At 38.8% G+C, this 71,713-nt stretch overlaps 7 protein-coding genes across 7 annotated transcripts; 4 read left to right on the top strand and 3 right to left on the bottom strand.

The window, feature by feature from the left end:
• The first annotated feature begins 6,030 nt into the window (after nt 1–6,030).
• LOC130134411 (receptor-like protein kinase FERONIA) lies at nt 6,031–8,919 on the top strand. The gene has a single exon (XM_030596374.2). The coding sequence runs from the start codon at nt 6,149–6,151 to the stop codon at nt 8,846–8,848; it is 2,700 nt and encodes an 899-aa protein (XP_030452234.1). The 5' UTR covers nt 6,031–6,148; the 3' UTR covers nt 8,849–8,919.
• An 8,010-nt stretch (nt 8,920–16,929) lies between these two features.
• Nucleotides 16,930–17,900, top strand: LOC130140495 (putative receptor-like protein kinase At5g39000). The gene has a single exon (XM_056320024.1). It carries the CDS (start codon nt 17,181–17,183, stop codon nt 17,757–17,759), a length of 579 nt encoding a protein of 192 aa, XP_056175999.1. The 5' UTR covers nt 16,930–17,180; the 3' UTR covers nt 17,760–17,900.
• Nucleotides 17,901–18,763: 863 nt separating this feature from the next.
• On the top strand, nt 18,764–21,752 carry LOC115674053 (receptor-like protein kinase FERONIA). The gene has a single exon (XM_030596375.2). It carries the CDS (start codon nt 19,011–19,013, stop codon nt 21,462–21,464), a length of 2,454 nt encoding a protein of 817 aa, XP_030452235.2. The 5' UTR covers nt 18,764–19,010; the 3' UTR covers nt 21,465–21,752.
• A 15,933-nt stretch (nt 21,753–37,685) lies between these two features.
• LOC115674055 (uncharacterized) lies at nt 37,686–44,934 on the bottom strand. The gene is made up of 6 exons (XM_030596378.2): nt 44,749–44,934; nt 43,580–43,961; nt 43,116–43,312; nt 40,050–40,194; nt 38,765–38,918; nt 37,686–38,117 (listed from the first exon to the last, which is right to left on the bottom strand). Exons 1-6 carry the CDS (start codon nt 44,805–44,807, stop codon nt 38,092–38,094), a joined length of 963 nt encoding a protein of 320 aa, XP_030452238.1. The 5' UTR covers nt 44,808–44,934; the 3' UTR covers nt 37,686–38,091.
• A 5,023-nt stretch (nt 44,935–49,957) lies between these two features.
• LOC115673971 (uncharacterized) lies at nt 49,958–50,887 on the bottom strand. Its single transcript, XM_030596231.2, has 2 exons — nt 50,316–50,887; nt 49,958–50,108 (listed from the first exon to the last, which is right to left on the bottom strand). Exons 1-2 carry the CDS (start codon nt 50,885–50,887, stop codon nt 49,958–49,960), a joined length of 723 nt encoding a protein of 240 aa, XP_030452091.2.
• A 13,350-nt stretch (nt 50,888–64,237) lies between these two features.
• LOC115674033 (protein COBRA-like) lies at nt 64,238–68,017 on the top strand. The gene is made up of 6 exons (XM_030596346.2): nt 64,238–64,591; nt 64,989–65,068; nt 65,725–66,181; nt 66,655–66,814; nt 66,987–67,258; nt 67,406–68,017. The coding sequence occupies exons 1-6, from the start codon at nt 64,489–64,491 to the stop codon at nt 67,693–67,695; spliced, it is 1,362 nt and encodes a 453-aa protein (XP_030452206.1). The 5' UTR covers nt 64,238–64,488; the 3' UTR covers nt 67,696–68,017.
• Nucleotides 68,018–68,393: 376 nt separating this feature from the next.
• LOC115674032 (COBRA-like protein 4) lies at nt 68,394–70,680 on the bottom strand. The gene is made up of 6 exons (XM_030596343.2): nt 70,423–70,680; nt 70,251–70,330; nt 69,596–70,052; nt 69,163–69,310; nt 68,801–69,078; nt 68,394–68,717 (listed from the first exon to the last, which is right to left on the bottom strand). Exons 1-6 carry the CDS (start codon nt 70,469–70,471, stop codon nt 68,434–68,436), a joined length of 1,296 nt encoding a protein of 431 aa, XP_030452203.1. The 5' UTR covers nt 70,472–70,680; the 3' UTR covers nt 68,394–68,433.
• Nucleotides 70,681–71,713: the final 1,033 nt, after the last annotated feature.

Below are 71,713 nucleotides of genomic sequence, written 5' to 3'. Positions count from 1 at the left end.
TGGCGTCGATCAACAATCAGAACCGATTAGAATTCGGTTCCAACCGAATTTCGAGCGGGAAATCAAAGATTAAAAACAGAAAAAACTGAAGAACATTGAACACAACCCGTTCGATGAAATTCCAGAACGAGAAGAGAGAGAAAGAGAGCGAAACGTTGAAAAATTTAGAGAGAGAGAGGGTTATAGGTTCCCCTGTGAGTGTTCGGCGCCGCCCTAGATGGCGGGGCGCCGGCGAATCACGAGTTGGCCGTGACCTCCCCTCGTCGTGCCAAGCCGAGAAACCTGACCACGAAGGCCTGAAATCAAGTGCTGTCCGATCAACTTGGACCTGTTCCGGCGAAACCGAGCACACCGGGAGGAAGACCGAGAGTCAAGGAACAATCCCCGGGGCCCCGTTCGGTTCAACAATTTCATCTGATCGTTGGACGAATCAGGTAAAAACTCTTCCCGATCAGCTTTATTGAAAAATTCCAGAATTTGGTTTTGTCATCGATGTGCATGTTTGAGTTATTGCTTTGACTAATCTTGGTATATTGATGTTCAAAACATGTTTCTGACCATGATTTATGTATTTGATTGCATTTGTGGATGAAAAATGGCATAAACCGAGTCGGCCACGTTTTAGAACCTCTTTGCCGGAGCTCCGGTGACCTCGCCGGAGCAAAGCAGTGGTCTTAGACCATCCAGGTTGGTGTACCTCGACCTTTGTTTGATGTTTGGTAGTGATAGGAATCGGTTTAGACGGCTAGGGCGATTGGAATAAGGATTTGAAGCTTTGAAAAACTCGGTTTGGTCAGTGGCGACTTAGGGTTTTTGATCGAATTTTTCGCCGGCCGGCAAACATCCACCGGCGTGCCGAATAGGGTAGATTGAAAATAGGATGTGAGGACATCACAATGGTGCAATCAGATTGATCAAAAGGTCATCGGAGGCTTACCGACTGTGGGCTTAAACCGGCAACCTTGAAAACCCTAACACATAATTCATGCACACCAAGTATTCGGGGAAATGCCTGAATGAAAGATGCCAAAAACGGTGCCGTTTTGGCACCGTGCCCGCCGGAGAGGATGATCGGCGCCGGCGACGGCCGGTTCGATCTCGGCCGAACCGGTCTGAACCAGTCCGGTCCGGTTCAACCCCGGCGGGAAAATTTAAAAAAAATTAATTAAAAAAATAAAAAAAAATAAAATACAAAATAAAAAAATCCTAAAAAAAATCACAAAAATCACAAAAATCATAAAAAAAATTAGAAAATTTGGCAGAAAATGTATCCAAATCAGAAAAATTACAGAAAATTCAGAAAAATAGAAAAATTTTCGGAAAATTCATAAAAATTTCAAAAAAAAAATTCAGAAAATACAAATAAAAATTTAAAAATTCTGAAAAATCAATAAAAAATTGAAAAATTGGAAAATTCACAAAAATTGCCAGAAAATCATAAAAAGAATCATTTCTCGGTTTAAAAATTTTTTCCGAAAAAAAAATCAAAAATTTTAAAATTTCGCGGAATGATTGAAAATCATTGTGGCCAGTCATAAAAAATGAAATTGGAATTTTTAAAGTGTCCAAATGGCACTAAAAAAAAATTCAAAATTTTTGAAAATCCACAGAATGATTAAAAATCATTGTGGCCAGTCATGAAAAGTGAAATTTGGATTTTCCAAAATGCCTAAGTGGCATAATTTGGAAAATTTCAAATTTAAGGCCAAAACCCCTAAAAACCCTAAACATTAAAAAAATAAAATGAACAAGCTATTAAAGCTTTGTTAGGGTTTTGGTAAGCCTTCATTTCTAGTGACCAAATTAGGGTTGTTGTGATTGATTTGCCATTGGATGTGCAGTTGATTTTTGGATGTTTAATTGATTGTCCATGGATAGATTAGTGAAGTGACCTTAGGGATCCGTGTGATACGCTAGACATGCCATATCGTTCTTAGGTACCGAAAGGGCGTTAATAGTCTCAATTTGGGATCGTTAATGTAACCAAGTCCCTTATCCAGAATCTTTGGTTCGTAAGATTACGGTACTTCTCCCGTACCACAATTAGGTTTCTAGTCGACCTACCGTAAATGACTAGTGGCGACTCCAAGTTTAAATTTAGATCAAACAAACCCCGCTGTCAGGTGAGGTATGGTCTGGGAGAGGCCCGTATAGAAAAATACCTCCATCAGAAAGCACGCGAGAGCGTGGCGCGACACAGGTAAGTTCTTATTATACATCCAAGCCCTGTCTCTTTGCATTGTGTTTGTATAAAAATAAAAAAATCTCGTAAAATATTAAAAATATCATATCTACTGTTCTTAATTAAAACCATAAAATTATGAAAATTAAAAATTTGTTTTTGACGCAACAATTACTTTGAAATTGAAAAAAAAGAAAAAATTACCATGTAAAGAAGACTTACCCAAATATTTGACTGAAATCTTTATAGTAGAAAGTGGTCAATTTGATGAGAATTGCAACGCTCACTTGGATTGCGAGACTTTCAAATGGACACGTACCTAAAAAAAAGAAAAATCACTTAAGATTCATTTTTTAATAATTTATTATTTTTTTTGAATTTTTTGAATTTTTTTTTGTTTATGTTTTTTTCCCCTATATTTTTCTCCGGTCGCCGGTCCGGCGACCGGCTGAGGCCGGCGAGTTCGACCTCGCCGGCCATGGGTGAGGCCGAGCGGCCTTGCACAGGTGTGGCAGTCGACCTCGCCGTCGCCCGGATCTAGGCGACGGCGAGGTCGACGGCCATGGGGAGGCCGAGCGGCCTCGCCCGGGTGTGGCGGTCGACCTCGTCGTCGCCCACCGGGCGACGACGAGGTCGACCGCCACACCTGGGCAAGGTCGGCAGCCATGGGGGGAGGCCGAGCGGCCTTGCCGGTCCGGCAACCGACGAAGAAGTTAGGAAAAAAAAAACAAAAAAATAGTCAATAAAATAAAAAAATTTGAATCCAGCGACGAATAGTTTTGCGTCGAACCATATTCGTCGCCAATTAGTCATGAAGTTAGCTATGATACTTACCGGTAGAAAAGCTTTATCGAGATTGATTTGTGCGCGCACGGATAGGTTTATTGAGAGAAACGAAAGAGGGAGAAAAGCGAGGGGGGATATGAGGAATCAGTACAGAGAGAGAGAGAAATTGACGGTGGGGTTGGATATCATGAAAGTTATTTTCCGTCATAAATTACAAATTAGCGACGAATTCGTTTTCGTCGCAAAATCCGTCGCAAATTAGCGAGGAATTTTTTCTCCTTCGCTAATTTCGTCGCAAATTAGTAAATTTCATTGCATAAATTAGCCACGGAAAATAAATCCGTCGCTAATTCCGTCGCAAATTAGCGACGACCAATTTTCCGTCGCTAATTTGCGACGGATTTATTTTCCGTCGCTAATTTGCGACGAATTTTTATTTCGTGGCAAATTCCGTCGCAAATTTCCGTGGCAAAATTCATGTTTTTTTGTAGTGATTTATGATGGTTTATGGATGTTTACTAATCGTAACCAAGATCAAAACATTGTAAATTTCGACTTTTTTATTAGTTACGACTGTTCGTGACCAAGATCAAAGTGTTGCAAATTTGGATTATTTCAAAATTACGAATATTTACCAATTTTTATGATGATATGTTGTGACCAAGAACAAAATGTCGTAAATTTTGATTTTTCTTAATTACAACGGCTTGCAAATGTTTATGACATTACATCGTAACCAAGAACATAACATCGTAAATTTGGAAATTTTTTTATGGTAACTACAATTTACAAAAGTTAACGATGGTCTATAATGACTAAGAACAAAACATCATAAATTTGGGTATTTTTCAATTGTGACGACTAAGAAAGAGTAACGATGTTTTGTCACAATCAAGAGTAAAAAATCTCAAATTTGGGTAATTTAAATTACGACCATTTTTACAAAGGTTTATGGTGATTCGTCATAACAATGAACAAGACATTGTAAACTTGGAAAATTTTCAATTATGACAATTTAGAAAGAGTTAATGTCGTAACCAAGAACCAAATGTCATTAATTTGGAACTTTTTTAGTTCCAACCGCTTACAAAAGTTTACGACGGTCTATAATGACTAAGATAGAACATCGTAAATTTGGATTCTTTTAATTATGATAAATTTACAAAAATGTTACGATGTTGCGTCGTGACCAAGCGCAAAACATCATAATTTTACAAACATTTACGACCGTTTGTCATAAAAAAAAAAAAAAGAAATTGCCGTAAATTTAGAATTTCTTTAACTAGGATGATTTACAAAGAGTTATGACGTCTTAACAAGAGCAAAACGTCATAAATTAGGATGTTTTTTCAATTACAACTATTTACAAAAGTTTATGATGGTTCGCCATAAATAAGGAAAAAACGTCATAATTTTTATTTTTTTTTATTACAATGCTTTGCGAAGGTAAGCATGAACAAATTGTTGCAAATTTTAATTTTTTTTTTAATTATGATAGTTTTCAAAGATTTCGAAATTCCATCCTAACCACGAACTTAACATCGCAAATTCAAATTCTTTTAGACTACGACGGCTTGTAAAGGTTTGCAACAATCCTTGTAACTAAGAACATAACCTAATAAAACTTTATTAAATTTGATTTTTGCCTTGATATGACGTCAATATTCTAGGGGATTAAAGCCCCATTTGCTTGTGCTTAAAGCATTGTAAATTTCACTTTTAGTACATCGGACGTCCATTTTCTGGTGGATCAGACGTCCGGCCTCGTGTGAAAAATGGCAACTGGTTGCGACTGGCTCATTCAATGGTCATAAGATTAAAACCTTAAAAGTCTCTAGCTAAGCATTGGTGGATTAATTCAGTGTACGATACACCAAATGTACCTCAACTTGCGCGGTTTGTTTTGATAGACTCAGAGGAGGCAAAATTTGCTAAAAAGGTCTTAAACTTATTGTAATTGTGCCAATTCAGTCCTAAATTTTTTTTTTTGCCAATTAAGTCTTAAATCTTTTACATTTGTGCCAATTCAGTCCATCTGGCCAATTTTGACTAATCGGCGCTGACATGGTCATCAGCCGTCTTATGTTGCGTGACCGACGTTGATGTGGATAATTTTTTAATACATTTTTTTCAATTGTTTTGATTTATTTATTTCTTTTTTCTTTTTTTCTTTTCTTTCTCTTTATTTTTTTTCCTTCTTCCCATGGCCAGCAACCCTCGCCAAGCAACGACAAGGGCGAGCTCAACCTCGCTTCTGGCCAGTCACCGAACCTTGGCAACCGGCCAGAGGAAGATGGAAAGAAAAAAAAAAGAAAGAGGAAGAAAAGAAAAAAAAGGAAAAAAAAAAGGAAAAATAAATAAAAACATTCGAGAAATATTAAAATATTATTAAAAATTATCCATGTCAGCGTCGACCAATCAAAATTAGTTGGATTGACTAAATTAGTATAAATGCAAACAATTTAGGACTTAATTGATCAAAAAAAAATTTAAACTGAATCGATATAATTACAATAATATAACTATTTTTTTGGTAATTATCCTCTCGGAAGAGGCTGCTAATACGTGAAGCTCATTGCAGTACAGTCCAAGCTATGAGGCTGCTAACACGTGAAGTAGCAGTACCGTCCAAACGCTAGCTGGTGTGTTTTTTGGACTGCCCGTGTTCCGACCCTTTGAATGAATCAAACCACAAACACTTGCTACTACAAACCAAACCGATTTCTACGCGGAATTTTCGCGACTTTTGGATTCGGACCGCGTCGCGATAGTCGCTCCTTGAAAGACGACAAAAGTTGAAATTGAAAATGGCGGGTGGTGGTGGCGGTAGTGGTGGTCCCTTGAGGGAGGGAGGGAGAGAGCATTATTATTGCATGGGACCCGGCGGCCGTGCCACTGACCCTGACCTTTCTACGCAATTAAAAGCCTTCCACGAGAAGCGCACCCGCAAGTGTCCAAATCCCGCTTCCTGATTTTGATGGGCAAGTTGCTCTATCTCATTGCAGATATTTTAGCGACGACTTCGGTCCTCCACTAATCTTTACCGCTAGTGCTGGTGCTGGCCTTCTCTTCCGCGCTCCTTCCTAATTCCCCCGTGTTTACGCTCTCCTTTTGAACTTCTTCTTTCGATCGATCCAACCGCGACCCCCCCACCCCTCCTCTCTGTCATCGAGCAGCGACATGAAGAACATGAAACCGCCGCTCCTGCTGTTCATCGTCGTCTCCGTCTGGCTCGAAGCGCTCACGGTCTCGGTCACCGGCGACAACGTTGGCGCTTACCTGCCGACCGATGATATCGCCGTCGACTGCGGCTCCTCCAGCAACTCCCCCGCGGTCAAACGGACTTGGATTGGAGATGCCGAGGAAGGTTCGAGGTACTCTCCGATTGAGAAAACTCGCTCCTCTATCATTGCAAACGCAGACAGTCCACATCCCTCTGTCCTCCAGGTACCATACTACACTGCTCGCCTCTCCCGCTCCGAGTTCGCCTACACCTTCCACGTCACCGCAGGGCCCAAATTCGTTCGCCTCCACTTCTTCCCTTCCGATTACCTCAACTTCAGCCGCACCGATTCCTTTTTCTCGGTCGAGGCCGGTCGCTACATTCTGCTCCGCAACTTCAGCGCTTCCCTCTTTGCTGATTATACCCGCTCCCCGAGCTTCTCTAAAGAGTTCTGCTTAACTGTCGGAGACGACCAGATATTGAACATAACGTTTGCTCCCACTCCTGGTAATTCAGACGCGTATGCTTTCGTGAATGGAATCGAAGTCGTTTCCATGCCTGCGCGTCTCTACTACAACTCGGTCGTCGACCCAACCGAGGGAATCAAGTTGGCAGGTCAGATGTCGCTATACACCTTCCGTACCACAGATGCCCTCGCAATGGTGAAGCGCTTGAACGTCGGAGGAAATTCTATTGATTCAGCCGGTGACACGGGAATGTACAGGACCTGGGACCCAGATGACGACTATGTGATTACTTACGGCAACGCGGTTGTACCTGTTAACACAACTATCCAACTCAATTACAGTGACCAAGTGCCAAATTACACGGCTCCAGATAGCGTGTACACAACAGCAAGGACTATGGGGACGGACAAAACAATCAATCTGAGCTACAACCTCACGTGGTCCATCGAGGTGGATACAAACTTCTACTACTTGGTCCGGTTACACTTCTGCGAGTTCCAGATAGAGATAAATAACCCCTATGATAGGCTTTTCGAGATCTTCGTAGATTCACAACTGGTGGAGGATCATGCGGATATCATTAGTTGGAGCGGGAAGGGCGTGCCCGTCTATAGAGATTATGCAGTATACATGCATGACGGCCAAAAGAAAACAAGCAACCTCTCCGTGGCGGTGGGTGCGCTTCCAGAAGGTTCTACTCTTTACTCTGATGGCATCTTGAATGGCCTCGAGATATTCAAGATCAACAATCCAGACGGGAATCTCGCCGGGTTGAACCCAGATCCAGCCCCAGTCCAAGATAATCGGCCGGTTCCTCCACCGGCAAGCAAAGCATCATCGAACCACAGCAAAACAGCAAAGATCGCCATCGTTGCCGGCGTAGCTTCGGTCTTCGCGGTGCTCTCACTCCTGGCTTTCTTCCTTTACCGGCGACGAAACAGAGCAAAGGATTCGACCTCGAGCGACGGCACCTCATGGTGGGGCCCGGTCTCCTTTGCGACGACCAAGTCAACGAAGACCCAGGCATCGTACCTGCCGTCGGATCGGTGCCGCCACTTCTCGCTGGCCGAGATCAGAGCGGCCACGAACGACTTCGACGAGGTGTTTGTTGTCGGCGTGGGCGGGTTCGGCAATGTGTACAAGGGCTATGTCGACGGGGGCGCCACCCAAGTGGCGATCAAGCGGCTGAACCCGGGGTCGCAGCAGGGCCTCCACGAGTTCTTGACCGAGATCGAGATGCTCTCGGAGCTCCGGCACCTTCACCTGGTCTCCCTGATCGGGTTCTGCAACGATGCGGGAGAGATGATCCTGGTGTACGACTACATGGCGCGCGGGACTCTCCGCGACCATCTCTACAACACCGACAATCCCCCACTCCCCTGGAAGCAGCGGCTCCAGATCTGCACCGGCGCCGCGCGCGGGCTGCACTACCTCCACACCGGTGCCAAGCACACCATCATTCACCGCGACATGAAGACCACCAACATCCTGCTCGATGAGAAGTGGGTCGCCAAGGTGTCCGACTTCGGGCTCTCGAAGGTCGGGCCCACGAGCGTGTCCAAGGCCCACGTCAGCACGGTCGTGAAGGGCACCTTCGGGTACCTGGACCCGGAGTACTACAGGCGCCAGCAGCTGACTGACAAGTCCGACGTGTACTCCTTCGGGGTGGTGCTGTTCGAGGTGCTGTGTGCGAGGCCCGCGGTGAATCGGACGGCCCAGAAGAAGCAGATCAGCCTAGCCGCCTGGGCCCAGAGCTGCTGCAAGAGTGGCGACATCGAGAAGATCGTGGACCCGCACCTGAAGGGGGCGATCGCCCCCGAGTGCCTCAATAAGTTCTGCGAGATCGCCATGAGCTGCTTGCAGGAGGAGGGGGCCAAGCGGCCATCCATGAACGACGTTGTGTGGAGCCTTGAGTTCGTGCTGCAGCTACAGATGAGCGCGGAGCAGGAGGTGATAGACCATGTGGGTGCGTCCGTGCACGACGGCGATGAGAGCGACGGTGAGGCAGCTCCGATCAGAGGCAACGTGACAAACGGCAGCGGTGAGGTGTTCAGCAGTAGCAATAGTAGGGTGGCTGCGACAACGACCAGTAGCGATGATATTTATGATCAGAGTACGACTAGTTATGATTCGGAGAAGTTGCTGCCTGGGGCTGTCTTCTCTGAGATTATGAATCCCCAAGCTCGTTGAGAGAAGGGCATTCAAGTTCGACTGTTGCTGTTCTTTCTTGAAGTTAGTCACGGCAAGGTTTTGCTACGAAATATCGAGCATGAAATAGGGGTATTTTTTTTTTTTTTGCTTTGGGACAATAATTGTAACTTGCGAAATGCCTCCACACGTATAAGTTTGTGTATTTTGCTAAGTAGAAAAAATATATATACTCATCAGGAATGTGCGCAAATTCTGATGGATGTTAGATAGGGATAAGAATGCATGGAAAGAGCTTAGTAAGAATTGATAGCCCCATATTCTTGGGTGATAATTGAGGAATGTCAAGTGATTCCCAGTGTTGAAGTCCTGTAATCAGGCTTGCAGCAAGATTAGTCCACCCTCCATGCGTTCCATATTCTAGGAGAATTGCCTACTCATCCCTCCAAAAAAAGTTATCGAACAAACGGAATCGATCGTCTATTGGACGAGGGATCTTCCCACTTCCACGAAAGTAGTCTTAATCTTCATTTCTTTCAGCGGAGAACATACATATGATATGATAAAAAGGGTAACCGAGTTTGAGATACTGTAATTAAGTGGTGTTTTTCATTCAGCTAATGCTCGAGGAAGAGTTATAGATGAGAGAACCCCTTGGAAATCGTAAGGCAACTTACGCACGAGATAGCAGACAAGAAAAATTGGAATTATGCGAAACATAGTTCTAAAGAATCTATGATAAGTTCACAATATATACAGCTCTACGAAGAAAACATGGATGGAACAAATTTTAGTTATGAGTCTACATAAAAATGATAGACGACCCAATTTAGAGAAATCATCTACGTTGCTACTTTAAGAATGTACTTACAATGTGAAGCGAATAGGATAGGGGAAATTTTACGGAGTAATATCAATTAGCTATTATTGTCAATTAATAGAAAAGTAAAGGCTATGCTAAATAATCTCAGCTAGATGTCTAGGCATTCGCAAAAAAATACAACAAATTCATGGAGATTTAGAAAATTTGGCCCCCAAATGGAATTAAGGAGAAAGGCCCGGCTTTAAAGGATGTTCTTTGCCCTCCTATTTCAATGCAAGCTAGTCATATTTCTAATCTTGAAAGTTCTAAAGGATCGTGCAAAAGATACTTTAGTTTGACCCACGGACCCAAGTATAGTTTCTCAGTCAGAATAGTGTCAAGCCTATTTGGACAAAAGCGGTCTGTACAAAGAACACAACAAATTGTTAGACCGGGGATGATTCATGATGTAATTAAAAGGATGTTCGAGGGAGACAAGAATGGAATAAGAACCACTTGCACAATAAAACCAATTTCAAAAGAGACAGGCAAAAGACATTGGGCAATGACTTCCATTGAGGTGGCCAGGGGAAAACACCAGCTGCAGATAGGCATCTAGATCTAATCTGATAGATGTGGATGAATTGGATATGCTTACTTGGAGCAGACATCAAAAGTTAGAACTGAACCGCCTGTACAATTGGGAACAAGGACATCCAAACAATTCTACTCATTTCATAAAGCACCATATGATATATTGCAGATGCTATGAGACTTGAAGCACTTCATCCAATTTACCGTGATAAGCATAACGAAAATGAAGTGCAAAGAGACAAAGCCGATGGTCACACAAAGACGTCATTTAATCGCAAAAGAAGGGGGACCAAGAGTTTAAAATGTGCACGACGCCTTTCATTGCGAAAGAAGGGAAGCAAAGAGTTGAGATGTGCACAGATCGCATCAGCATTGTAATATTAGGGCCAAGTTATTAAAATAATAGCCGAAGCCCAAGTAATTTCATAGGACTCAAGCCCACTTCTCTTTATATCTGCAGTCGGCGCTAAACGAAGAGAAGAAAAGGACGCCGGCGAAAACAAGAAAGGCAAGGAGGGAGAGTTGGACGTTAAAACCATTGGAAAAGAGGAAATGAAGAAAAGAGAGAATTTTTTGCGCTTATATGTTTTCAAACGTCCCGACAAGCCAAATCAACTTTGTTTTGCAACTGGTAAGAATTGGAGCCCTTTATTCATCTAATTGGAGCAATTTTTAAGTCATTAATTCGAAGTCATATAAATTTTGAACTGCAAGGTTCAATTTAGGAGTTGTTAAGCTATGTATTTATATGGAAATGATAGTTTAGGGCATTGTGGAGCCAATGGGTTTGACGAAAATCAATTCTGAAGTACAGTTTGTGCGCAAATTTTTAAAGTTTCGCATGCGAGTTACGCGTAACGGATAATACGTATAACCAGCAAAGATGAATGTTCGCCATAAACGAGTTTCTTCGTTAGTGCATAGAAGTCATTTTATCGATGAATAAGCGTGGTCTACTCGAGCCGCTAGTTAAAATAGAGTTTTACTTGGTTTTGATATCGTTTTTCGGTTAATAGATAGAAATACGAGTTCGTCGATATGAGTAACCTTTGTAGATTGGCTTTTAGCTTTCCCAAGTGAGTGGTACTTATCTTTTCTTTAGTTTTGTAAAACTCATGTCTTGAAAATGATAGAAATATATATTATAAATTAAAAATGCATCACATGGTTTGATGTTTCTTTGAAAAGAAAAAGGGGTACTTAGGGCATATTAAATGCATAAAACTAGATTGCCTATTTTAAAAGGCAAGATATCTTTGATTATAGCTGGACTTGATTGCCTGTGGATGATTTGCGAAACCTTTTATGAAAGAATTACGAAAAGTTCTTGTATTATGAATATGGTTTACGAAAGCTAATATGTCTGGTGAATTGAATTGCAAGATTTATATGAGTTGGTTAGTGAACTTGAGTATCGAGATGGATTTTGAATTTAATTTGTGGGTTATTGGAGAATAGCGTTTGTGCATTATGCTTATATCGCTATGATTAGTACCTGTTGAGGGATTAGGACGTCCCTTAGGGCCGAACTACCGGCTAATATAGGTAGACCTAGTCAATGGGGTAAACTTGGTCGCCTTTGTCACTGGTGTTAAGTGTGACCATAGTTAAATATTGAGCATTAAATTAGTCAATGGAGTAGACCATTAATGTTTGATTTGCTAGATATTGATCAATAGAATGAACCATTGATGGTTGATTTGTTATTGTTGAGTTAATATTGTTGATTGATATGATATGTAAAAAGTTTTATTGAAAATCCACCTTTTATATTTTACATATATCATATACTAGATTTGGGATTGATGAGTTATGATATCATTTTATAAAGATGCATAGTGAATGTTCAATCTGCTTAGAAGAAATGTACTCCTAACTAGGTTGTGGTTGTTCGTTCCACTCATCTTAGTTGTTTTTCAAGTTTTTCAACTAGCCGCAAGCAGGACGAGAGCGTTTATGTTATCAGCGGGACATTTTGATAGTGAGATTTTTTTGTATGAGTTGTTTATGTCTAAGTGAACCTTTGAGTTTAGTTATAAGTTGGAAATGTACATATTCTTTTGATGGATTTTAAAAACTCTAATAATGTAATCAGATGACTCCTTTGTCAAATATATGGATGTATATATTTCAATAACATGTTTATGATAATTATATTTGAGACTACGCCTTTCGGGTGGAAAGACCGTCGTGACATTGCCCTTGTAATTGTAGAGATGGGGTGGTAACAAGCATGACACCCCAGAAGTTAACAACTATTTCATCGAAAAGGCAAAAAAAAATTTGATTGGATCAATCAAATCAGCAAAGGTTATGAAAGGTCTTTCGTTGATTATGGATATAAAAGTAAATGGCTTGGAAGGTAAAGAATTTTGAAGTGCTGGAACCGGAAATTATTACACATTCTACTTGCATTTGAGTGAATAATGTTTATGCAACATTATATAATTGTTTTCATCTACATGTCATGATGGGTAAGATAGTGCATTTAGTCCTTCATTTACCATACATAATCATTTAGTTCTCGTTTTGAAATCACTTTATTTTGTTGATACAATATTAAGTGGCAATATGATCTTCTACCTTAAACTTAAAGACTTCCTTTACTAAATTTTGGCTCACTCTTTTATTTTTTAGATTTGGAGGATGGATTATCCTTCCGCACTATGCTTTGGAGTACTCGTATATATAGAATGGAGATATCAAGATATACTAGTACCAGGATTCGAGATAATGTACGTTAAATGTATTTCTATTGTCCAGGTGGATGTGGAATTACTTGAGTTTCTCCCCCACCGTTTCATTGCTTGGTACGCTGATATAAATAGCAAGTTGGTAGGAACTTTGAAAGAGTTCAATGGTCCCTTGGGTTTGGCGATGGTTTGGAAAAAGTATACAGGCTCGCTTTTGATTAAGTATGGGTGTAGTGACGATAATTGACCTGACCTTCTTCCCAAAATTAATGCGTTGTTGTCTATTTCTTTTTGGGTACTTGTATTAGTACTTGGAAGATGAGCATTAAAAGGAGAAGTATACATATGTCTATTATTTAGAATTGTTAAATTTTTGTTACCAAGTGATATGATTATTTTGTTATGCTTCTGCATGTTTAAAAGAATAATAAATAATTTAAGGAAAGATCTCGTGTCGCAAATGACATTTTGAGGCGTCACAACGAAGGTTAACGATGGTCCGTTGTAATTATAAACGTCGTCAATTTAGAATTTTTTTAATTACAGTATTTCATCATAATCAAGAGCGAAGCTCCGACATATTTATTAATCTCTTATTTACGACGATTTTAAATGGTTTTATGTTGGCTATGGTAATAAAAAACAAAACGTCGCAAATTTGAATATTCTGAATTGTGATGGTTTACAAATAGTTACGACGATCGATCGTAATCAAGAGCAAAGCATCATAAATTTGGATTATTATTCCCACGGTTTATAAATGGTACCAAAGTTACCAAGACCAGGACATCGTAAATTTCTATTTTTTTCTAATTACGACAGTCGTTTTGTAATTAAGAGCAAAGCGTTATAAACTTGGTTTTTTTATTAATTACGACAACATATGAATGTTTACGATGTTTCATGGTAACCAAGACCAGGATGTCGTAAATTTCGATTTTTTTAACTACGCCAGCCTGTCGTAACTAAGAGTAAAGCGTAGCAAATTTGTAATTTTTCAAAATTACAATGATTTACAAATTTTTACGATGATTAGTTGTAATTAAGAACGTCATGCTGTAAATTTGAAATATTTTTAACAATAATGATTTGCAAAGGTTTACGATGATATCGCCAACTACAAGCCATACTGCCCAAGGTACTCCTTAAATTACGACATGTTTTAATCTCGATTATCCATAGCTCAAGATACTGTTGTCGAGAAATTTATGATAAACTCAGACATGCGGGATCGGTTGTGGAGTGGTATGACCTAATCTGGACCAGCGATATTAGCAAACACAATTTTATTGGCTGGCTTGTTTGCAGAAACATATTACCGACGGCAGAAATCGGCGTCCAATGGATGATCTCAATTGATATCCAGTGTAACTTCTGTAAGGCCGGTATAGAAGACAGAACACATTTATTCTTCTAGTGTAAGTGGACAGGCAGCTTATGGCGCACTATCCTTGCACAACAGGGGATTATGCGTCCTTTGGAAGGATGGAATGAGGAACTTCAATGGATGATTAGGCAACAAAAGGCAAAAATTTAGCGGCTAGACTCCTTAAGGTATCCTTTCTAGTAACCATTTATGGCATATGGATGGAGCGTAACCAAAAACGGTTTCAAAACAAGTGAACTGATATCTATATTATTTTGGCCAACGTGTGTAAAAATGTAAGAGGTAGAGTGAACATTAGACCTTGTCAGACAAATGTTGTATTGGCTACTATGTGGAGACTTCCCACCTCCATCTTCTTGAGCTATTAGCACCATTTGTAATGCCGGGGGATACTCCTAAGCTGCTGTACTTCATTCGCTCTATAATACGGACATTTTACACCAAAAAAAAAGCTTACGATGATATGTAATGACTAAGAACAAACGTCATAAATTTAGATATTTTTTCAATTACGTCGATTTATGAAGAATTGCAATGTTTCGTTGTAACCGTGGGTAAAACGTAATAAATTTGGATAATTTAGGGCGCACATGATAATCATTATGTTTTTCTATTTTTCTATTTTTCTGTTCTCGGAAATAAGTTTGGAACATAAATCCATTTGGTAAGGTAATTTCATTTTTCTATTTCTGGAACAAATTTTTAGTCCAGAAATAGGTTTGGAATAGAAATGAGACTTTTCTATTTATAGAACAAAAAGAGAAATAAAAACTCTTCTTATCGCTCGCCCTCATCTCCCGCCGTCGTCGCTACCAGCGACCCCCGACTGGCCTCCCATTGCCTGTCGCCTCAAGCCGCCGCCAGTCATCGCCCGTCAATGAATGGAAAAGAGCATAAGAGGGAGCAGTTTTGTGTCGTTATTAAACAAATTTATGCTCCGGGATGAGAAATTTTGTGTCGTTATTAAACTCGTATTTCTTTTTTAAAAATTCGTCCAGAAAATAGAAATAGAAAAATATATTTCTGGAACAAAATAATTATCATTTGTGCTGTTATAGTACGACCACTGACAAAGGTTTACTATGATCCGTCATGCCAATGAACAAAACATCTTAAAGTTGGATATTTTTAAATTACGACGATTCACAAAGAGACACTGTTGTAACCAAGAGTAAAGCATCGTAAATTTGGGTTTTTTTTTTTTCACAAAATTAGGATGGTTTACAAATGTTTCTTAACCAAGAAGAGAATTGACTATGGTTTCCAAAGTTAACGACGGTTTGTAATAATTAAGAACAAAACGTCATAAATTTGAATATTTTATTGATTATGGTGATTTACAGAGAGTTACAACGCAGCGCAAAACATATAAATTTAAATTTTCTTTAATGATGATAGTATATAAAGGGTTATGAAAAGAAGAAATCGTTATAAATTCAAATAATTTTTTTATTAAGATAATTTATATAGAGTTCTGTCTTCATAAACATGAGGAAAACGTCGTATATTTGGATTTTTTTCAACTACGTCTATTTACATAGGGCTACAATGCTTCTAACAAAGTGTGGTAATTTTGTATTTTTTTTCATTATGGCCCTTTGCGAAAGTTTACGACAATCCATTGTAACTATGAACAAAATGTACTAAATTTGGAATTTTTTTTTGTTACGACCGGTTCTAAATTATTTAGACATTTCATCGTAACATTGTAATCAAGAACTTAGCACCGTAAATTTGAATATTTTTGAATTACGATAGTTTACAAAGGTTTACAACAATATTCGTAACAAGAATGTAAAATAGTAAAACGTCATTAAATATGATTGTTACTACACCGGACATCAATTTTCTAGTGGGTCAGACGCTTGTTTGCTGGTGCATTGTAAAACTCCACTGTGAGTGCGTTAGACCTCTTCGACCTTTGGCGACCATTGCCAGATTCAACGGCCGAGATCCTTTCATCTTGATCTAACGGTCGATAATTTCCCTTTGACCAGATGAGATTGAAAGACTTGCTAGTGCAAATCAATTTCTACGTCGCTCCTTCAAAGATGACAATACAAAAAATGGAAGGACATAACGAAGAAAGCTTATGGTGGCGGTGGCGGTGGCGGTGGCGTTTTGATTCCAATGAGTCTTCGCCATTTGCCTCGGTTTCTTGCGCCTACGCGCAGATTGGGGCCGACCGCGGCAAAATGGGCTCGGCCGAGGTCGTTGGGATCCATGCGACTAGTTCGCGTGTGGCCGGCTTTAGCGATGTTCACCGAAATTTGAGCATTACAAGGTCAATTATCGAGACGCGTTTGTTAGCACCGCCAATAGATCTACCGAAGCATAACGCTTTTCCAAAGTTCATGGAGGAGCTCCGGTAGCACCGCCGCCAGCTCGGCTTAACTCTAGAAAAATCAACTTTCTTACAACGATTTACCATGTTTCCCTAAGAGATTCAAGTTGTGGAAACAAGATGAACAGTAGCGTGAAAAAGGAAAAAAGAAAAGAAAAAAATTCAAAGAATTCAAAAAAATATGCAAAACGACTACATTTCGATTCAATTTATCTACATCAGATGACCAGCTGTACCATATAGAACAATCAAACATGACTGGACCGCTACGTCAGTATTTTCAGGCGAAAATTGACCGGAAAGATTATAGTAGAATATTGTGAAAAGATTTACCACTACGTTGATAAAATTGAAATCTTCAAAACTATATTGAAATATGTACAATTGGTATAGGGCTAATTAGTAATTTTCCCTCTAATCTTGTCTAGTCTTCCCTTCCCTCACCCCTTCCTAATTCCCAATGATTAAAACTGGTTCATCTTCAAGATTCTACCATCCTCGTCAACTTCCATTGATCGATTCAGCTACGACCCTCCCAGTCGTTAAACGGCGAGATGAAGAACATGAAACCACTTCTCTTATTCCTCTTCATCTCCATCTCGCTCGAAGCACTCGCGGTCTCGGCCACCGGCAACAACATTGACGCATACTCGCCGACTAATGATATCGCTGTCAATTGCGGCTCCCCCAGCAACTCATCTGTGTCCGACCGGACTTGGATCGGAGATGCCGCTGACGGTTCGAGCTACTCTCCAAGTGATGAAACTCGCTCCTCTATCATTGCAAGTGCAAACCGTTCATCTCCCTCCTTCCACAGCGGCATACCATACGACACTGCTCGTCTCTCCCGCTCTGAATTCGCCTACGCTTCTTCCCTTTCGACTTATCTCAACTTCCGCCGTGCCGATTCGTTCTTCTCGGTCAAGGCCGCCGGCCACACTCTGCTCCGCAACTTCAGCGCTTCCCTCTTTTCCAATTATAACGGCTCCATGAGCTTCCACAAAGAGTTCTGCTTAACTGTCGGACGTCCATTTTCTAGTGGATCGGACGTCCGACCTCTTGTGAAAACTGGCAACCGGCTGCAACTGGATCATTCGACGGTCTGGGCCCTTCCATCTCAATCTAACGGCTGACATTTGTGAGGATACGGCACTAGATTAAAACCTTAGAAGTCTCCGGCTAAGCATTGGTGGATTAAACCGGTGTAGGATACACCAAATGTACCTCAACCGCAGCTTGTTTCGATAGACTCAGAGGTGGGGAAAATTATCAAAAAAGTCTTAAATCTATTGCAATTATGTTAATTCAGTCATAAACCTTTTTTTTTTTGGGCTAATTGAGTCATAAAGATTTTGCGTTTGTGACAATTCGGTCCATCCGATTAATTTTGACTGGCCGCCACTGACATGGACGTCAGCCGTCCTATGTGGCGTGACCGACACTAACGCAAATAATTTTTAATAATATTTTAATATATTTTAGAATTTTTTATTTTTATTTTTTTCCTTTTCTTTCTCTTTCTTTTTTTTTTCTTTCCTTCTTCCCCTGGCCCGGCAACCCTCGCCAAGTAACGGTGAGGGCGAGCTCAACCTCACTGCCCTAGCCTCTGGCCGTTCGCCGGACCTCGGCGACTGGCCAGAGAAAGAAGGAAAGAAAGAGAAAGAAAAGAAAAATAAATAAATTTAAAAATTATCCACGTTAGAATTGGTCATACCACGTAAAACGGTCAGCATCCATGTAAGCGCAAGCCAGTAAAAATTTGTCGGATGGATTGAATTGGCACAAATGTAAAATGTTTAGGATTTAATTGGTCAAAAAAATATTTACGATTGAATTAACATAATTACGATAGATTTAACTATTTTTTGGTAATTTTTCCTCTTAGAGGAGGCTGCTAATACGTGAAGGTGACAGCAGTACCGTCCAAGCTATGGGGCTACTAATATGTGAAGGTTATAGCAGTACTGTCCAAACGCTAGCTGGTTCTTTTTTTTTTTGGACTGCCCGTTCCAACCCTTTGAATGAATCAAACCGCAAACACTTGCTACTACAAACCAAACCAATTTCTACGCGGAATTTTCGAGACTACAAACACTGGCCCCATCTTTCTAAGCAATGAAGCCTTCCACGAAAAGCGCACCCGAAAGAGTACAAACCCCGTTTGCTGATTTTCTTGCGATAGGCGAGGGCTCTACCTCTCATCGCAGATATTTTAGCGACGACTTTGGTCTTCCACTAGTCTTTGCCACTAGTGCTGGCCTTCTCTTCCGCGCTCCTTCCTAATTCCCCATGATTAAGACTGGTTCATCTCCAAGATTCCGCTCTCCTTGTGAACTTCTTTCCATCGATTCAACTGCGACCCCTCTCTGTCATCAAGCAGCGAGATGAAGAACATGAAACCGCCACTTCTGCTATTCATAGTCGTCTCCGTCTCGCTGGAAGCGCTCACGGTCTCAGTCACCGGCAACAACGTTGGCGCTTACCTGCCGACCGATGAGATCGCCGTCGACTGTGGCTCCTCCAGCAACTCCACTGTGGACAAACGGACTTGGATTGGAGATGCCGAGGAAGGTTCGAGGTACTCTCCAATTGAGAAAACTCGCTCCTCTATCATTGCAAGGGCAAACAGTTTAGATCCCTCTGTCCTCCTGGTCCCATACTACACTGCTCGCCTCTCCCGCTCCGAGTTCGCCTACACCTTCCACGTCACCACCGCAGGGCCCAAATTCGTTCGCCTCCACTTCTTCCCTTCCGATTACCTCAACTTCCGCAGCACGGATTCTTTGTTCTCGGTCGAGGCCGCCGGCGTCACTCTGCTCCGCAACTTCAGCGCTTCCCTCTTGGCTGATTATACCACCCCGCGAGCCTCGAGCTTCTATAAAGAGTTCTGCTTAACTGTTGGAGAGGACCAGCTATTGAACATAACGTTCACTCCCAGTCCTGGTAATTCAGACGCTTATGCTTTCGTGAATGGAATCGAAGTCGTTTCCATGCCCTACAGTCTCTACTACAGCACGACCGTGTTCGGTACCACTGATGCCCTCGCAATGGTGAAGCGCTTGAACGTCGGAGGAAATTCTATTGATTCAGCCGGTGACACGGGAATGTACAGGACCTGGGACCCAGATGACGACTATGTGACTTCTTCGTACCTCGGAGTTTTGCCGGTTAACACGAGTATCCAACTCAGTTACAGTGACCAAGTGCCAAATTACACGGCTCCAGATCCCGTGTACAAAACGGCAAGGACTATGGGAACACTCAAAAGAATCAATCTGAGCTACAACCTCACGTGGTCCATCGAGGTGGATACAGAGTTCTACTACTTGGTCCGGTTACACTTTTGCGAGTTCCAGATAGAGATAAATAACCCCACAGATAGGGTTTTCGAGATCTTCATAGATTCACAACTGGTCGAGGGTCGTGCGGATATCATTAGTTGGAGCGGGAAGGGCGTGCCCGTCTATAGAAGTTATGCAGTATACATGCATGGCGGCCAAAAGAAAAGAACCAACCTCTCGGTCGCGGTGGGCGCGCTTCCAGATGGTTATACTCTTTACTCTGATGGCATCTTGAATGGCCTCGAGATATTCAAGATCATCAATTCAGACAGGGATTTCGCCGGGTTGAACCCAGATCCAGTCCCAAAGCCGGTGCTTTCACCGGCAAGCAAAGCATCGTGGAACCACAGCAAAACAGCAAAGATCGCCACCATTGCTGGCATAGCTTCGGGCTCCGCCTTGCTCTCACTCCTGGCTTTCTTCCTTTACTGGCGACGAAACAGAGCAAAGGATTCAACCTCAAGCGACGCAAACAAGTCGGCGAAGACCCAGAGGTCATCCCTGCCGTCGTATCTGTGCCCCAACTTCTCCCTGGCCGAGGTCAGACGGGCCACGAGCAACTTCGACAAGGCGTTCATAATCGGCGTTGGCGGGTTTGGCAATGTGTACAAGGGCTATGTCGACGGCGGGGCCACCCAAGTGGCAATCAAGCGGCTGAACTCGGGGTCACAGCAGGGCCTCCACGAGTTCATGACCGAGATTCAGATGCTCTCGCAGCTGCGGCACCTCCACCTGGTCTCCCTGATCGGGTTCTGCCACGATGCGGGAGAGATGATCCTCGTGTACGACTACATGGCACGTGGGACCCTCCGCGACCACCTATACAATACCGACAATCCCCCACTCCCCTGGAAGCAGAGACTCGAGATCTGCACGGGCGCCGCGCGTGGGCTACACTACCTCCACAGCGGTGCCCAGCACACCATCATACATCGCGACATGAAGACGACCAACATCCTGCTCGACGACAAGTGGGTTGCCAAGGTGTCCGACTTTGGGCTCTCGAAGGTCGGGCCCACGAGCGAGTCCATGACGCACGTCAGCACGGTCGTGAAGGGCACCTTCGGGTACCTCGACCCCGAGTACTGCAGTTGCCAGCAGCTGACTGACAAATCCGACGTGTATTCCTTCGGCGTGGTGCTGTTCGAGGTGCTGTGTGCGAGGCCCGCCGTGAACCGGACGGCCCCGAAGAATCAGATCAGCCTGGCCGCCTGGGCCCAAAGCTGCTGCAAGAGCAGGACTGTCGAAATGATCGTGGACCCGCACCTGAAGGGGGCGATCGCCCCCAAGTGCCTCAATAAGTTCTGCGAGATCGCCATGAGCTGCTTGCAGGACGAGGGGGCCAACCGGCCATCCATGAACGACGTTGTGCGGGGCCTCGAGTTTGCACTGCAGCTACAGGTGAGCGCGGACCAGGAGGTGATAGACCACGTGGGTAAGTCCGGGCACGATGGCGATGACGTGGCTCCGATCAGTGGTGACAAACGCAAGCGATGAGTTGTTCAGCAGTAAGGCAGCTGCAACAAGCCAACAACGACCAGTAGCGGTGGTGTTTATGATGAGGATACGATTAGTTATGATTCGGAGAAGTTGCTGTCCGGGGCTGTCTGCTGTGAGATTATGAATCCCCAAGCTCAATGGGAGAAGGGCATTCCAGTTCAACTATTCCTGCTTTTTTCTTGAAGTTGATTATGGCAAGGTTTTGCTGCGAAATATCGAGCATGAAATAGTGTCATTCTATTTTTGCTTTGGGACAATAATTGTAACTTACGAAATGTCTCTACACGTATGAGTGTCACAACCCTCCTAAAGCACATTCGACGATAAGGTTGGGGACACTTTGAAAGATTTAGAAGCGTTACCAATAAGATGGTTCGAATGGTCCATTCATTACGAGCGCGGATTCTCCCAACCCCTTACCTTGCATGACATTGGACATTTCAGTTTTTAAGTTCTTTTTAGCCTATGGATTTCTAGGAGTTGGCACAAGTAGATTGGCTAAAAACCAATTAAGACACGGGAGTGTCGTCTTAATTTCTACGCAACCAGAGATTGAGCCGAGGACTTGTTTACGTAATGTTCCTATTAGCGCTCTTTTGGTATCTCTAACTTGAAATGATGTTTTATCTAAGTGGTCATTCACTCCTGATTATCATTTATGATCTTAAAGGTATCAAAGCCAGTAACTGAGCAAGCAAATGTTTTTGTAGGGTTCATTATGTTCCTAAGCTAATCCTTTCTCCAACCAGAAAAGAAATTAACAGTCAATTTATTAAAAGGTGGTGCAGTAAGTAAACACTCAAGAAATTGAAAGAACTTCTAAAGTAGATGCGAAAATGGAAAAACCTGATACAAGTCAGAATATTACATAGCCTCGTTAGAGCCTCGAGACAGGATCCATCGGAAGCTTGGAATTTAGAGACTAATCCTATCTAGAGTGAGCCTAATTCTAATCATTTCATTAATGGTGATCTAAACTATCCTAATCATTTCTTAAAAGTGACGGTAAGTCTAATTGGTTTTACTAGCTATAGCCTATACTAATTATCCTATTAATGTTTAAACTAGCCCAATTAAGACTATTCTAAACTAATCTAAGCTAGACTAGATTAAGGACCGCCACATAACATCGGGAACTCCGGTCATCGGATTCAAGCTCTCGGCCTCCTCCTCCTTGGGCGCCGTCTTCGACCACTACTTAAGGGTGTCCGTTTCATCCATTCAACCAGTCAATCATTCGAAGGCATAACATGCACTCAAGCAAATCAAAAGATTAGCAAAGTTCACTCAATCGAAAATTGATATCCTCGGTTTCAGCTTTGGAATTACCCATGCACTTCGATTTTCCCAAGTCACCTCTCACTCAACTAGGGTTTTATTGATTAAGATTAGTAATAATTGGCCTCCACTTGTGTTCACAAAGCAATAGGCTAGTACCACTAATCGCTAATTAATTCTAATTATACCCACTAATCTACCCACCGATCAACATGCGTCGCAAGCCTAATCATACATCTAAAAATCACATGCAAAGCTTAATTAAGCATTCAATTAGGCCAATTGGCCTTGTGAAGCAATCAATCAATTAGTAAGCCATAAGATCACTTATTCAATTATTAGACTGATTCTAATCACTTACGTTTTGAATCAATTAAGTGACTCAATGACTTACCGATTGAATAATTCAGATATCATTAAAAAAGCTTAAGATGTGTAGTTTAATGTTCATTGAAGACTCTTCGCCCAAATGTAACCCGAACAACCCGGAAATAATTTAGACCCGCTGCCCTGAAATTGACCAGGCTTTGACCCGATTTTGAAAAAAATGCAGGCAAAATAACAAACTAAGTCAAAATGGTTTGAAATTTTACATGCAGTTTGTCCTAACTGTATACTTTGACTTTTATTCTTTTGCTTTTTGCAGATAAACCCTTGAATTATGCCAAATTTGCAGGTTTCTTCCAGGTATTATATTGCAAATAGTTTTGTTGTCCGAATTGACCGTGTCTGATATTTTGCACTTAATGACCCCTAAATCTTGCTTAAATGACCTCAAGCTTACCAGTCTAGCAATTAAGACCCTAATAAACAACGTTCCAGTTTTGATTTTTTTCCAGAAAAGGCCTCCTACTATTTTATTTTTGCAAAATAAATTCGGAACAAACTGAGATCAGTTTTTTAGATCAAGTGCAAACACTTTTTGCTACTTTGTGGATGCGAATTTTTGGATCAAACGAAGTCAGATTTTCACAAACTTTATATCGTTGGAAAGCTCTCGATCTCAGCAAATAGCGATATCTCACAAGATTTTTCGAAATTATGTCGACAAATTCCTGTACATCTACAAACACAGAGAGGTCAGAATCACTCCGAATTTCTAGAAAATCTATATTCATCATCAAACTTGCAATCAAACGCTCTCGTGCATTCTCATGCATATTTCCAGCAATCATAAGCACATTCAAGTTACATTCATCGTCATTCAACAACATTCATCATGTTCTTCACTGATCACCTAAAACATTCATTGGAACATGCTTGATCATCATCGAATCAACACAGAACTAGCTCAAATTGACATATGTTCAACTAGTGACCGATCTAAGCATAATCAACATAAAAAAACATGATTGATCACCTATCTATAGGATTCAGCCGAGACATGCAAGGGGAAAATGAAAGCACAAACTCAAACAACGAACATACTAAACTAGATTTCTAATTTGATCATGTTGACATGCAAGTTCTAAGCTAGATTAACATGCTATCACCAAAATTAAAATCAAAATCGCATAAACATGAGGAGTTTATACTTGAATTTCCTAAACATGCAACCTAACTTGATTTCTCGGAAAATTAACCATCGATGAGCCTATTTCATCACAATTCACATTGAAGTTTGATTATAGATTGAAGTATAGACTTCAATTTTTTACTATAATCATGAATGATCCGTGATTGATCGTGTGAAATGGATCATTCAAACGCTCTTTGAAACCTACCTCGGATTATGGACTTCGGCAAGCAATGGAGGAAGATTAGCCAATCGGTGGAACTCCAGTGAGCCTTAAGGTAAATGTTGACCACCTTGAGACTATGAGGAAGTCGGAGGTGGTGGTCACAAGGCTTGGTCACGATTTGGACACCGTCGGATGGCCAAAAGAGCGTCGGAATTGGCCGGCTTCACCATCGGCATGGAGATTGGGCTTCTCGGCCAAGAGAGAGAGAGAAAGAGAGAGAGTGTGTGTGTACAATCTGAAAATGAATGTGTATTTTTAGGGGAGAGAGAGAGAGAGAGAGAGAGAGAGAGAGAGAGAAACTAGTTATATATGGGGTTTTTTGGAGGGAAATTTGAAAATGGTTTCAATTTAGGCCTTTTGATTGATCTAAAGGCTCACAATGACTCCTTAATCATTAAGCAAACTCCTCATTGGTGAAAATGCATGACATGGATTGATGATGTGCCACAATTGATGGCCATGATCAAGATGTTAATGAATGGCCACGATTTGTTATTTGATGACAAGGGTATTTTCGTAATTTTCTCTCAATGGCGATGTTGACACCTAAATTTTAGCGACCATTTAGTCGTAATTTGTATAGAAAATTAGGGATTAATTTTTTAACCCCTAAACAAAAAATATTAAAATTGCATAGCATAGAGTTTAAGTTCATATAGGTTAGTTGCATTCCGCATCGGACCGGCGGTGGCGAGAAAGCTGAAAATTCATCGCGTAAACCGAGCTCGAGCACTCGGTTCACTCAAGGGATCAAGGGCCGGGAATTACAAGTCAAACGGGCTCGGTTGTTTTAATTTGAGTTTAATTCAGCCCATTATGCTTAATTAAATAAAAGCCCAAGTTAAATCAGCCCATTTAAATTAAATTAAACCTAAGCCCAAGCCTAAGCCCATTAGGACTAGGAAGCCCGGTTAATTAACCTAGGGTTGCGATATAAATATGTCGTTATGCGTCATAATCAGGGGGGCTCTCATAATTTTTCAAATCGGATTTTTAGAGAGACACGAGAGAATTTTAAGAGAAAAAGAGAGAAGAGAGAAAAGAGAGGAGGAGTGCCCGCAGCCGAGTTGCTCTTAGCTTCGCCTCGCCTAGCCTTGACGCCGACGCTGCTTTGCTGTGCTGACCCCCACGACACACGCTGTTCGTCCCAATTGAGGCTTACTGCCGTGTGACCAAGCCCAGACGAGCCCCCCACTCAACCGAGACGCTGACGGGCTGCTGCCCCGACAGACCGTGGTTTCCTCTTGCATCAATCACGTGAGCAGCTCCTGCATCACCAACGATCCGCGATCTGCTGCTTCTCCTGTGCTGCGAACAAGCACATCAGAGGGTTGGATTTGTCTTCTTCTGAGTGTTGTCCAGATTTGATAATAACATTGTGGGCTTTGTGATTGTATTTCATGCAAGCATAAGGACAGTGGGCAAGGAGATCGTGAAGAGTTTGGACGTGTGGCAACTATAGACATTGGGGTGAAGAACAGACAATAGAATATCGCGCTACCGTTTGTGAACCATCACGCCTCCATCGGCCGTAAGTCATCCACCGGGGGGCATCTTTAGCCGCGACGTTGACGAGTTGCTTGTGATCCACAGTCAAACACCCCACATCGTGAGTAGTCCCATCATCAAGCACAGCCACCGTTGCCGCTTCATTCGTGAGCTCGGAGCCTAGTCGAGCCGCCCTACCGTGCCGAGCACCACCGCGAGCGCCATCGTCGCCACCACCGCGCGCTCCACCGCGCCCGTCGCCGGACGCCACCGTGAGCCGCCTCGCCGACGCCGCGTCGCCCGTCGTCCGAGTCCGATCTCGATCCGCCACGAATTCGAATTTGGAAGTTATCTGCAAATTAGGTAATTCAACATTATCCGATATTTTCAGAATATTTAATTTCCTAATATGGGTGTTTGAATATTTCATGAATATCATGTGGATATTTAGATATCTTAGGATAATGTTCGATATATCCGCAATATTTTTAAATATTCAAAATTAGGAAAACTTCCTAATTTAGCAACGTATCTGGACGACTATCTGACCTTATCCCTAAGGTTCGATACGCGGCGATACGAAAAATTATTATCCTATCCATAACCATTTGGGTACGATAATGATTTTTATCCGCTTTCCAAATTTGAATAATCGGCTTTCTGTCGATATCTATAACCCTATAGATATGACCGATAGTTTGATTTTTGTGCCTAATCCGAGTTTGAAACAAATATGGCGGATCGCGTGGACGTTTTGAATGTGGTTGCTATCCTTGTTTATTTAATTGCTTTCCTTTTTCAAATAAACAGAAAATTCAAAAAAATATTAATTAGATTTGAATTAGAGTTTTTGCATGTCTAGGAATCCTAAATATATCTAGAAGATAGAGTAGTTACTTAATTTAAATTAGGACTTGAGATGATTTATTTCCTAGTTTAAATTAAGTAATATTCTAATCTTAATAGATTATTTAGGTTATTTTATTATTTCGAATTTCCATGAAAATCCCAAAAAAAGAATGAATTGTTTTAGGATAGATTAGGATAGATTGTATTCTTAATTTAAGTAATTCATTATTTCGAATTTTAACAAAAATCCTAAAAAGAAATCATGCTAGGGTAGATTAAGTCATCATAGTTTGCATGTTAATTTAGGCATTTTTATTATTCCGAATTTAAATTGAGAAAATACCAAAAATAATCATTCATCTTGTCATTAGAAATAGGTCATGTCGTCGCACGACATATAGTTTGCATGCTAGGTTGCATTAATCGCATGTCATTTTCGCATGTCATTGCATGTAGGCTAGATTTCATTTAAATAAGTGAAAATCCAAAAAAGAGAAATTGAGTGAACTGCTTATTAATTAGAAATCATATTAGGATTGATGATGTGATTTTCTAGCTAACAATGCAGATGCTTACGTTGCTTCGAGGTAAGTAATTCTCCCAATCTTGCAATTTATTTAATGTTTTGATTTCTGGGTGTTAAATTGGTGGTTTGCGCACTCGCATGAACACCTCACATGTTAGTAACTAAGTTGAAATGGATCCAAACTACCTGCCAAAACATTTTTGAAAAGAAAAGGTACCGAAAGGGCGGTAGACCAGATCTAGCGTAATCAAGTCCCCGGGCTTAGAATCTCTGGTTCGTAGGAATAAAACATATCTCCCTATGTTTTATTTAGGTTTCTAATCAACCTACCATAAATTGATTAGTGGCGACTCCAAGCATGAAAACTTTTGCATGCTAAAAACTTAAACCCTAAGTTGCGAATTGGTAGGGCTTGGGAGGGCCCGAGTTAGGCTTAGTCTTAATAATCCATTAGCCTGAGAGGAAATTTTAGGTCGCGACAGGCGATTTTATGATTAATGAAATCTGAGAGAGGGCTGACCGGCTATGGACTGGGTAGAGCTAGGCCAATCGAGTGAAATGGGCCGGATTGACCCGGTCAACCCGTAACTTCCCGATCATCCAATTTTGCTAATTTCTATTCTATTGGCTCACCTGTATAACCAATTGGTCCAATTGAAATTTTATTGGGCCTCGACCTAATGATTTGGGTTCAATTTGGTCAAATTGGGTCGGCCGACTCGACTCGAATCGGATTAACTGGGCTTGATCAAATTGACTTGCCATTTTCCAATTGTTCTAGTTCCCCTTGGATTGCATTATGTGCTTGGCTATTTTACACAACTGAAGTTTAATTGGTCAAATTGGGCTTTGATACATACAACATGGGTCAAACCGAATTAAGTCAATTGGCTCGACCTCTCTTGGTCCTATCGATCACTGATTCGCTATTTTGGTCAAATTAAGCCAATTGTAGTGATTTTATTAAAATTGACTTTGGAATTGAAATGATTGTACTTAATCGGGCTCAAATTAGGTTGATCGGCATTGCTCATGAAGGATTGATCATGACCCCCAATTGGTGCTCAAAAATAGGCCAACTCATCACAAGCTTGGAATCTCAAAATTGGCTTGACAATTGAATGTGTTATGACCCTAAGATCAAATGTTGTGAAGGAAATTATTCTAAAAAATTGTCTAGAAATCATTGAAATTTGAATTTGGCCGATCGAAAGTCAAAATTTTTGGTATGGTTGAAAAGTCCATTCTCAATCGATTTTTGTGAAATTGATGAATTGTAAGTCTAATTAAGCTTGAAAAGGAGTTGAATTAATGGTTTTTTAATTCTTTGAAAATGTTGACCAGAGGTTGACTTTAGGGGTTGACCAAAAAGTCAATTCTAAAAACTTCCTTGGATTATTGGTGAAATTAATGTCTTGGTTTAGATGGAATGCTACGAAATTTAATTTTTTTTTTTTGGGAAAAACACAAAAATGACACTTTCTAGCTAAGAAATGGTTCATGTCACGATCAGGACCCCTAATCTTGAATTTTACCTTTATATGACTTATCGGCTAAAAATTAGGTATCAACAATAAGTTTGAGTATATTTCTAAGCAAAAAAAACAAAACAAAATCTAGTCATCAGGAATGTGCGCAAATTCTGATCGTTGTTAGATCGGGATAAGAATGCATGGGAAGAGCTTAGTAAGAATTGATAGTCCCATATTCTTGGGTGATAAGTGACGAATATCAAGTGATTTTCAGTATTGAAGTCCTGTAATCAGGCTTGTAGCAAGATTAGTCCACCTAAATGCGTTCCACATTCTAGGAGAATTGCCGACTTATCGCTCCAAAAAAAGGTCATCGAACAAACGGAAACGATTGTCTATCGGATGAGGGATCTTCCCGATTCCAGGAAAGCCCTATCTTAGCTTTCGTTTTTTTCTGTGGAGAACATATATATGATATGATAAAAATGGTAACTGGGTTTCAGATACTATATAATTCAGAGTGTTTTTCGTTCAGCTAATGCTCGAAGAAGAGTTATAGATGAGAGAACCCCCGAGAAATAGTAGGGCAACTTACGCACGAGATAGCAGACAAGAAAATTTTGACTTATATGAAACATTGTTCCAAAGAATCAATGAAACTTTCACAATTTATAGAGCTATACCAAGACAAGAAAAATTTGACTTATATGAAACATTGTTCCAAAGAATCAATGAAACTTTCACAATTTATAGAGCTATACCAAGAATACACGTATGAATCAAATTTTAGTTATGAGTCTACATAGAAAGGACAGACGACCCAATTTAGAGAAACCATCTACGTTGCTGCTTTAAGAATGTACTTACAATGTGAAGTGAACAGGATAGGGGGAATGCTACAGAGTAATATCAATAATCTATTATTGTCAATCAAAAGACAAGTATAGGCTATGCTAGAATCTCGGCCAGACATCTAGGCATTCACAAAAAAATTGTCAGACTGAGGATAATTCATGATGTAATAAAAGGATGTTCAAGAGAGACAAGAACGGGAACAAGGACATCCAAACAATTCTACTCATTTTATAATGCACCTTATAATTTCTTGCAGATGCTATGAGACTTGAAGCACTTCATACAATTTATCGTGATGAGCATAATGAAAATGAAGTACGAAGAGACAAAGCCGACGGTCACACAAAGACGCCATTTAATCGCAAAAGAAGGGGGACCGAGAGTTTACAATGTGCACGACGCCCTTTCAGTGCGAAAGAAGGGAAGCGAAGAGTTGAGATGTGCACAGATCGCATTGGCATTGTAATATTAGGGCGAAGTTATTAAAATAATAGCAGAAGCCCTAGTAATTTCATAGGAGTCAAACCCACTTCTCTTTAAATCTGCAGTTGGCGCTAAACAAAGAGAAGAAAAGGACTCCGGCAAAAACGAGAAATGCAAGGAGGGAGAGTTGGACGTTAAAACCATTGGAAAAGAGGAAACGTAGAAAAGAGTGAGAAATTTTTGAGCGTATATGTTTCGGATGTCCCGACAAGCCGAATCAACTTCATTTCGAAATAACTAGTAAGAATTCGAGCCCTTTATTCATCTAATTGGAGCCATAATTAAGTCATAAATTCAAAGTCATGTAAATTTTGAACTGCGAGGTTCGATTTATGAGTTGTTAAGCTGTGGAGTTATATGGAAATGATAGTTTAGGGCATTGTGGAGCCATTGGGTTTGACGAAAATCAATTCCGAAGTGCAGTTTGACTAAAATGAATTTTTAAAGTTTTACATGCGAGTTACACGTAACAGACAAACGTATAACCGGCAAACATGAATGTTCGCCATAAACAAGTTTCTTCGTTAGTGCACATAAGTCATTTTATCGATGAATAAGCATAGTCTAGTCAAGTCGTTAGTTAAAGTAGAGTTTTACTTGGTTTTGATATCGTTTTTCGGTTAATTGATAGAAATACGAGTTCGTCAATATGAGTAACCTTTGTAGGTTGGCTTTTAGCTTTACCAGGTGAGTGGTACTTATCTCTTTTTTTGGTTTTTTAAAACTCATGTCAGGAAAATGATAGAAAAATTATATTATGAATTAAAGATGCATCCCATGGTTTGATATTTCTTTGAAAAGAAAAAGTGGTACTTAGAGCATATTGAATGCATAAAACTAGATCGCGCAATTACTACCATTTTGCATATTTTAAAAGGCAAGATATCTTTGATTATAGTTTGAATCGATTGAATGTGGATGATTTGTGAAACCTTTTACGAGAGAATTATGAAAAGTTCTTATATTATGAATTTGATTTACGAAAGGTAATATGTTTGATGAATTGAATCATAAATTTTATATGATTAGGTTAGTGAACTTGAGTTTCGAGATGGATTTTGAATGGTTATTGGAGAATAGTGTCAGTGCATTATGCTCATATCGCTATGATTAGTACCTATTGAGGGATTAGGACACCCTTCAGGGCCAAACTACCTGCTGATATAGGTAGAGACCTAGTCAATGGGGAAAATTCAATCGCCTTTGTCACTGGTATTAAGCGTGACCATAGTTAGATACTACGCATTAGATTAGTCAATGAAATGGACCATTAATATTTGATTTGATAGAGATTGATCAATGGAATGAACCATTGATGGTTGATCTGTTATTGTTGAGTTGATATTATTGATTGATCCAATATTTAAAAAGTTTTATTGAAAATCCACTTTTGATTTTGTATGTATATCACATACTAGATTTGGGATTGATGAGTTATGATATCATTTTATAAAAATGCATAGTGAATGTTCGATCTGCTTAGAAGAGATGAACCACTTCCTCGGTTGTGATTGTTAATTCCACTCATCTTACTTGTTTCTCAAGTTTTTCAGCTAACCGCAAGCAGAACGAGAGCGTTTATGTTATCAGCGGAACATTTTGATAATGAGATTTTTTTGTATGAGTTTTTTTTATGTCTAAGTGAACCTCTGAGTTTAGTTGTAAGTTGGAAATGTACATATTGTTTTGATGGATTTTATAAACTCTAATCATGTAATCAGATGATCCCTTTATCAAATATATGGATGTATATATTTCGATAACAGATATATGATAATTATATTTGAGACTACGCCTTTCGGGTGGAAGGACCACCATGTCATTGCCCTGTAACTGTAGAGTTGGGGGTGTAACAAGCATGACACCCCACAAGTTAACAACTATTTTTCATCAAATAAGCAAAAAATATTTTGATTGGATCAATCAAATAGACAAAGGTTATGAGAGGTCTTTCGTTGATTATGGACATTAAAGTAAATGGCTTGAAAGGTAAAGAATTTTGAAGTGCCGGTACCAGAAATTATTATACATTCTACTTGCATTTGAGTGAATAAATTTTATGTAACATTATATAATTATTAAACTGGTACACTGTAATAAATTTATCTCAAATTAATTTTTTGAACCAAAAATCCCAAACTGGAACACTTGTGACATATTTACTCCAAACTAATTTTTTGACTACCAAAAACCCCAAACTAGTACATTTGTGACAAATTTACCCTCCATTAAATTGGATTAATATCACAAAAAATCACAAATTGGTAAACCTGTAACAAACAAAGGGATCAAACCCCAAACTGATACACTCGTCAACTGTCACGTGTCATCCAACTCAGCAAGTTGAAGGTAAAATTTAATATAAACTAACGAAGGGTAAATTTGTCACAAATGTACTGGTTTGGGATTTTTAGTGGTCAAAAAATTAGTTTGGGGTAAATTTGTCACAGATGTACGAGTTTGAGATTTTTCGTGGTATTAATCCTTATTTTAATCGACATATCATGATAGGTTATAGTGCGTTTAGTCCTTCATTTACCATACATAATCATTTTGTTCTCGTTTTGAAATCACGTTATTTTGTTGGTACCAGATTGAGTGGTAAGATGATATTTACCTTAAACTTAGAGATTTCCTTTATTGGACTTTGGCTCACTCTGTTATTTTTCAGATCTATAGGATGGATTCTCTTTCCACACTATGCTTTGGAGTACTCGTATACATAGCATGGAGATATCAAGATGTACTTGTACCGGGACTCAAGATAGTGTATGTTAAATGTAGTTCTATTGTCCGGGTGGATGTGGGATTACTTGAGTTTCTCCCCCACTGTTTCATCACTTGGTACGCTAATATAAATAGCAAGTCGGTAGGACCTTTGAAAGAGTTCGATGGTCCCCTTGGGTTAGGCGATGGTTTGTAAAAAAATGTACAAGCTCTCTTTTGATGAAGTATGGGTATAGTGACGATAATTGACCTGACCTTCTTTGCAAAATTATTGCTTTGTTGTCTATTTCTTTTTGGGTACTTGTATTAGTACTTGGAAGATGAACATTAAAAGAAGAAAGATGCATGTCTATTATTTAGACTTGTTAAATTTCTGTTACCAAGTGATATGGTTATTTTGTTATGATTCTACATGTTTAAAAGATAATAAATAATTTAAGGAAAGATCTCATGTGGCACTTGACATTTTGAGGCATCACAACAAAGGTTTACGATGCTTTGTTGTAATTAAAAACATTGTCAATTTAGACTTTTTTTAATTACAGTATTTCGTCATAACCAAGAGCGAAACTCCGACATATTTATTAGTTTCTTATTTACAACAATATGGTTTATGATGGCTATGGTAATCAAAAACAAAATGTCGTAAATTTGAATATTTTGAATTATGGTGATTTACAACTAGTTACGACAATCGGTTGTAACAATAGGCGATCGTTTTGTAACTAAGAGCAAAGCACTATGAACTTTGTTATTTTTTTCTTAATTACAACAACATACAAATGTTTATGACGTTGCGGGGTAACCAAGACCAGGATGTTGTAAATTTCGATTTTTTTAACTACGCCAGCCGGTCATAAGTAAGACCAAAGAGTCGCAAATTTGGAAATTTTCAAAATTACCACGGTTTGCAAAATTTTACAATGTTTAATTGTAATTAAGAACAGTACGTAGTAAATATTGTAAACCGTGGTATACTTATGATAAATTTAACCTAAACTAATTTTTTGATCACCAAAAATCCCGAACCGGTACACGTGTGACAAATTTACCTCAATCTAATTTTTTGACCACTAAAAACCCTAAACCGGTACTCTTATGACAAATTTACCTTCCGTAAAATTGAATTAATACCTCAGAAAACGACAAATTGATAAACATGTGACAAATGGAGGGGTAAAACCTCAAACTGGTACATCCGTCAACTGCCACGTGTCATTCAACTCAGAAATTTGATTGTAAAATTTAATGGAAACTAACGGAGGGTAAATTTGTGATATGTATACCAGTTTGAGGTTTTTTGTGGTAAATAAATTAGTTTTGGATAAATTTATCTAAGATATATCAGTTTAGGGTTTTTCATGGTATTAACCCTTTTAACTATAACAATTTGCAAAGGTTTACAACGATTTGTAATGATTAAGAACAAACTTCGTAAACTTAGATATTTTTCCAAGCACGTCGATTTATGAAGAATTGCAATGTTCCGTCGTCATAAACGTGGGTAAAACCTAATAAATTTGGATAATTTAAAGTATGACCACTGACAAAGGTAAACTATGATCCATCGTACCAATGAACAAAACGTCTTAAAGTTGGATATTTTTCAATTACGACGATTTACAAAAAGACTCTATTGTAACCAAGAGTAAAGCATCGTAAATTTGGTTTCTTTTTAAAAAAAATTAGCACGTTTTACAAATGTTTCTTAACCAAGAACAGAACATTGTAGATTTCCATATTTTTAATTAGAACTGTTGACAAATGCTTATGACAATCCGCCGTAACCAAGAAGAAAATGCAGTAAATTTGGATTGATTTTAGTGACTATGGTTTCCAAAGTTAACGACGGTTTGTAATAATTAAGAACGAAACATCATAAATTTGAATATTTTATTGCTTACGGTGATTAATAGAGAGTTACAACGCATCGCAAAACATATAAATTTAGATTTTCTTAAATGATGACAGTTTACAAAGGGTTACGAAAAGAAGAAATCATTAAAATTTGAATGCTTTTATTTATTGCGATAATTTATAAAGAGTTATGGCTTCATAAACATGAGGAAAATGTCATATATTTGGATTTTTTTCAACTACGACTATTTACAAAGGGCTACGATGCTTCATAACAAAATGTGGTAATTTTGTATTTTTTTTCAATTATGGCCCTTTGCGAAGGTTTACGACAATCCATTGAAACTATGAACAAAATGTACTAAATTTGGAATTTTTTTTGTTACGACCAGTTTTATATTATTTAGACATTTCATCGTAACATCATAATCAAGAACTTACCACCGTAAATTTGAATATTTTTGAATTACGATAGTTTACAAAGGTTTACAACGATGTTCGTAACCAAGAATGTAAAATAGTAAAACGTCATTAAATATGATTGTTACTACACCGCACGTCAATTTTCTAGTGGGTCAGAAGCTTGTTTGCTAGTGCATTGTAAATCTCACGGTGATAATTTCCCTTTGACTGGATGAAATTACCCACAATTAAATTACCGATTCAGACCTAAAGTTATCCGATAGATTTCAATGAAGACCCTAAGATTTTTATATTTTGCCAATAGAGTCTCAATTTCAATATAGTCTTTCCAGTCAATCTTCGCCTAAAAATGCCGACGCGGCAGTCCAGTCATCGCTAGCCATCTTTGGTGGCACGGCCATCGACCTGACGTGTCATTTTGAGTGAGTTTTCTGATTTTTTTTTTTTTGTCTTCTTTTGTTTATGTTTTCTTTTGTTTCCTTTTCCGCGCTACCGTTCATCTTCTTCTTTGGGTGTTAATCCAATGCCCCTCCCATGGCCACAGCATCTACAAGAGCCAATTCACTGTGCCACTGTCGCTCGAAATTTTTCAATTCTTCATCTTCGTTTTCAATAAAAATAGAGAATTGATTCGACAATACTAGTAATAAACAATCACTGATGTTATAAGTTGAGATCATATTTTTAGATCTTTTATTGTGTGAAGCATGAAATTTTCCTTTCATTGTGCCGTTTCTGATGCTTCAATGTTCGCCGTCGAGGCCTCCCTTTTATCTCTGTGCCGCTGCCTGAATTGTCACACGGAGGGACGCCTTCATTCTGCCCAATCGGGGGGAAATCAGGCGGGAATTCGTTTTGATTCCAATGAGTATTCGACGTTTGCCTTGGTTTCTTGTGCCTCCACACAGTTTGGTGCCGGCCACAGCAAAATGGGCTCGGCCGAGGTCGTTGGGATCCATGAGACTAGTTCGCGTGTGGCCGGCTTTGGCGATGTTCACCGAAATTTGAGCATTACAAGGTCAATTATCGAGACGCGTTTGTTAGCACCACCATTAGATCTACCGAACCAAAATGCTTTTCCACAGTCCATGGAGGAGCTCTGGTAGCACCGCCGCCAGCTCGGCTTAACTCTAGAAAAGTCTGCTTTCTCACAACGATTTACCGTGTTTCCCTGAGAGATTTAGGCTGTGGAAACAAGATGAACAATAGCGTGGAAAAGGAAAAAATGAAAAGGAAAAAAAGAAAAGAAAAAAAATTTAAAAATTTAAAAATATATACAAAACGACGTCGTTTCTATTCAGTCTGTCTACATCAGATCAACACAGCCAGAGATGACTAGACCGCTACATCAGCATTTTCAGGCGAAAATTTGGCTCGAACGACTACATTGAAATATCGCGAAAAAGTTTAGTATGAAAGTGACAAAATTGAAAAGTTTAAGACTACAATGAAATCTTTTCCATTGATTTAGGAAATTAAAGTAATTTTCCCACTAATCTTGTCTAGTCTTCCCTTCCCTCGCTCCTTCCTAATTCCCAATGATTAAAACTGGTTCACCTCTATAGAGGCAACGCAATGGACAGCAGTAGCAATAGAGGTGGTGGGAAGAGCAGTAGGGCAGCTGCGACAACTGACCAGTAGTGATGATGTTTATGATTCCCAGAAGTTGCGGTCTGGGACTGTCTTCTCTGAAATTATGAATTCCAAAGCTCGATGAGACGGAGGCATTCAAGTTCAACTGTTCCAGCTTTGGTTCCTGAAGTTGGTTATGGCAAGGTTTTTGCTACAAAAAATCGAGCGTGAGTTTGTGTATTTTCCTACGTAAAAGAATATCTAGTCATCAGGAATGTAAGCAAGTTCCGATTGATCTTTAGATCCGAATCGAGTGCATGGAAAGAGCTCAAGTGAGAATTGATAGTCGCTAGTTTTGGGTAATTATTGAGGAATATAAAGTGATTCTCAGTGTTAAAGTCCTATAATCAGTCTTGCAGAAAGGTTAGTCCATCCGCATGCGTTTGGCATTCTAGGAAAATTGCCGACTTATTCCTCCAAAAATCATTGAACAAACACAGACAGTTGTCTATCGGATGAGGGATCTTCCCACTTTCAGGAAAGCCGTCTTAGTCTTCTTCTTTTTTTTTGGTCAAATAGACCCAATTGACAAAATGTGAAAAGATTTATGACTCAATTGGTATAATTAAAAGGTTTATGATTAATTTGGCAAAAATGCAATATATTTAGGACTATTTGACAATTTTCCCTAAAAAAGGTAATCGAGTTTCGAAAACTGTAACTAAGCCGGTGTTTCTTCTTTCATCTAATGCTCAAGGAAGAGTTATTTAGCTATACATGAGAGAACCCCTGAAAATCTTAGGGCAACTTACGCAAATATGCGAAACATTGTTCTAAAGAATCTATGAAAAGTGGAGTGACCGCATATATAAAGCTCTACGAAGAACAGGCGGATGAAACAAAATTTACTTAATAAATCTACATATAAAGTACAGATGAAACCCAATTTAGAGGAACCATCTATATTGCTGCTTTAAGAAAATACTTACAATGTGAAGCAAACAGGATAGGGGAATGTTACAGTGTAATATAAATCATCGACTATTGTCGATGATAACAAATTGAAAAACGAAACAAAAAGAAAAAGCTATGCTAAAGAATCTCAGCCAGATATCTAGGCATTCACAAAAAATACAACCAATTGATTTAGATAAAGAAAATTTGAACACCTAATGGAATTAAGGGGAAAGGCCCTACTTTAAAGGATGTTCTTTACCCTCCTATTTCTCGCAAGCTACTCATGTTTATAGTCATGAAACCTCTAGAGGATCCTACCAAAGATTATCCAGTTTGATCCGCCGGGGACGGTCTCGATACACAAGTACATTTTGTCAGTTAGAATAGTGCCAAGCCTATTCATCTTTCGAACACAAGCGCTCTGTACAAAGAACACGATAAATTGTCAGACTGGGAATGATTCATGGTGTAATAAACGGATGTTCAAGAGAGACAAGAAAGGAATAAGAACCACTTGCACTATAAAACCAATTTCAAGAGAGGCAAAAAAAAATCGGGCAATGACTTCCATTTTCCATGGGGTGCCCTGGGTAAATAACCAGCTGCAGATAGGCGTCCAGATCTAATTTTTAGATGAATGAACTGGACATGCTTATTTCAAGCAGACATCAAAAGTTAGAACTAAATCGCCCGTACAATTGCTACGAACATCCAAACGATTCTACTCATTTCATAAAGCACCAAATAATATCTTGCAGATGCTGTGAGACAGGAAGCATTCATACATTCTATCATGATGAGCATAATGAAAATGGAGTACTAAGAGACAAAGCTGATGGTCACACAAAGACACCATTTAATCACAAAAGAAGGGGGCCAAGAGTTTAACATGTGCATGGCGCCTTTTCATTGCAAAAGAAGTGGGGCGAAGAAATTAGATGTGCACAGATCGTATCCGCATGACATCCCACAAGTTAACAACCTTTCAATTCACAGGTATCCTGTGTGTAATCCCATCATTTATTTACTAGAAGTGAATATGATTAGAAAAGAGGAGGAAATACATACTCAGATATTCATATGTCAATATCATTGAGGTTCCCCATGCCGACATACTGAAAAACCTAGGACCCAATCCTCTATATAGACCAGTCCAACCATCCTCTGCTATCAAGTTTCTCACAACCTTCCTAACAGATGTTCTCTTCTCATGCCCCATCACCTGGCAATTAAACAAACAAAAGGTACACAGAGGATTAACTACTTCACTGAAAAGGACAAGTTAATGGATTGCAATGTGCCAGTGAAGAGAATAAATAGAGAGACGGTAAAGGTGAAGAGGGCTTTTAGTCCCAACCTCCAAAACTAAAATTCAGTGAGGTTGTGGCTAATGTACAAACAAATGTCTTACACAGAATGGCCCGCTTAACCAATTTAAACACATCTAGACCTACCTAATTTGAGAGCATTCATGCGTTATTCATGTTAAGATGACATATATACATATTAAAGCAAGGAGATCTGAATCCTGATTCTGTTACTGAATCTAAAAATTTGGTTGAATATAATTTCTTTTATTCTTTTTCTTTTGATGTAGTATCTACATTATCTTTTTGTCGGTCTATTTTACTATTATCAATGACAAAAAGTTGTGTAGATTAAAAATGTTGGATTATACAGGTTAAAACAATCTTCTTTTGAAAAATGGGACAGGTAAACCCACTCATTAAGTTTGAACTATGTTTCACATAGTTTAATCTATTAATCATGTATTTATTTGTCAATAAGGTGAGCATAATACCATTATTTTAAATGACATTAGGGATGACAGTTCCCAAGTTGTTAAACCCGGTATCATCACTTCCTTTTTCTAAAACAATTAAGTGACATTTAACATGACCATACAGCTCATTGGTCATGAGTAGGGGATTCCTCAACTATTCCCACCCTCCACGAAGAATGTCTCTAGGAACCAATAGACCTAATCGCATTAACAGCTTCCTAGGAGAGCAAGTAAACTGTAATGATCTATGCGGCCATTGCCATGCTCCTAGTCTTTCTACCGTTTCTCCAACCTAACACTTTTACTCTCTCTTTAAATCAATCCTAAAGGCAAAAACCAAGATAAAACGACCTGGAGTTTAGTGGAGTTGAATATTAAATAGAGAAGAAGCAACCTACTCCTCACGGTAAAGAGAATTCTCTCATCAGTTCATGAAGGAAGAATAATCATAGTAATTGTATCTATCACTAAAGGCAGCAAAAAATTACTAGGCCAATTGGCATAAACAGATCAGATCTTAGGTAGATCTTACAAAAGCAAAATATCAGCAGTCGACCTATTTAAAAGTACCTGTAAGCGAGTTTTGATGGTGTCTAATGGGGTGGTGATGCAGGAAGCCGTTGCACCTGCAATGATTCCTCCAGCAGCTTGAACTGACATTATTGTCCAATTACTTGGAGGAGCTTCCTGAAGCTCTTCCCCATGACCTAAAAGCCTATTCAATGACGAGCAAATTAAAAAGAAAAGTCAGAATACCAAAGAGTACATAATGCAAATCCAATATAGTAAAATTCATGTTAAAAAAAATGACATTGTGACATCTGGTCCTGTATTACATCAGTCCCACTTTAACATTTCCTGTTGCTCCTCTGAAATAAAAGAATACATCGGAAATGCCCTTTCTTTAATCAACATATCACGTTACAGAACAGAGTACTTTATAATGGAAGCCAAGATCACGGACAGAAAAGATGACAAAGGCAAAAATATGGAAACTTTAAAAATCTAACAGTATGTGTAGAAAAACTTAAGATAGGATCTACTACAATTAGAGAACATAAAAGCAAGTTGCAAAAAGTCCTGACATTCTTTATGACTGGATAGTTCAGAAAATATTGCACACAGGAAAAGAAAGATTATGTTGTTTTTGAGATCTGACGATTGAAATGGGATTTATCATTCTTAACAAAAGGAAAAACAGAAAACTGTTAAATGACATATGCATGGAGGTACAAAGATCCCTCAAGATTTAGATAAAGGTAGACTCTCCCAATAATTCACCCAAATCCCATTTATCTACAATATTAAATGGACTATAAACAAAATTAAACATTTTGTCTTATCCTATGATGGCCATGAAAGTTTGTCCTTTTCACCAATAGAAGGATATAAACATACATTTAAAGAAGAAAACATTGACAAATATATAATGGCTCCTCAGTTTATAAGAACAGAAAAGAATTAGATAATGGAATTAAATTATAAAGAATGTAAACAAAGAGAAATTGCGAAAACGTGAAATGTAGTTACACAAGTAAGGATTACTTGATAAAAAGGAGATAATGGAAATAAACATGTGAAAGTGATGGGTAGAAGAAAAGATTATTTAGGTAAGATTAGAGTCGTTAAAATCACTCTTCTGGAATGACAAAGATGGAGAACTACACTTGACAAAAAGGAGGGGTTGAGATAAGGTGTAGGAAGTGGACCTTCTTAAAGGATGTTCTTCAAAAATAAAGTAACACATCTCCACTAAATCATCATATTATTCTAAATGTGTCAGGATCCAAATTATACCTCTTCACAACAACAAAATTGTGATTTAAGCACTAGGAAAAGAGGTGGAGTAGGAGCTTTGGGATTAGAGATTCTCCTCGATAAGCACAAAAAGAGCTCTAGTAGAAATACACTGACTGCAGAGCCCTCAAAAACAAAACAAAGGAACGCATAATATGATAAGCCAAAAATAAAAATCTCAAATGTCGGGTGATTTTAAGGTTTTAAATTCAAAGCTGTCCTGCAAGTCCACCAATTTTTGTGTCCAAGCAGAGATTTGAGTTTTTATTTTTGTGCAAAGGTCCCAGTTGTCTGTTGGCTTGGTTGACGGGACGTGGTTCAACCATATGTTAGTTGTGAAATATTGGAGGACTGTTTCAGCTAAGGAGGCACATGGAATATTCAGGAAATGAAGCCAGTCAAATAGATTACACTGAAATTATAGCATGTTTCAAAGGCATAAGGTAGAACTTTTGTCATAACTACACATGATTACTTTGGTAGAAATTATCAAGGTGATGAAACACTTCTCCTACCAAGGGGGCCACAAGGCCAACCCTAGCAAATGTAAAACAGGGAGATAAATTATCTGGGTTCATTCCACTGGCATGAGCCAATCATGTATCCAATGCAAAGACGGAACTATGCGAGACCCGCAAAAACATGAACTTCATATGCTTACTCGATTGCAATCAGCTTGTTTATCAAATTAGTAGATGAGTACCTAAGAAGTAAGGACAATGTTGAAGAATAGTACTAAGGATAGTTGCTGTTAACAGACGATCCATTATTGGGCCATTCACTGTAGTAGGAACCCATGTGATTAGAGAGACAATGCATAATGATGAATCAGACTGAAAGGTCACACAGCATTTTTACATCAAAGGACTCAAACTTACAGATGTCAATGTATCATATGCGCCCATAGGTGCTTAAGTTAAAACAAGATACCTCTAAAGGGAACATAAAAAGTCAGTTTTACAGTAATTCCAAACCCCTCTACCCCACCTACCCCCTCCCCCCCTCCCAAAAAAAAGACAAAAAAAGGAAAATGAACAAATAGAAAATAATAAACAGATTTTAGGATGTTGTGCAGATTGGCCTTTTGGTATCAGTTTCCATTTAAAAACTTTCAAGACATATATCTTACTCCTGCTCTTTGGAGGGCAAAGGAGGCACAATACCATGAATGTCTGACGGTGCAAGTCCTCTTTTGTATTGATTTAAAGGCTTACTAACCGCATGAGGAGAAAAAAAAAACAACACACCCACACTCTATCTTGACTTTGATAACTCAAATGTGACAACATCGATGTTGCGCTGCTGAAACAGTTAAATGTTCATTGCATGTGACATTGAAATAGTTATGCAAACACGAAATAGCACATGCAGTAGAAATGTGCAAAAGGAAACAGAAGGAAGATCATTTAAGATCTACAAATCATACCACATGCTAGACCAAATAATATCAAGGCTGCATCAAAAGGTAATCTTTCCACACCATTAGCTTATTAAAATGAGACCCCCCAGACATTGACAAATAGAAAAAAAAGGGAAGGCAAAAGTATGAGTGAGAGAGAGAGAGAGGTCGCTAATGAATATCACGTTCTCATCTCAAGGTTCACCAAATGAACATAACAAACATAACTACGTAAATTCACATAAGAAGTCTACATTATTCGAAGTCTACATTATTCACATTTGAAGAATGGAAGCTTCAGGTACGTTGATGAGATAGGCAATTACATGAGAAAGAATTTCTTGGAAGCTAACAATCCTTTTTCTTTTATTTAGTTTCAGCAATAGTCCCAGTGTAGTTGAACTTTATCCACAGCAAATGAGCACTAAACCAAGTCTTACCTCCAAATAACACGCTGGCTTGAACCATAACTTGCCCACCAAACAGCACTTGATGGTGAGTAAGTCATAACAGAGAGACCAAACCCTCTATAAAATCCCCTGATGCCATCAGATTGCAACACCTTGCGAACAACGTCCAAACCTCCACTATACCTTGCATGGCCTGCGTATCCCTGAACCATCAGCTTTTGACTGACCTGAGCAGCATATGTGAGGATGTGAACTTTAGCATCACGACCCCGTGGCAGCTTATTTCTATCTTTATTATTGATTCCAGGTAACCAAAAGTAGGCTCAAATTTCCAGAACATATTCTCATAACTGTAACAAGCAAATGATGTAAATTTAACATAATTTGGTTATCATTACCACACTACTTGTTACCCCATATACGTGAGCCTAACGAAAACTCTCGGATAGTCGTAAGTCATAACAAGAGATTACGTGTCAACATGAACTACATACCACGTCAATTGGAACAAACACAGCCTGAGAAAAGAGCGATGCAGTCATGCCAGCAACACCGTTCGCTATGGCCGCTTGGGTAGGCTCAGCTAATTTCATAGTTTCAACCATCTTGAAAGTGGCAACCTTTGTAGTCTCTAAAGCAGTGAGGAAAATAATCCTTGCAGGAATTGCACCAGTAATGACGGTTCCAAATCCTCTGTAAAGGCCAGGAACCCCATCTGTCTTTAATATACCTCTGAGGACTGCAACCGCATTCCTCTCAAGAGTATCCTTTGTAGCAACCTGCAGCCTCGTTTTAACAACAGAAACTGGGTATAATGCCACTGTAACCCCTGTGAAGAGGCCAGCTCCTACAACATAAAACTTAGTTTTATCTAGCCTGCAGAAATTGGTGAAATGGATGAGCATATAAGAGTGAACTAGTACAATACAGGTAGAAGTCACATCTTCCTAAGTATCAAACAGATGTCGTAAATCATGGGATTATTGGCATGCACACACGCAAAGTTAACTACAAACATCCTGTCTAAACCTCTGTTGTGTTCATAAGAACTCATCAAAGAACTCATCTTCGTTGCACTAGCACATATGTGAATTCCCGATAATCATGACAAAAGAGGAACTTATCAGTTTAGAGCTTTCCCCTCCTTGTCTCCAACACTCGAGATTAATCGATACCCAATATAAATATGAAATTGATATACAAAACAAAACATTGACATTTATCAATGAAGCCTCAAAACGATGAACAAACATGTTGAACCTACTTTGAAACCCAACATATATAAGCCCTTAAATTTTTTTCTATTCGTTATAGAGTTCTGCAGCTCAACATCACCACATATCCGTTCATCAGGAGCTTTGGATACCAATAAATGCATAATCCCAGAAAAACGAAATCGGCATAAAATCTCATCATATCTAGAAGGAGATAACCAAGAAATCCAAACTTAAGAACCCTTTAAGCCCGGAAACGTCATTGATTGCTTTGAGATAAAAATTTCACACTCCATTTGCCGGGGAACCCGAGCAACAAAATCAACCCGCCAAGAAAACAAAACCCAAAAGAAAATGCGACGAACGACGAACGGAAACCAGCGAAAACAAGAACGAATCACGAACAAGAAAAAGATCAAACCAAGAAAGAAAAAGAATGAGCAACCCACTTGTCCCAATTGATCTCGGTTTGACCAATCGCGTGAACTCGAGCGTTGGAGGCGTCCATGGACGTGGGTGAGAAGCGACGGAGTCCAAGGTCCGATGCCAGGGTGCGAAGACCGAATGTCTGGGAAGAGAAGCTTTCAATCAGGTTGCTTGGAGCGAAAAACTTCTCCCTTTTCTCTTCTTTTTTTTTCGCTTTTATTATTTTATTTCAACGTTGTCGTTCAACCCACCTACGCGGCTTCATGCTGAACCCGTTGGACGGGCAACTCCTTTTTCGGGGGCTGTTCACATTAAAGGAGAAAAAATCGAAGGTACCACACTTTCATGCATAACCATATATTATAGTTAATAACCCGATCTCCCATCGGGCTGTTCAAATCGCAATTGACGGGTGTACTGATTTTGGATTTTACCATCTGTTTGTCACTGATACACTAGTTTATAATTTTTTATAGCATTAATTCAATTTAACGGAGGATAAATATGTTACCAATGTACCAGTTTGAAATTTTTTGTGATATAAAACTTAATTTATGGTAAATTTATTACATTTGTACCAGTTTGAGGTTTTTGATGATAAAAAAATTAGTTCAGGGTAAATTTGTCTCAAATGTAGTAATTTGAGGTTTTTCGTAACATTAAACCTAATTAATAACCCGAGCTCCCTTTCTGACTTGACAAGCCGGTCAATAGAGCAATCCGTTCTTCAAAGACAACGATATAAGGAGAAAACATGTTAATGGGTCGAATCTGGTATGGATCGAAAATTTTGCATTGCAAATTAATGGGTCAAATGGTTAAATTTGTCTATTTGGGTCGGGCCATATATCATCCAACCCACCCTCTTTGACGGGCCTAATTATAATTTATAAAAACACTTCGTAACTGTTGTAAAATATTGCGTTGCAAGTATATAATAGAGAGAATAGAGATTAAGTAGATAATGTAGATAAACACCAAGATATATATTTTCTCTTTTCATTATGTTCTAATCTCTTACAAAATGACCAAAACTAAACTCCTATTTATAAGAAAACAAGAACGCACATATCATTAATGTCAATGTATTGAATACATACATTGAATAGGGAGATGAACATTTATTGGAGATTGTATGTAGAATGTAGGTTACAAATGTACCATAATAGGTACATTGAATATAATGAATATTCATTCATGTATTTCATAACACTCCCCCTTGAATATTCATTATATTCATTATATTATGAATGTGCATTGAATGATACTGCCTCATTAAAAACCTTAAGCCGGAAAAACCCAGTGGGACAAAAACCTAACAAAAGGGAAAAAGAGTACACAGCACAAATTTTAAGATGCGTTAATTGCCTCGTTAAAACTTTAAGCTGAAAAAACCTTGTGGGAAAAAACCGGACAGAAAGAAAAAGAGTGCAATGCATAGTTCATAAGATCTCCCCCTCAATTTGAGCTATATAGCCACTGCTGGGGCTAGTCAATCTTGCATCTTATGAACTCGCCGCATACCAATGCCATATACTAATTTCTCAAAAGTTGACATTGGCAATGATTTGGTAAAAAGATCTGCAAGATTATTTATGGATTAAATCTGCTTAACATCAATTTGTCGACTTTCTTGGAGTTCGTGAGTATAGAAAAATTTTCGGCTAGATATGCTTGGTCCTATCATCTTTGATATATCCTCCCCTAACTTGTGCAACACAAGCAGCATTATCTTTATAAATTATAGTGGGAGAATTTGTAACCGGTGTTAAACAACAAGAATTGTGAATATGTATTATAACGGATCTTAACCAAACACACTCTCTTCCAGCTTCATATAAAGCAATAATCTCAAAGTTGTTGGAAGATGTAGCTACTAGCGATTGCTTCGTAGAACGCAAAGAAATGGCGATGCCATTATAACAAAATAAATAACCGGTTTGAGAGCGAGCTTTATATGGATCATATCTATATCCAGCATCAATATATCCAACTAAATCAGAGATAGTGGAATCCTTGGAATAATATAATCCCAAATCTATGGTTCCTCGGAGATAACGAAAAATATGTTTAATTCCATTCCAGTGTCTCTGAGTTGGCTCAGAACTAAAACGTGCCAATAAATTTACCGCAAAAGCGATATCTGGTCTCGCACATTGTGCCAAGTACATCAAAGCCTCAATTGCATTGATATATGGTACTTCAGGACCAAGTATCTCTTCATCAGATTCTCTAGGACGAAACGGATCCTTTTGGGGATCTAGAGACCTTACAATCATAGGGGTGCTCAATCGATGAGCCTTGTCCATGTTGAAGCGTTTAAGTAATATTTCAATGTATGCTGATTGATGGACGATTATTCCATTTGCTTTATGCTCAAGCTCTAGACCAAGACAAAGTTTGGTTTTACCCAAATCTTTAACTTCAAATTCCCTTTTCAAATACTCAGCAGTTTTAACTAACTCTTTTGGAGTTCCAATTAAATTTATATCGTCGACATAAACTGCTACAATAACAAATCCGATTTCTGATTTCTTAATAAACACGTATGGGCAGATAGGATTATTCTTGTACCTTTCCTTAATTAGGTACTCACTTAGGCGTTGATACCACATGCGACCGGATTGCTTTAACCCGTACAAAGATCTTTGTAATTTTATTGAGAATAAGTTGCGGGGAGTGCATGCATCAGGCATTTTGAATCCCTCGAGAATTTTCATATAAATATCCGAATCTAATGAGCCATACAGATATGCCATCACAACGTCCATAAGACACATTTCCAATCTTTCAGAGAGTACTAGGCTAATGAGAAAACGAAATGTAATCATATCCATCACAGGTGAATATGTCTCATCATAATCAATCCCAGGTCTCTAGAAGAATCCTTGGGCAACGAGTCATGCTTTATACTTGACAACCTCGTTTTTCTCATTTCGTTTCCGAACAAATACCCATTTATATCCAACGGGCTTTACATTATCAGGGATGCGAGTTATGGGTCCAAAAACCTCTCGTTTGGCTAGGGAAGCTAATTCAGCCTTAATTGCTTCCTCCCATTTAGACCAATCTTACCTTTGACGGCATTCAATAATAGATTGCGGCTCATAATCATCATCCATAATTTTATGAGCAACTGAGAATGCAAAAGCATCATCAATGATGATTTCATTCCGATCCCAAATCTCATTACAATATGTAATGGAATTCTCAGTATTCCCAGGGTTGGTGATCTTTTCATAGGTTTGTGCCTCTTCAGTGGCAATAAGCTCTTTGGGAGCAAGCACAACACCAGGCTCTTCTAGAGTAGATTCCTGATTCTTTCCTCTTCGTTTTCGAGGAACAGTGTGTTTTGATCCTATCGGTCTACCGCGTTTCAAGTGTAGGGGATTTTGATCCATTTTAGCTTGTCCTTCGGGAACAGCTATCCTAGCTGGAGCATTTGCAGCTGGAATATGAGACTTCGTTACCTTAGTAGCATCATTAAATATGTCAGGAAGTCTATTGGCCATAGCCTATAAATGGATTATGCTCTGCACCTCGTTTTCACACTCAGGAGTTCTTGGGTCTAATTGAGATAAATTTTTCTCATTCCAGGAGAAAACCTTAACTGGTTTTTGCTTCGCAGCCATGTTAGTTTTAGGTGTCCCAATTGATGGAAACATAGTCTCATTGAAATGACAATATGCGAATCTGGCAGTAAAAAGATCACCGGTAGTTGGTTCCAAGAACTTAATGATGGACGGTGAATTAAACCCAACATAAATGTCCAAACGGCGTTGGGGACCCATTTTTGTTCTTTTTGGCGGTGCTACAGGCACGTGTACTGCACAACCAAAGGTGCGTAAATGTGAAATATCAGGTTCATAACCAAGAACCATTTGAAAGGGAGATTGTAAGAGACTAGCAGTGGGACGCAATCTTATTAGGGCTGCCGCATGCAAAACTGCATGACCCCATGCTGTATCATTGAGACTTGTTCTCAATAATAGAGTGCGGGCAATGATTTGGATATGTTTAATCAAGGATTCTGCCAATCCATTTTGAGTATGAACATATGCGACCGAGTGCTCAACCTCGATTCCAAGTGAAGCACAATACATATCAAAACTCTTTGATGTAAATTCACCAGCATTATCCATCCTTATGCTTTTAATTGGATAATCAGGGAATTGTGCTCGGAGCTTTATAATCTGCGCAAGTAAACGTGCAAAGGTGACATTGCGCGTAGATAATAGACAAACATGGGACCATCTACAGGATGCGTCCACTAGTACCATAAAATATCGAAACGGTCCACTTGGTGGTTGTATTGGTCCACAAATATTACCTTGAATTCTTTGCAGGAATAAAGGGGATTCAAGATTAACCTTTGTTATAGAAGGTTTGGTAATGAGTTTTCCTTGTGAACAAGCTTCACAATTATAATCTTTGGACAACAATACCTTTGTATCCTTTAAAGGGTGCCCTTTTGTATTCTGAATTATTCTACGCATCATTGAAGCGCCAGGGTGACCAAGGCGATCATGCCATAATCCAAACTGATCAGAGTTTACCAATCTCCAGGATATGGTGGAGTAGGTTTCAACGGCCTTAATCATGACACAGTACAAACCCATAGAAGAGGCTTCTAGCTTCTCATGGATGGTCTTCAGGCCCATCTTATAAGAGGTAATGTCAATATATTATTTATTTTGCTCATAAATAGTCTCAATATGGTACCCATTACGGCGTACATCTTTGAAGCTAAGCAGATTCCTTTTTGATCTTCTGCTTAGAAACGCATCCTCAATATACAGGATGGTGCCTTTTGGCAAAACAATTGTGGCATTCCCGAAACCATCAATAATCGGAATAGGACTTGATATTGTATGGATATGCGTCTTACGCAATGTCATACTCGAGAAAAAGTGTCTACTACGAAATATGGTATGTGTTGATGCACTATCAAGCAAACAAACATCTTCCTTTTTCTCGGTATTTTCCATTTGCATTTATGTTGACAACTTCAGGAGTCAAGTATCATAAAATTTTCATATTAGTTATAGGGTCAAATAAAATTTCAAAATAATAAATATTATATCAGGTTCATAAGCATTTCATTGCATAACCATATTAAAGAACAATAAAAGGTAATACATTTAAAGAAAAGCAACTAGAAAAGAAATTATTAGAATCATAAAATTCGAAGTCTAAGTTGTTATCCACCAGTCCGATGCTTCATCAAAGTAATCAGAGGTCCTCAAAGAAATCAGAGACATCCAGGGATGCATTTGCTACTTCAGGAGCAAGAGGAGTCCCACCAACAGAGATATTGTTGGCATCAACAGTGGTTATGGCAGTAGGATTAATTTCAATGGCGTGAGATTCACCACCCTTACCCCTATTTTTTAAAGATGCCCAGTATAGATCAACAAAGTGCTTTGGCGTACGGCAAGTACGTGACCAGTGCTCAGTCATGCCACAACGATGGCAAATACTTTTATTAGTCACCTTCTTTTGCTTCTTTTCTTTGTCATGATTTGGGTCAAAGTTAGATTTCCTAGGGCGGTTAAATTTCTTGCCACCCCTTCAAGGATTATGTTCTTGCCTGCGCTTGTAGCCCTTAAAATGGCCAGTATTTTTCTCAGAGTTAGCATGTGCTTCAGGCAATGCTTTTGACCCAGCGGGTCTAAGATCATGATTTTTGAGCAGCAATTCATTAGTTTGCTCAGTAGTGAGGAGCACAGAAATTAATTCAGAGTATGTGGCAAATTGATGCTGTCGGTATTGCTGTTGCAATACAATATTCGAAGCATGGAAGGTGGAGAAAGTTTTCTCTAACAATTCCGCATCAGTGAGCTTGATACCGCATAACTCAAGCCGAGAAACAATATCAAATAAAGCGGAGTTATAGTCAGACACTGATTTAAAATCTTGCAGTTTGAGATTTTGCCAGTCATATTGTGCTTGAGGGAGGATATCAGTCTTGGTATGATCATACCTATCCTTCAACCTCTTCCACAGGGTCTGAGGGTCTCGAACGGATAAATATTGAGTCTGCAGGCTCTCATGCAAATGACGACGAATAAAAATCAGTGCATTTGCTTTATCTTTTGCATTTGACGTTCCGTCTTCTGTAATTGCATTAGCGAGACCTTGCCCTTGGAGGTGCATTTCCATGTCAAGGCAACATGATAGATAATTATTTCCACTCACTTCCAGGATGTGGAATTTGGGCTTTTCAATATTTGCCATAATTCTTGCAAAACAAATGAATCCTTAAATTAATTGGAAGGATTTCGAAATATCCACCGCCACTTCAGGAGTAGAAGGATACTTTTAGATTGGAAATTGGCTTGAGGCCAAGAAAAAGAAAAATGAAGAATTGATAGGAGAAGATGAAGTATAAGTTGATTAATGAAATCAAAGAGAACACTTACCTTGCAAAAATTATTTACTCAGTTGGTAGATCTTCGTGCTGATAACGTGTTGTAAAATATTGCGTTGTAAGTATATAATAGAGAGAATAGAGATTAAGTAGAGAATGCAGATAAACACCAAAGATATATATTTTTTCTTTTCATTATGTTCTAATCTCTTACAAAATGACCAAAACTAAACTCCTATTTATAAGAAAACAAGAATGCACATATCATTAATGTCAATGTATTGAATACATACATTGAATAGGGAGATGAACATTTATTGGAGATTGTACATAGAATGTAGGTTACAAATGTACCATAATAGGCACCTTGAATATACATTCATGTATGTATGTAGGTTACAAATGTACCATAATAGGTACATTGAATATAATGAATATTCGTTCATGTATTTCATAACAGTAACGTGATTTTTTTTCATACATATAGAAAGTTTTTGTACTTAATTATGCAACCTTGGATCACGGCAGCCGGCGACCGATCGCTCTCTTGCTTGATGAACCTTATTTTTTGGTCAAATCGAGCGAGGTTGGTGGGCCCCCAAACAAGTGGGACTCCGATCATTCGGCGATGTTGGGGGAATATGCTGAACCGACGTTTTCGATGGGCTATGCTGCTAAGAGAGAAAGAAAAAAAAAACATTTTATGTAGCACAAATTTATTAAAACTTTGATTTACTTTTATAATTAAAGAATGTGTCTATCGGATCTTTATGTTATTGAAGTTAGAAAAAACAAAAACAACATATATCTTATTAATTTATCGTATTTTGTTAGATTAAGAAACGATATCCTATCCCGAATTTTTAATTCCTTTTCTACTACAAATTTTTTGTGGCATTTGATGATAGCATCGTTACAAAACAAACTAATGTAAGAAGATATACACCTCGATTGATAAGAAAGATAAAATGAATTTTGTGATAATCGGTAAACAAAATAAATGTATATATGTCTATCAAATATTTGAAAGGAATAGAGAAAACGTCGAGAAAAGGAAAACCAAGGGCCCGTTTGGTTCGTCAAAACGTTTGTTTTCCCTTTTCAGATTTCTTTTTTTTTTAGTTTTCCTAAAAACGTTTTTGGTCCAAAATTAAAATTTTTGATATGAACAAAATTTTTTAAAACATATTTGATTGTAATGCTTTTGATGTTAAGAGGTGAGTTCTTGATTTTATAAGTAAACTGTATTCTCCTTTTGAAGAATATTTTGAAAATTACTTTTCCAAATTGTAGTTTCTTTTTTCGGGGGGTCAAACAAGCTGAAAACAAATTCATTTGAAAATAGCTCTCAGTTTATTCTGAACGTATTTTCAGTGTTGTTTTCATTTGCAAACGAAAATGAAATAGAAAACTGGACGATTTTTTATACCAAGCAAGCCCTATTTTTTTTTAGAAAAAAAAATTTTGGGGAAAAAAGAGAAACTTTCCATATCTCTTTCTCGTCGTGCTAAACAATGATTTTCGGAAATTTCATGTCGCTAAGGGGGCGTTTGGCAACTTGCCAAATAGTGATAATTTCTGTTTTTTTGTTCCCAGAATCAGTTTGGGAACATAAATCAGTTTGTTAAAATTTTTGTGCCAGGGCACAAATTTGCAAAAAATTGTTCCCAGAATCAGTTTTGGAACAGAATCAAGAAGCAAAAAAAAGTAGTTTCTTGATTCTAGAACAATTTTTCCATTTCTGATTCTTCTTGTTTTCTTCTTCCTTTGTATTTGTTCTTCATCTTCTTCCCGGTCTGCCACCGGCCCATCGCTGACGACCGACCGCCCGCAACTGGCTAGGGCCGGCGAGGGCGGCCGTCGCCTCCCCAGGCGACAGCGAAGTCGGCCTCGCCAAATCTAGGCGAGGTCGAGCCTCGCCCGGCAACAGAGAGGCCGACCTCGCCGTCTTGGGGGTGGCGACAGCGAGGTCGGCCTCGCCCGGCCATGGCGAAGCTGACCTCGCCGTCGCGACCGGCAAGGACCGCGACGCCCTCGCCGGCCCTGGCCTGTGGCCGGTCACCGGCGTCAACGACCGGCCATGGCCAAGGAAAGGAAGAAAAAAAAGAAAGAAATATTAAAAAATTTAAAATATTATTAATAAAAAGAAATTTTGTGTAGTTACCAAACGCATTTCTATTCTTTTTCTATTCTAAGAATAGAAATTTTGGGCAGTTACCAAACGCCTTCAAATGCTTAGAAATTATTCCCGGGCACAGAATCAAAAAGAATCATTTATGAGCAGAATCAGTTCTCAGGTATAGAATCGTTACCTTGCGCACTCTAAGCTTTCATCACGAGCTTTCCGACGACACTTGAATTGCCCGGGAAGTTCTCCGGTGCTCAAGTCCTCAACATGAGGATTGCTCTCTCGTGCTTTCACTCTTATTTTGCTCTCTTAAGTTTCACTCACGTGGTATCCTTCATGTTTGTAGATACCAAGGTTCTCGCACTTTTAAGATAAGTCTTCGCTTCCTCTCTCTTTAAATTCAATTAGAAAGCATGTTTACGTCGCTATAATGTCGACTTAAATCTTATATTTCATCGTTATGTTGTCGAATTAGAATGATTGAATTTCGCATGCTTCTAAATTGTCATAATGCTGAAATCAAATCTCGACTTTGAAATTCATCATGATATTGTTGAGATAGAATTGAAAATCACGCATGTATCTAGATCGTTGGAACGACGAAACTCAAATTTAGAGATTGGAGGAGGCTGTTGGTGCTGCTAAATGATCTAATTATTTGAATGTCACTAGGATACATGCTGCCGATTGTTGATATATAAATTATATAGTTCGAAAGGCGATATAAGGTGATTGATATATGAAGTGCTAGAGTAAATCCCTTATTTTTGCAAGCCAACGCTAGGACGCAATACCGATGGGATTGGTTACGTCTGTAAGATAGGCTATATATAGTGATACGACGAGGTCAAGGATCGATAGCTATAGCAATTTGAACACATGAATCGTGGCTTCGTGCACGAGAATCATCCTTTTGTCATTCAAAGTTCACTTTTGAAATGCAACTTCACAAATTTCAAGATGGCATTCGCGGCGCGCGCGCGCGCGCGCACACACACACACACACACATATATATATATATATATATATATATATATATATATATATATATATATATATATATATATATATCACAACACTTATCACTCGAGTTCATTCGACAAGTCGCGCATAATCAATTAACACGTCTTATATCAATTTTCATGTCTTCATGCATGTGTTATTCGATTGTCACGTCATTACACATGTCATTAGCACATGGCTTATCCGATTGCCCCTCATCATTTGCACATATCATATTCAATTCTCACGCCATCACACATGTCAATTGCACGTGCTATTTTGCTTACTGTGTCATTATGCATATCATCCATATATATTATATACGATCCCCGCATGTCATTTGCACATGTTACGTTCAATCAACGCATGTAATTCGGATATGTATTATTCGATTTTTGCATGTCATTTGAACATGTCATATTCATCGTAACTTGTCATATTTAATCATCGTATGCCATTCGACCACATCTTATTCAATCTTCGCATGTTAGTTTTGATTCTCTCGTAACGTATTAGATTACCATGTGATTACGCATATCATGTGCTCATGTCAGATTTGAATTATACGTCATTCCGCATGTTATCCGCTCATGCCATATTCGAATTGCAAGTCATTTTGCATGTCAGTGGCACATATATGCCTGTCAGATTTGATACTTGATACTTCATTTTACGTGACATTTTTGAAGTTCGGATCTTATTTGCATGGCATATTTATCATTGTAGTCAACTTGTATGTTATTCATATTCGATTTCTACATATTCGATTGATTTGATCAGGTCGCATTCGATGCATCACTCGGTGTCACGCATCTTGCAACATGCATAGCACATATAAAAGTACACACCCCCACAAAATGGCTAATCCAATGCCATCTTTTGGCCTGATTGCGTATTGGTCAATTTTCAATCTCTTAGCTCTTACAAGAAAAATGCACGACAATCGGGAAGTAGAACTTAATCAAATTGTGATGGTACCAAAATGCGTCACGCAATCGGACCTTAACCTCTGGTTAATGTACATAAACCATTCACCTTGCATACGTCACCTAGGTAGTTTATTACCTGTAACTACTTAAACATTTTAGGCATCCAATTCAACTAGGTAATAAACATCGATCGGCGGTGACTCCTTTTTGCTTTTCTTTTTTCAGAATCAGACATATCTAGTTTCATAGCCAACTCGAACCTAGAGTCTGGAAGACCCGAGGGACCGAGGCATCCACCCGATTTGCAAAAACTTCGAGGTGCTGCAATCGGATATGAATTAACGGTTACATGCCATTGAAGGGAGCAGTTTTTGGGTTCAGTCGTTGACAATTTTGCAAATTTACAATAAGTTTCTATGCTCCTATGGTGTAACGGTAAAAGGGTCTTATATTTCACTCGGGGAAGGTTTTGGAATACCGAAAGTAGGATTTATTTCAAAAAAATTGATAGCATAATTCTATAATTTCTCTCTCTATACAAGCACTCTGAGATTAAGACAACATGTTTGACAATGGTGAAAATAGACAAGGCCCATATCCAAGGAATGGCCCGTGAGATGTTATTTGCCAAGGTTTGTAAGTACGAGCCCAAGTTTTAAGATGTTTGTGCTCTGGGTACAATAGGCCACAAAGGTGCAATGGGCCCAAAGGGAGGGTTGCCTTAGTTGGGTAAGTATATAAGAGTAAGTGTCATTGTTGAGGTGTGTCTGAAAACCCTAGCACATTTCGCCTCTCTTTCTCTCTTTTTCCATACATTTTCTCACTTTCTTTGCTTTTGTGGTGCAACACCAGATGGTGATGAAGAGCTCCGTGTCGGCCCAATTGCTTTGCTTTGGCGATTAGAGGGGTGGTCGGATTTGCGCATCACCGGTGTTCATAACTATGTCTATGATGAATTATATGTACACATGTCGTGATTTAAGATCAATTGTGAAAAAGAAAAGACTCGTTCATGGACCCATTTTGAAGTCATTGAAACTTGAAAGTAAGATGAAAGACCCATGTTTCTCATTGTTTCGGAGAAAATAACTCTAGATATAAGTTGAATTGGGTTGGTTTTATAGATCGAAGAGGTACTTGGAATGGAATTGATGATTGCATCGCAGAAAGACATCGTTAACAATGTACAGTTAACAATGCTCTTAATCAGCAAATTTCATATTAGTACAACCCCTTATCTTTAAAAGTAAGACCTGTCACATTCAATGGCCCCGATGTATTTTAATATACGTATTACGTCAACCAAAAATTTCTTTACGAATATTTTGACATATGTACCGCTCGTCTAGTGGGCAGTCAATGTTTTTACGCCTAAAACTGAACATTCCAACAGTGCGAGGTAGGTCTCATTCTCGACCATATTCACTTTTTTCAAGCAAAAATAAAAGTAAATTATCACCTCTTCTTTTCAAAATGACGACAAAGAGGAACTTTTATAGTCCTGAAACTTCATCAATTTCTTCCAATAATAATTTGGGTTAATACCACGAAAAATCTCAAACTGGTACACTTGTGACAAATTTATCCAAAATTAATTTTTTGACTATCAAAGACCCTAAATTGGTACACATGTGACAAATTTATCCAAAACTAATTTTTTCACTACAAAAGCCCCCAAACTGGTACACTTGTGACAAATTTACCCTTCGTTAAATTGGATTAATATTACGAAAAACCACAAACTGATAAATCTATGACAAACTGACAGGTAAAACTATAAACTGGTATACCCGTTAACTGTCACGTGTTATCAAACTCAGCAATTTGACGGTAAAATTTAACAGAAACTAATGGAGGATAAATTTGTTACAGATGTACTAATTTGAGGTTTTTTGTGGTATTAACCCTAATAATTTAGCAAAAATGAAGAAATTTATGGACAATGGACTCTAGTGGCGGTAAGTGCTTCAAGACACTAATACTTTTGGCTAAGTGATTAATTAGTTCATTGAATATGATAATTCCCAGATCCATATGGTGATGAAGATCTTGGGGTTGGCCCAACTACCTCGCTTTGGATCTTGGAGGGGGGATCAGGTTTGCATATCATCAGTGTTCATTACTATATCAATTAATCAATTATCTGTATACATGTCATGATATAAGAAGAAAAAACACATTTGGAGACCTATAAAGGTCATTGAAATTAAGATGAAAGAACCAAGTTTTACTTTGTATCAGGGAAATAACTTAAAATAAAAGTAGAGGGTAGAATTTTTTTTGTCCAGAAGAGGTACTCGGAAGGGGTTTAGGTGATTGCATCGCAGATAGACTCCACTAACAATGGCCTGAGCTGTTCGTCCACTATTAACTAGAGGTGATCAGTTCGATTCCGGTCCGGTCCAATGAAACCAGTTACTTAGGATTTAATTTACATTTTACTAATTTTTGTCAATGGAGTTCACTTAGGGTTTAGTTCACATTCTACTAATTTTTGTTAATGAATTCTTGTCAATGAAGTTCACACAGGGTTTAGTTCACATTTTACTATTTTTTTAATAAAAAAGTATATATAGTCGGTCCAGTTAGGTTGGTCTAGAACCGGACAGCCCTGACATCGGTTCCACTTTTAAAAACCGGAAACCGGACCGACACTCTGGGGAATTGGATCCAATCAGGCGGTTCAGTCCGATCCGAGCGGTTCTCGGTTTGGGTGGTCCGTTTTGCATACCCCTACTATTAACAATGTTCTTAATTGGCAAATTTCAGATCGATAATTGTAATTATAAGTAGGATGTCATATTCAATAACCCATATGTATTTTAATATATGTACTACCTCAACTAACGGTTTCTATACATATATTTTAACTTATGTACTATTTCAATCGGGCTTGTCCAATGGGATGTCTTTTCCTTTTGTGCCTGAAACCAAACATTCCTGCAGCAAGGCGAAGCAGGTTCTGATCCGGTCGAAACCCTTCTTTTCAAGCGAAAAAATGATAAATTATCACCTCACCTGTTCAAAATGAAGACAAAAAAGGGAACTTCAACAGGGACAATGGCACTCTAGGGTGCGAATGGTAACCATTCTGCTCCAGAAATCAAATTCTTGCCAGAAAATTGATTTCTGGAATTCTTGCCAGAAATTGATTTCTGGATGAGAAGTCTGTTTGGTAAAACATGACTAATTCTGCTCCAGAAATTGATTTCTGGAACAGAAATCTGTTTTGATTTGTTGATTTTTTTTGCACCTAAAAAAATTTAAATTTTACTCAAAGTGGGTGGCCACATGTATTATAAGCCATTCTGTAAATTTTTTATTTTTTATTTTTTTAATTTTTTTGGGCACCTAAAATAATTTAAATTTCACTCAAAGTGGGTGGCCACAGGTATTCTAAGCCATTTTGTGAAGTTTTGAATTTTTTTATTTTTTTGGGCACCTCAAAAAATTTAAATTTTACTCAAAGTGGGTGGCTACAGATATTCTAAGCCATTCTGTGAAATTTTGAAATTTTTTTTTTTGGGCATCTCAAAAAATTTAAATCTCACTCAAAGTGGGTGGCCACAGGTATTTTAAGCCATTTTGTGAAGTTTTGAAAGTTTTTATTTTATTATTAATTTTATTTTTTTTGGGCACCTCAAAAAATTTAAATTTCACTCAAAGTAGGTGGCCACAGGTATTTTAAGCCATTTTGTGAAGTTTTGAAATTTTTGATTTTTTTTGGGCACCTCAAAAAATTTAAATTTCACTCAAAGTGGGTAGTCACATGTGTTTTAAGCTATTCTGTGAAGTTTTGAAATTTTTGATTTTTTTTTTATTTTTTAAAAAAAATTCACCAAATTTCATATTTTCCCAAAATCGGACTTTTTTTTATTTTCTGGAAATTTTTATGAATTTTTCTAGAATTTTTCAATTTTTGTGCATTTTCTGAAAAAAAAAAATTGTGAGAAAATAAGGAGAATGCATTTCGGAATCAAGAAGCTACAAAAAGTAGCTTATCTTTTTCTTGCCAAAAACTCATTCCGGAATCAAGAATGCATTCTGGAATCAAGAATGCATTCTGGAATCAAGTATTTTTAACAAACGCATTTTTATTCCAGAATGCAAAAATCGCTCCGGAATGCATTCCAGAAATTTTTTAACAAACGTCATTCTGTTCCGGAATGCATTCCGAAACAGAATTTTTATTCCGGAATGCATTCCATGCGCACCCCTAGTGGCGGCAATTGCTTCCGGGCACTGATAGTTTTGGCTTTGTGATTAATTAATCATTAAATATGACAATTCCCAGATCCATATGGTGAAGAAGATCTTGGGTTGGGCCCAACTGTTTCGCTTTGGTGCTTAAAGGACCGGTCGGATTTGTGTATCATCGGTGTTCATTACTATGTCAATCAATCAATCATATGAAAAAAAAATAAAAAAATCAATCATATGTTCTCACTCGTGACGTAAGATTGATTGTGAAACACATTCCGTGTACCTATGGAAAGTCGTTGAAAATAAGAAGAAAGATCCAAGTTCTCCTTGTATAAGGGGAGATATCTCTATATAAAAATTGACGTTGGAATTTTCTTTCGCCGGAAGAGGCACTTTGAAGAATGGGTTTAGGTGATTGTGTCGCAGATAGACATATTTAACAATGCATTGAGCTGTTCGTCTACCGTTAAAAGTGCTCTTTATAGGCCAAATTTCATATCAGAAACGATACAATACGCTGAATGTTAAAAGTGCTCTTTATTGGCCAAATTTCATATCAGAAACGATACAATAGACTGAATCCTTACCTGATGACCCGGATGTGTTTTGACAAATGTACTACCGCAACTAATGATTTTCATACATAAATTTTAACATATGTACTAGTTTAATTGAGCTCGTCCAATCAGTGTTTTTTCAGTGCCTTAAACTGGGCATTCCAACAAAACCCCGTCCAGACACTTTTTTTCAAAAAAAAAAAGGGATTGATTGTATCAGCTCTCCTTTTCAAAATGAAGAAGAAGGGTAACTTCTATAGTCCTGAAAGTTCATCAATTTCTTCATATGATAAACCTATCCAAGATGAGTAAACATATGGACAATGGCCTCTAGTGGCGGCAAGTGCTTGAAGGCAATGATACTTTGGTTTATGTGATTATTTAATGATTGAATATAATAATCCCCAGATCCATGGGTGGAAATTCAGCTTACAAAGAATGTACCTTGTTTTCTTTATTCTCTGGTACAAAAATAGAAGAAAATTGTATGTGGGCGGTTGTTGGAATTGATTAGAGAATTCAATGAGAAGCTGATTGAACCCCAAAAGCAAACTCACAATGAGAACCTTTGACCCAACCCAAGCAATCTTGTTGTGTTGTGAACGTTCAAACCAAGCATTTTTCTTGTAAACTAATGCCATTGAGGCAGTAGGAACTTGGAATAAGTTCATATGATATGATATTAAAATGAACGAGCCTATTGGCGCACGCATCATGGGACTCATGTCTTTTTTGTTTATCCTTTCTGTATTCTGTAGAAGGTGCCAAAACATTTTAGAATTTTCATTTACTTGGGATCCTCAAAGTAGATTTTGCATTCACTTAAAGAAACTTAATACGTGCAATTCTGTCAAATCTCACATCTAATCTATAATCTATGTTGTACCAATACCGATCATTGCTGCTCACGAGCATTTAATGTAAGTACATTTTTTTGTCAGAATTTGTAAGTATATTAATTACGTAGTTTTTTTAGTTGAATTATTTTGTGAAAAAGGAAGGCTATTTTAGTTTCTTTCCTTTTGGGTTCATTATCTCTCTTTGTACATAGCATTATATCACTAACAAAATTAAAGGGATTATTGTTAAAATGTGCCCATGATTTTGTTTAAAGTTATTTCGTATTTGTTAAGTTTGTTATCATTCATTAAAGAGCAAAAGTCACAAAAAAACCTTCAATTATGCTCATTGTAACATATTTACCATAAACCCCTTTTTGTGACATCAAAACCCTCAAATTATGCCAACTGTGACACATTTATCAAAAAAAATTTCTTGTGACATAAAACACTTTAAACTTATACCTATGTGACACATTTACCCTCCATCAAGATTCCATTAGATAATTTTTCAGCCAAAACGCGTTTTTATTTTACTTAAGTTACGTGGGTACTATGTCAATACTGTTTGCTTTCCAACGTCCATGATTTTTAATGATTATCATTAGTAGAATTTTGACGGAGGCTAAATGTGTCACACATGTATAAGTTTTGGACTTTTAGTATTACAAAAAAAAAAAATTTAGGGTAAATGTATTACAGGGTGCATAGTTTAGAGTTTTTGGTGGCTTTTGCCTTTCATAAAATGGTAATATACTTGATTGGATAAAAAAGAAGAAGAAACATATGAATACATTGAAATATTCTTTGGTTATGGGAAAGTACTCATGGTAATAGATTTGAATTAGCTTGACTCTGCTATGTAAATCATATTATTTGGTACAAGAAAAAAAATACTACACGTAAAAATACAAGCATCTATATCTAAGAAAAAAAGAAGGGACGAAAATTGACTTTATTGGTACAATACAATTTGTCGGGGATAAATACCAAAAAAATCTTAAACCTGTTATACTACTCCAATTCAATACTAAACGTTTTAATTGTGCAAATTTAGCTATAAACATTTTCACATTTTTTTCAATTAAGTCTATCCAACTAATTTTGGTCATAAATAACTGATTTGGACACTTGTCGTCCTATGTGGCATGATCGGTGCCGACGTGGCCTTTTTTAAAATAATATTTTAATAATATTTTAAATTTTTTTATAATTTTTTTTGTTCTTTTCTTTACTTTGTTTTTACCTTGAGGACCGGCAAGGGTCACCGACCGACCCTCGCCCTCGTCGGCACTGGGTGAGGGCTCATGGGCCCTCGCTATGGCCGGCGAGGGCGTCGCGGCCCTCTCCTAGATTTGGTTGCGATGCCCTTGTCGGCCAAAGCGAGGGCATGTAGCCCTTTGCCCAAATCTGGTGAGGGCCGTGAAGACCTCATCGGCCTCGGGCGAGGACTTCGTGGCCCTTGCCTGTGGGCAGCGACCTTTGTGGGCCCTCATTAAAAAAAAAGTAAAGAAAAGAAAAGAAAAAAAGAAAAAACCAAAAAAATTATAAAAAATTCAAATATTATTAAAAGTGTTCACATTAGAGCCAGTTGTGCCACATAAAATGGTTAGCATTTATGTCAGCAATTTCCAGCCAAAATTGACCTAGTAAAAAGTGAAAAAATCTAAGACTAAATTGCCACAATTGAAAGATTCATGACTGAATTGACATAAATGCAATATATTTAGGACTTTTTTGGTAATTTTCCCCACTTTGTCGTATAGCCGAGTGTAGGCTGCATTTTAATGGAATAATATATCATGTAATGGATAGTATATACAATTGTCTTATAAGTGAATATGACTTTATTATGCCCTATATACTTTGCAAGGGAGATATATTTCTAGTAGAATAAACACGAGTCCACTTTCATAGTATAGATACTTCTTTTCTTGCATAATACAACATATAATAGATTATAATATTTATTGCTTATGTTAACTAAAAGATAGCGATTATTTTAAGGATAGTGAGAAAGTAATCATATCGAACCATGAATTTAATTCAGTCATGATAAATTCAATTTAATATATACTTATAGTAATAATAGCACATATACAATATTTGATGTGTAAAGTGAAATTATAGGCAGGAAAAAAAATCAATTTATGAGATAAATCAATTCATATTGTTTTCACTCGATATCATCTTCTTCTTTTTCATTATTCCTATCTTATATATCATATTTCATTATTATTGTTACTATTGTAGCTTCAGAAATATTATGTTTTCATAAAAGCCGAATGCGCCAAATTAAGAAAGAAACTATAGTAAATACAAATTTCTTAAACCCATGCGAAGCATGGCAGGTCACTAATTTGATGGAAAGAAAGCTTGTGATAAAATTAACAGGTAACGAAGACTAATACCATCTATTTAAAGAAAACAAAAAAGTAAAGACTAATCACCAAGTAATCTATCTTGAGTAGCTCTTCGTGAGTAGATCGAGCAAGATCTTTAAGGATGGTTAATTACTTAGTCGCACGGGCAGTTTTCTTATGATTATTGTTTAGTAAATCTAAATGTCATGTTCTGAGATAGGTGTGCACACGCGTAAATTCACAAACGTGTGAGAATTTATTTATGCATTAATTATTGGTTGATCGACATGTGAAAGAATTCATTACATAATTATCACCGGGTACACATATCAATCATCCAATAGTAAGCATGTGAAAATCTTGTTTACATTGATAGTAAATCTAATAAGTACTTAATTAATTCTCCTTTCACAATTGTAACTTGGAAGGCCAATTTTGTTAGGATCAAATAAATTTCAAATGCTGATAATTTTATTTTTTGAAATGTCAGTTGTAAATCTTATCATGAGATGAGCCGAAGAAGATCACGTCCTAGCGAATTTCCTAGTAAGTTAATGGAATTAAAGTTTGCAATATATTACATACTTTACGAAAAAAAGTTGGTAAATTTCCTTTCTTATGCGTAACTTTTGATCAGTCATCACGGCTTCAAAATTAGATGTTACAATCGATTATTTTTTAGGCACACGAGATACTATTCCCATGTGACCATAGGGACTTCCCCCGCTTGTAAAGATACCCAAAAAACAAATCACAAAATGGAGCTATCGAAGTTTGGCACCATCGCCCCAACCTATACTTCCTCCTTGCTAGCCTTTGGTGCATATAAGTCACGTTTTCACAGAAGGCGAGACCGTTTAGACGTCCTTTTTTCGGCGTGCCACGAGCTTCCATATACACATCACCTCCGTCTATCAAATCAATGATTAGTCACACCGATATCCAAGGTTATACCACGAGACTTTTGTGCCAAATAAATACGTATGTATTATTAAAATAATAATAATAAATACACATATATTCCTTGTCAAACATAGATAGCTCCCCTCTCTCTCTCTACATGTAATCTCTCTCAGGTGAAAGCAACCCCAGTTTCGTCCAGTCTACAGCACCTCCCCTAGAAAATTTATCAGTGGGCCGAAAAAGTCATCTCTCTTGAATACTACTTTACTTGCCTGACAGCAGAAAGCCAGCCCTGCGCCTCCGCGTCATCTCCGTCTTCCTCTCTCTCCCTCTCTCTCTCTAAGTGGGTCACACAGAGATCTTGTGCCTCACGCGCAGAGCACAGACATTCCCGCTCTCTGGAAAGATCGTCCAGGGAGACCCAGAGGAAAAAGACAAGAAGTAGAAGGAGAAGGAGAAGAAGGAAGCATGGGCTTTTGCTTCTCACCCGCTTCAAGATCCGTCTCTACGTTCTCCAACATGAGCGTTCTGCTCGCGTTGTTGCTCTCTTGCAGCTTCTTCGCTTCCACAGGTTCACCACATTCTTCTTCATTTCTTCTTGTTCTGGTTGGTCAAACGTGTAGCTGCTTTTCCATCTTCGTGTTTGTAGTTAACCTTAGTCAGAACGAACTCCCGTGAGTCGACTGATGCACGAATGATCATACGGGGATATGGGATGATCTTCCCTGCATGCGTGCTGGGTTGATTGTTACGGAAGATATCTCGGAACCGGACGAGTTCCTTAGAATTTTGGTGCGGTTGACGGGATGGGCCAAGTCGTTGAGTAACCAAGATTGTTACTATTTTAACATTGAGTCGAAAGATTTTGTTGTTTGGGAACTATTTTTGGGTTTCTCTTTAATCGCATTGCCTAATAATGTGTGAACTTGCACTGAAGGAGCTGTTTTGTGATTTTTTTTCTATTTCAGAAGCTTATGATCCTCTTGACCCAAATGGTAACATCACGATCAGATGGGATGTTATGAGCTGGACTGCCGATGGCTATGTTGTAAGTACTGTTCCATTGTTTTTATTGGTATTCGTCGATAGGTGACTCGAGTTTGTCCTCTTTCCTTCCTCTCAGATGGTTGTAGGAGTTCTTGATCAAGTCAAATATCGATTCTCATCTTGTTTGGACTCTGCTCGTAGTCTTGTATGAAAGCACATCTTGTTCTTGCTTGAACTAGTAAAATGATTCTGCTCTTTTCTGGGTCATGTGCTAAAGTCCCATCTTTGAACATTTCATCTTCTCATTGCCGAAAACACTTGGTGCAACTTCTCGGATTCTACTTGCATTCATTTAATTTGGAAATGCTCCGTCGATTTTTTCAAACACGTGTTTAGGTCTTGCACTGAGCTGCATCCTTTGGAAACCCAAGGTCACTCATTTGATTGGGAAATTTGATCGTATCGCTCGATCCAACAGGGTGGGGATTGATTTCAGGGCCTGTCTTTTCCCTTTTCCTTTTAGTTTTGGATTTCTTTATCACTCATTCCGGATTAGATATCCGTATGCGGAATTGTGCTCTTCGCTTGTAACATTATGGACGCAGAGGCAATTGGAGCATTAATGCCACAATCATATCCTTCTTTCTTCCTTCTCTGTTGCTTATAAGAGTATCTCTGCTTGGGGAATTATAACTTGCATATTGTTAAATCATGCAGGCTGTTGTGACGATCTTCAACTTCCAGCAGTATCGTCACATCCAAACTCCTGGATGGTCTCTGGAATGGACATGGGCGAAGAAGGAGGTAATATGGAGCATGTTGGGTGGCGAAACGACAGACCAGGGGGATTGTTCCAAATACAAAGGGAATGTACCCTATTGCTGCAAAAAGAATCCTACAGTTGTAGATTTGTTGCCGGGAACCCCGTACAACCAACAAATCGCCAACTGCTGCAAAGGAGGAGTCATTAGCTCATCGGTTCAAGATCCTGCAAATGCGGCGAGTGCATTTCAGCTGAGTGTGGGGGCTGCTGGAACCACCGTTAAAACGGTCAGAGTGCCTAAGAACTTCACTCTTAAAACACCAGGGCCTGGTTATACTTGTGGGCCTGCTACAGTAGTTAAACCTACCAAATTTGCCACCCCAGACAATAGGAGAGTTACGCAAGCACTAAGTAAGTTATGAGTAAGAGATATAGATGATTATTCTCGTATTGGAAGTTTGCATGTCATCTTTGCTAAGTGAGCATCAGTTATAAGTAGGATATATACTTCTGTAGCATGTTTGTTTACGTTCTCCTCACTCTGCAGACTATTCTAGCACCTACTCAATTTTGCATTGATAGTATGAAACAATGAACAAATTTTTGTACTTCAAATGAAGATATCAGTTCTACAAACAATTTCTCATAAACAGTGAACCTATGTGTGGTTATCTGTTTATCTAGCATCATAAGAGCAGAGTTCTATGTGCTTTATGTTCAAGTAATGACAGATAAGAAGCCTCACTTTGCTTTAATAACATTTAAGAACGTATTAGTTATTAAAATTTACTTTTCTGCTTTTGATTTAGGTTATTGTCTTATGTCAGACCCAATATAGCTCCAACTGAAATTCTCAGTCTAATCATGCTTCTTTTCTTCGGCAGTGACATGGAATGTTACATGCACATATTCACAGTTCCTGGCCCAAAAAACTCCCACTTGCTGTGTCTCACTGTCATCATTTTACAATGACACTGTGGTATCCTGCCCAACATGTGCTTGTGGCTGCCAGAACAATGCTACTCAGCCTGGGAGCTGTGTGGAGTAAGTTCTCTTCACTTCGCCAACATTGTTTTCTTATAGGGCTTTGTGTTCTTTCTTTGACTTCATAAAATTTTTAGGCTCATCAGAAATCACTAGAATTCTCAGCATTTATCAGTCATTCAAGAAGTTTGGTTGGCCTCAGCTTGTGGCATGTTTTGCTGATTATTTACAGGCCAAACTCGCTATATTTAGCGTCAGTTGTTTCCAATGCTGGAAGGAACAGTCCTCTCATTCAATGTACGAGTCATATGTGCCCAATCAGAGTGCACTGGCATGTTGAACTCAATTACCAGGCGTACTGGAGGGTTAAAATCACAATTACGAATTTCAACTACAATATGAACTACAGTCAGTGGAACTTAGTCGTTCAGCATCCGAACTTTGACAATCTGACACAGATTTTCAGCTTTAACTACAAGTCATTAACACCGTATGCAGCAATAAGTGAGATCTCTTTCTCTGGTTACCCCTGTAATATATTATCTGGGAGATGCATTGTGCCATAATAAACCAAATCCCATGTCACCATTTCTCTGGAAATGCACCTGCCTTTTACATGCTAAGCATTCTCTCGACCTTTTTTTGAAACAGATGATACTGCCATGTTATGGGGAATCGAGTTCTATAATGATCTGCTTATGGAAGATGGCCCTTCTGGCAATGTTCAGTCGGAACTTCTATTTGGAAAGGATGCATCAACTTTTACCTTTGAGAAGGGCTGGGCTTTCCCTAGAAGGATCTATTTCAATGGGGATAACTGTGTGATGCCTCCTCCAGATGCCTATCCATCGCTGCCGAACGCAAGTATTCGATGGGGTGTCTCAAGATTTAGCCTAGCAGTGATCTTATTGGTGCTGGTACTTCACTTGGGGCTTTTTTAACGGACTAATTCAGTGGGCATATCCGTACTCTGTTGATCCAATTTTTGACCTCACAAGATTGATGACGGAATCTATGGTTACATGATGATTTTCATTCCAGGGGGTGACGTTGTCAAGTGATCAGATTGCCTTACGGTGCATTGTCACTTTCACAGAGACCACATTGTTTCTTTTTACATTTTTGTACCAAACTGATGTGTCCAAAACTTATTTTGTACTTCACCTTATATCTGTAAAATAGTTGTTGGGCCAAGTTGGTGTTACCTACTATTGACAGCAATGTAAATTGAGATCTAATGCATTACAGTTTGTGTTTCCTGTACTCTGTCTGATGCATAACGTTCATGTCATTGGACTGTCAAATGCCTTGGATACTAGGAAGGCGAGTGGAAGAGCCGGAAAGAGAAAAAAGAAGAAAGAACAACACACCACACACAAGTTAAAGAGCTTTACATTAAATCTGTGTTCACTAACATGAAGTAAAGGCAAGTCAAACTTCAATGGGATCAAGCCATGAATTGATCATGTTCTGCTTCTTTATCAAATAGCCGAATTTTACGACGAAGTTTGTTCGACTATCATGCACCGTATTTATCTGTCAAGGAATCGTGAGTTTGTATACGTTACTCTCAATAATCCGATCTGACACTGTGTTATCAAAACTGCTGAGAATTGCAGCATGTAAAGGAGGGGGAAAATGAATTTGAATACTTGGCAACTCGTACTCCTGGAAAACAATCACCAAGCAGCAAATATTATGAGAAGAACCCAAGAGACTAAAGTCGAGAAAGGGAGTAACTTTCGACGTGCTGAATTTGGCAGAAAAGGGTATGCATCTGGTGGGGGCAGCATGCACTCGTCGCCATTGAAGTAAACCTTCCTCGGAAATGCCCAACCTTGCTTAAATGTAAACGTGTTCTTGTCCTTCTGGAGAAGTACCTCGGACTGAACATTCCCAAGTGGCCCCGCTTCCATCAGCAGGTCATTATAGTACTTCATACCGTAGAACATCCCCGTGTCATCTGCATATAGAGTGAAACACAGATTAGTTCATTAAATGCCCAGCTCATGAAATGGTCCATGAACCACAAATAGGCACACTCACTTATGGATTCATACGGCACGAGAGGCTTGTAATCGAAACTGAAAACTTGGGTCACGTTGTTTAGGTTGGGATGCTGGACTACGAGAGACCAAAGCGTGTAGTTTATCCGATAATTGAAGTTTGTGATTGCAATCTTGACGCGCCAGTAGTCCTTGTAGTTGAGCTTCACGTGCCAGTGTACACGGACCGGGCACATGTGGTGCGTGCATTGTAATAGAGGTGCATTGTCTTTTCTAGGTGTGTTTACCCCTGCCATGCTTAGAATTTTGGAGTCACTCCTGCATCACCAGTAGCCATATCAAGTTTATTTACTCCAGCAAACAGGTTTCAGGGCGATCCTATTTTGGTATTTATTGGCTTACTTGACACAACTATTCTTGTTCTGGCAACCACAGGCACAGGAGGGGCAAGGAGTGATGGTTTCATTGTAGAAAGATGAGAAAGAGACACAGCAGCTGGGGTTTTTGCTAGCCAGGAACTGGGAATAAGTGCAGGTCACATTCCATGTCACTGCAATTTAAGAGCACACAGAAGGTATGTCAGAAGTCACAACCACATGTTCAGTTTTACGCTATGGTTAATTCTTCGCAAGGGAGCTGCAGAATTGCATAAGAAATTAGTAAATCTTGCAAGAACCAGGAAATACATGTCAATGAGGTGAACCGGTTATGCATTGCCTTTATTCTTTTAGGCTAAGTTGAGACATTCCATCATTAGAACAACATATCAATCAAATTCTGTTCGTACAACAGGGTTGAAATTTCAAGATAAAAAGATTGTGCAAAGCGAACTCACTCAATGCCTGAGTTTTCCGGCGCTTGTCAGTGCTAAGGAAGTTGGTGGATGGCACGACCTTTGCAGGCCCACAGGTGTACCCGGGTCCCGGACCAAGTAAAGTGAAGTTCTTCGGGAGCTTAACCGTCTTGTTTGAAGTACCCGATAGGCCGACGCTGACTTGGAAAGCAGAGACCGAAGCTGATGGATCTTGACCCCAAGCGGCGACAACCCCGCCTTTGCAGCAATTTGCGTACTGCTGGTTGTAAGGGACGCCAGGGAGCAAGTCCACGACTGTGGGTGTTCTCTTGCAGCAATGAGGTATAGCGGCTTTGAACTTGGAGCAGTCGCCTTGTTCTGTGGTTTGAGCACCCACCATGGACCATATTATTTCCTTCTTTGCCCAGGCCCATCCGAGGGTCCAGCCGGGGCTCATTATGTGTCGGTACATCTGGAAGTTGTTCATCGTGACGATCGCCTGCATTAACCGGTAGCATTAGGAAAGGAAAACGGTACATTTCGTTTTCTTTTCTAAGATCAGTGCAGTGGTACTGGTAGTCGAGACGACTAAAATCACAGAGGCTATGAAGATGGGTTTCATTGAAGAATCTAGATTTCTCTGGTACTTGGGTTTACGGCACGCGAAATTAGCGAGACTGGATTCATCAGTACTTACCACATAACCGTCCGTGGTCCAGGACATGATGTCCCATTTAATTGTTACGTTGCCATTCGGATCCAGGGGATCATATGCAGCTGCAGCGACCACAAAACACAATTTTAGAGCCAACGAAAGCAATCGCGGGATAATTCATCAATTCCCCTCTGGGACATAGAAGCTTACTTACCCGCATGGAAAACGAACACAAAAAGAAAGGCTAGGACGACTGATCTCATATCGAGAAACACAAATCGATCACGTCTATATTGCAAAGGATGTGGGACGCGAGCGTGCTCTCATGCAAATTCCAGCGAATTCTGCACGAGAACTGCTGAAGCGAACCTCGCAATATATCTGGTGATGAAGAGCTTCTAACCAGGAGATGCAATGGCCAATGGGGAACACTGTGTGGTTAACCGCTTATTAATTGAAAAATTTGAACAAGCTGTGAACAGAATTCTCTTAGGTACGTATTTGGAGATGGCTCACCAACTGGTGGTTGGACACTTATACACACACACACACTCTCTCTCTCTCTCTCTCTCTCTCTCTCTCTCTCTCTCTCTCTCTCTCACTGCTTTCTGATTGGGGCTTTCCATATCTTCAAGCAACAGCTTTGTGAGAATGGGCGGGAGAGAGAGAGAGAGAGAGAGAGAGAGATGGAGAGAGATGTCATGTGTGTAGCTAAAGCTGAGAATAACTTGCCAACCTTCCTGGTTGAAATTGAAAGGGACAGGTTCAATAGAACAATAACAGCAATGACTACAAAGTCCCATCCTAAATGAAAGGAAACATCCTACTTTTGCCTCCATTGAGAAAGTTCAATGAATAATCCCTAGCAATGTAAAGAGCAGCAGATCAGACTAGATGGTTACGTGGCGGCTAAATTTGCACGAAGATTGATATATAAAAGAAATTATGCGCATGACCACAAGTCGTGTCGTCCCGGAACATGGAACATATAGGACACGAGGGTTAGGAATAAGCATGGCTTAACTATATCTTCCCCTGAGAATTGGGCTTTGGTTCTGCTCCTACTGAAGAAAAAAGCAAGGCTAGTCTTCACGAGTCCCTCAGCCAGAGAGAGAGAGGAATGAGTTAAGGGGAAGTAGAGAGCGTAGGGACAAGTAGAAAGTAGTGAGTCATGCTCTTTCGATTTTTGATAGAGAAGACGTACCCACTACCGTGTTACAGACAGACGGGCGCGAATGCATCCCAAGTAGAACTTCTCAAATGCCCCTCTCTCTCCTTTTGCAGTCTCGGGGGCATCTGATGGGCCTATGTGAATTTGGGGAGGAAAAAGATACTAATAATGCCATATCTTCCATACGACTCTCGCTCTGATACTATAACTTTTAGCCGATTATTTAACTGTTATAACTTTCTAAAAAAAACCGATTACTTAAGAGACATTGGTGATTTTCCTTTCCTGAAAATCCTACATGTCATCAATTTACTATCAAATCATCCGATGTGGC

This window comes from Syzygium oleosum, unplaced genomic scaffold (genome assembly GCF_021117445.2).
Source record: "Syzygium oleosum isolate NSW1041296 unplaced genomic scaffold, Sole_v2.1 Sole_v2.19, whole genome shotgun sequence".
Lineage (NCBI taxonomy): Eukaryota > Viridiplantae > Streptophyta > Magnoliopsida > Myrtales > Myrtaceae > Syzygium > Syzygium oleosum.
The sequence above is the reverse complement of the archived record's forward strand: the minus strand, read 5'-3'. Positions and strand labels throughout refer to the sequence as shown.

Excerpts from the sequence above, each read along its gene's own strand:
- LOC115674033 (XM_030596346.2), top strand. The coding sequence starts at position 64,489 with ATGGGCTTTTGCTTCTCACCCGCTTCAAGATCCGTCTCTACGTTCTCC. Across the intron at positions 66,182-66,654 it reads GAGAGTTACGCAAGCACTAA|TGACATGGAATGTTACATGC; the intron begins GTAAGTTATGAG and ends TTTCTTCGGCAG. Across the intron at positions 67,259-67,405 it reads AACACCGTATGCAGCAATAA|ATGATACTGCCATGTTATGG; the intron begins GTGAGATCTCTT and ends TTTTTGAAACAG.
- LOC130134411 (XM_030596374.2), top strand. The coding sequence starts at position 6,149 with ATGAAGAACATGAAACCGCCGCTCCTGCTGTTCATCGTCGTCTCCGTC.
- LOC130140495 (XM_056320024.1), top strand. The coding sequence starts at position 17,181 with ATGAAGAACATGAAACCACTTCTCTTATTCCTCTTCATCTCCATCTCG.
- LOC115674053 (XM_030596375.2), top strand. The coding sequence starts at position 19,011 with ATGAAGAACATGAAACCGCCACTTCTGCTATTCATAGTCGTCTCCGTC.
- LOC115674055 (XM_030596378.2), bottom strand. The coding sequence starts at position 44,807 with ATGGACGCCTCCAACGCTCGAGTTCACGCGATTGGTCAAACCGAGATC. Across the intron at positions 43,962-44,748 it reads ACCGAGATCAATTGGGACAA|GCTAGATAAAACTAAGTTTT; the intron begins GTGGGTTGCTCA and ends CAATTTCTGCAG. Across the intron at positions 40,195-43,115 it reads AGCCAGCGTGTTATTTGGAG|GCTTTTAGGTCATGGGGAAG; the intron begins GTAAGACTTGGT and ends GTCATTGAATAG.
- LOC115673971 (XM_030596231.2), bottom strand. The coding sequence starts at position 50,887 with ATGGAAATGCACCTCCAAGGGCAAGGTCTCGCTAATGCAATTACAGAA. Across the intron at positions 50,109-50,315 it reads TTTAAGGGCTACAAGCGCAG|GGGTAAGGGTGGTGAATCTC; the intron begins GCAAGAACATAA and ends TTTAAAAAATAG.
- LOC115674032 (XM_030596343.2), bottom strand. The coding sequence starts at position 70,471 with ATGAGATCAGTCGTCCTAGCCTTTCTTTTTGTGTTCGTTTTCCATGCG. Across the intron at positions 70,053-70,250 it reads GGACCACGGACGGTTATGTG|GCGATCGTCACGATGAACAA; the intron begins GTAAGTACTGAT and ends CGGTTAATGCAG. Across the intron at positions 68,718-68,800 it reads CGTGCCGTATGAATCCATAA|ATGACACGGGGATGTTCTAC; the intron begins GTGAGTGTGCCT and ends CTCTATATGCAG.